At 44.4% G+C, this 68,137-nt stretch overlaps 15 protein-coding genes across 15 annotated transcripts; 8 read left to right on the plus strand and 7 right to left on the minus strand.

Annotated features, from left to right (window-relative positions):
• The first annotated feature begins 225 nt into the window (after positions 1–225).
• On the plus strand, positions 226–11,058 carry LOC108703841 (NACHT, LRR and PYD domains-containing protein 1b allele 2). Its single transcript, XM_041576642.1, has 5 exons — positions 226–363; positions 4,891–5,156; positions 5,240–5,365; positions 10,625–10,766; positions 10,967–11,058. Exons 2-4 carry the CDS (start codon positions 4,911–4,913, stop codon positions 10,745–10,747), a joined length of 495 nt encoding a protein of 164 aa, XP_041432576.1. The 5' UTR covers positions 226–363; positions 4,891–4,910; the 3' UTR covers positions 10,748–10,766; positions 10,967–11,058.
• Positions 11,059–17,110: 6,052 nt separating this feature from the next.
• LOC108703840 (histone H1B) lies at positions 17,111–18,150 on the plus strand. The gene has a single exon (XM_018240148.2). It carries the CDS (start codon positions 17,442–17,444, stop codon positions 18,099–18,101), a length of 660 nt encoding a protein of 219 aa, XP_018095637.2. The 5' UTR covers positions 17,111–17,441; the 3' UTR covers positions 18,102–18,150.
• A 236-nt stretch (positions 18,151–18,386) lies between these two features.
• LOC121398067 (histone H3-like) lies at positions 18,387–20,394 on the plus strand. The gene has a single exon (XM_041576617.1). It carries the CDS (start codon positions 19,029–19,031, stop codon positions 19,437–19,439), a length of 411 nt encoding a protein of 136 aa, XP_041432551.1. The 5' UTR covers positions 18,387–19,028; the 3' UTR covers positions 19,440–20,394.
• Positions 20,395–20,703: 309 nt separating this feature from the next.
• On the plus strand, positions 20,704–21,149 carry LOC108703804 (histone H4). The gene has a single exon (XM_018240120.2). It carries the CDS (start codon positions 20,787–20,789, stop codon positions 21,096–21,098), a length of 312 nt encoding a protein of 103 aa, XP_018095609.2. The 5' UTR covers positions 20,704–20,786; the 3' UTR covers positions 21,099–21,149.
• Positions 21,150–26,933: 5,784 nt separating this feature from the next.
• Positions 26,934–27,407, minus strand: LOC108703785 (histone H3). Its single transcript, XM_018240103.1, has one exon. It carries the CDS (start codon positions 27,390–27,392, stop codon positions 26,982–26,984), a length of 411 nt encoding a protein of 136 aa, XP_018095592.1. The 5' UTR covers positions 27,393–27,407; the 3' UTR covers positions 26,934–26,981.
• A 680-nt stretch (positions 27,408–28,087) lies between these two features.
• On the minus strand, positions 28,088–29,484 carry XB5900552.L (histone H1B L homeolog). The gene is given in 1 exon segment (NM_001096795.1): positions 28,088–29,484. A coding segment is annotated over 1 exon segment (651 nt). The 5' UTR covers positions 29,260–29,484; the 3' UTR covers positions 28,088–28,608.
• Positions 29,485–32,240: 2,756 nt separating this feature from the next.
• h4c1.L (H4 clustered histone 1 L homeolog) lies at positions 32,241–33,216 on the minus strand. The gene is given in 1 exon segment (NM_001094457.1): positions 32,241–33,216. A coding segment is annotated over 1 exon segment (312 nt). The 5' UTR covers positions 33,206–33,216; the 3' UTR covers positions 32,241–32,893.
• A 1,844-nt stretch (positions 33,217–35,060) lies between these two features.
• LOC108703788 (histone H2A type 1-like) lies at positions 35,061–35,566 on the minus strand. The gene has a single exon (XM_018240106.2). The coding sequence runs from the start codon at positions 35,509–35,511 to the stop codon at positions 35,119–35,121; it is 393 nt and encodes a 130-aa protein (XP_018095595.1). The 5' UTR covers positions 35,512–35,566; the 3' UTR covers positions 35,061–35,118.
• A 310-nt stretch (positions 35,567–35,876) lies between these two features.
• LOC108703795 (histone H2B 1.1-like) lies at positions 35,877–36,356 on the plus strand. Its single transcript, XM_018240113.2, has one exon. It carries the CDS (start codon positions 35,929–35,931, stop codon positions 36,307–36,309), a length of 381 nt encoding a protein of 126 aa, XP_018095602.1. The 5' UTR covers positions 35,877–35,928; the 3' UTR covers positions 36,310–36,356.
• Positions 36,357–38,030: 1,674 nt separating this feature from the next.
• On the minus strand, positions 38,031–38,513 carry LOC108703797 (histone H2B 1.1-like). The gene has a single exon (XM_018240115.2). It carries the CDS (start codon positions 38,455–38,457, stop codon positions 38,077–38,079), a length of 381 nt encoding a protein of 126 aa, XP_018095604.1. The 5' UTR covers positions 38,458–38,513; the 3' UTR covers positions 38,031–38,076.
• A 316-nt stretch (positions 38,514–38,829) lies between these two features.
• Positions 38,830–39,323, plus strand: LOC108703792 (histone H2A type 1-like). The gene has a single exon (XM_018240110.2). The coding sequence runs from the start codon at positions 38,875–38,877 to the stop codon at positions 39,265–39,267; it is 393 nt and encodes a 130-aa protein (XP_018095599.1). The 5' UTR covers positions 38,830–38,874; the 3' UTR covers positions 39,268–39,323.
• Positions 39,324–44,678: 5,355 nt separating this feature from the next.
• LOC121393132 (oocyte zinc finger protein XlCOF7.1-like) lies at positions 44,679–48,153 on the minus strand. Its single transcript, XM_041576589.1, has 3 exons — positions 48,104–48,153; positions 47,889–47,964; positions 44,679–46,530 (listed from the first exon to the last, which is right to left on the minus strand). Exons 1-3 carry the CDS (start codon positions 48,134–48,136, stop codon positions 45,044–45,046), a joined length of 1,596 nt encoding a protein of 531 aa, XP_041432523.1. The 5' UTR covers positions 48,137–48,153; the 3' UTR covers positions 44,679–45,043.
• A 5,031-nt stretch (positions 48,154–53,184) lies between these two features.
• LOC121398084 (histone H4-like) lies at positions 53,185–53,601 on the plus strand. The gene has a single exon (XM_041576635.1). It carries the CDS (start codon positions 53,200–53,202, stop codon positions 53,548–53,550), a length of 351 nt encoding a protein of 116 aa, XP_041432569.1. The 5' UTR covers positions 53,185–53,199; the 3' UTR covers positions 53,551–53,601.
• Positions 53,602–54,430: 829 nt separating this feature from the next.
• LOC121398069 (histone H2A type 1-like) lies at positions 54,431–55,023 on the minus strand. The gene has a single exon (XM_041576618.1). It carries the CDS (start codon positions 54,868–54,870, stop codon positions 54,478–54,480), a length of 393 nt encoding a protein of 130 aa, XP_041432552.1. The 5' UTR covers positions 54,871–55,023; the 3' UTR covers positions 54,431–54,477.
• A 42-nt stretch (positions 55,024–55,065) lies between these two features.
• On the plus strand, positions 55,066–55,647 carry LOC121398080 (histone H2B 1.2). Its single transcript, XM_041576632.1, has one exon. The coding sequence runs from the start codon at positions 55,212–55,214 to the stop codon at positions 55,590–55,592; it is 381 nt and encodes a 126-aa protein (XP_041432566.1). The 5' UTR covers positions 55,066–55,211; the 3' UTR covers positions 55,593–55,647.
• The last annotated feature ends 12,490 nt before the right edge of the window (positions 55,648–68,137 follow it).

Raw genomic sequence — 68,137 nt, forward strand, 5'->3', positions numbered from 1 at the left:
ATATCGTCAGGGGTGCGCCGCCAATGAGGCGAGCTGAGACGCTCGCCTCAGGCGGCAACGCCGGAGCGGTTTCCAGGGGCGGCAAAAAGCCGCTCCTGCACCTTTAAGAGCCGAATTTCCGGTTTTTAAACCGGAAATTCGGCTTTACGAATGCGAGAGAGCGCAATTGCGCTCTCCGCATTAGTGTTCCTGCCTCCCCTCCCGACAGGTAAGTCGGCGAGGGGGGGGCGGCATTGCAGGAGCCGCCTCAGGCGGCACTAAGGTACGAATCGGCGCTGGATATCGTGGGGCCCCTTTTCAACATCACAATCAAATCTGGGCGAGTATCAGCAGTGTATCTGCCTCACTACGTGTGTCTGAAAGGTAAGTGTCACCCTGAGAAACAAACCAATAGGATTTATCATCAGTAACACTGTCTCACTGACACAAACCAATAGGATTTATCAGTAACACTGTCTCACTGTCACAAACCAATAGGATTTATCAGTAACACTGTCTCACTGACACAAACCAATAGGATTTATCAGTAACACTGTCTCACTGACACAAACCAATAGGATTTATCAGTAACACTGTCTCACTGACACAAACCAATAGGATTTATCAGTAACACTGTCTCACTGACACAAACCAATAGGATTTATCAGTAACACTGTCTCACTGACACAACCAATAGGATTTATCAGTAACACTGTCTCACTGACACAAACCAATAGGATTTATCAGTAACACTGTCTCACTGACACAAACCAATAGGATTTATCATCAGTAACACTGTCTCACTGACACAAACCAATAGGATTTATCAGTAACACTGTCTCACTGACACAAACCAATAGGATTTATCAGTAACACTGTCTCACTGACACAAACCAATAGGATTTATCAGTAACACTGTCTCACTGACACAAACCAATAGGATTTATCAGTAACACTGTCTCACTGACACAGACCAATAGGATTTATCAGTAACACTGTCTCACTGACACAAACCAATAGGATTTATCAGTAACACTGTCTCACTGACACAAACCAATAGGATTTATCAGTAACACTGTCTCACTGACACAAACCAATAGGATTTATCAGTAACACTGTCTCACTGACACAACCAATAGGATTTATCAGTAACACTGTCTCACTGACACAAACCAATAGGATTTATCAGTAACACTGTCTCACTGACACAAACCAATAGGATTTATCAGTAACACTGTCTCACTGACACAAACCAATAGGATTTATCAGTAACACTGTCTCACTGACACAAACCAATAGGATTTATCAGTAACACTGTCTCACTGACACAAACCAATAGGATTTATCAGTAACACTGTCTCACTGACACAAACCAATAGGATTTATCAGTAACACTGTCTCACTGACACAAACCAATAGGATTTATCAGTAACACTGTCTCACTGACACAAACCAATAGGATTTATCAGTAACACTGTCTCACTGACACAAACCAATAGGATTTATCAGTAACACTGTCTCACTGACACAAACCAATAGGATTTATCAGTAACACTGTCTCACTGACACAAACCAATAGGATTTATCAGTAACACTGTCTCACTGACACAAACCAATAGGATTTATCAGTAACACTGTCTCACTGACACAAACCAATAGGATTTATCAGTAACACTGTCTCACTGACACAAACCAATAGGATTTATCAGTAACACTGTCTCACTGACACAAACCAATAGGATTTATCAGTAACACTGTCTCCACTGACACAAAACCAATAGGATTTATCAGTAACACTGGTCTCACTGACACAGACCAATAGGATTTATCAGTAACACTGTCTCACTGACACAAACCAATAGATTTATCAGTAACACTGTCTCACTGACACAAACCAATAGGATTTATCAGTAACACTGTCTCACTGACACAAACCAATAGGATTTATCAGTAACACTGTCTCACTGACACAAACCAATAGGATTTATCAGTAACACTGTCTCACTGACACAAACCAATAGGATTTATCAGTAACACTGTCTCACTGACACAAACCAATAGGATTTATTCAGTAACACTGTCTCACTGACACAAACCAATAGGATTTATCAGTAACACTGTCTCACTGACACAAACCAATAGGATTTATCAGTAACACTGTCTCACTGACACAAACAATAGGATTTACAGTAACACTGTCTCACTGACACAACCAATAGGATTTATCAGTAACACTGTCTCACTGACACAAACCAATAGGATTTATACCCAAGGATTCAGAACTCCACTGGACAGACCCAATAGGATTTTATCAGTAACACGGGTCTCACTGACACAAACCAATAGGGATTTATCAGTAACACTGTCTCACATGACACAGAACCAATGGGATTTATCCAGAACACTGCTCACCTGACACAAACCAATAGGATTTATCGAAGTAACACTGCTCACTGACACAAACCAATAGGATTTATCAGTAACACTGTCCACTGACACAAACCAATAGGATTTATCAGTAACACTGTCCTCAACTGGACACGAAACCAATAGGGATTTAATCAGTAACAACTGTCTCACTGACCACAGGTAACCAATAGGATTTATCAGTAACACTCTCTCACTGACAACAGAACCTGTCATGACACTCTCACCACACAAACGCAATAGGATTTATCAAGTAACACTGTCTCACTGACACAAACCAATAGGATTAATCAGTAAACCACTGTCTCCACTGACACAAACCAATAGGATTTATCAGTGAACACTGTCTCACTGGACACAAACCAACTAGGGAGTTTATAAGTAACACTGTCTCACTGACACAAACCAATAGGATTTATCAGTAACACTGTCTCACTGACACAAACCAATAGGATTTATCAGTAACACTGTCTCACTGACACAGACCAATAGGATTTATCAGTAACACTGTCTCACTGACACAAACCAATAGGATTTATCAGTAACACTGTCTCACTGACACAAACCAATAGGATTTATCAGTAACACTGTCTCACTGACACAAACCAATAGGATTTATCAGTAACACTGTCTCACTGACACAAACCAATAGGATTTATCAGTAACATGTCTCACTGACAAAGATTTCAGTAACACTGTCTCACTGACACAAACCAATAGGATTTATCAGTAACACTGTCTCACTGACACAAACCAATAGGATTTATCAGTAACACTGTCTCACTGACACAAACCAATAGGATTTATCAGTAACACTGTCTCACTGACACAAACCAATAGGATTTATCAGTAACACTGTCTCACTGACACAGACCAATAGGATTTATCAGTAACACTGTCTCACTGACACAAACCAATAGGATTTATCAGTAACACTGTCTCACTGACACACAGACCAATAGGATTTATCAGTAACATGTCTCACTGACACAAACCAATAGGATTTATCAGTAACACTGTCTCACTGACACAAACCAATAGGATTTATCAGTAACACTGTCTCACTGACACAGACCAATAGGATTTATCAGTAACACTGTCTCACTGACACAAACCAATAGGATTTATCAGTAACACTGTCTCACTGACACAAACCAATAGGATTTATCAGTAACACTGTCTCACTGACACAAACCAATAGGATTTATCAGTAACACTGTCTCACTGACACAAACCAATAGGATTTATCAGTAACACTGTCTCACTGACACAAACCAATAGGATTTATCAGTAACACTGTCTCACTGACACAAACCAATAGGATTTATCAGTAACACTGTCTCACTGACACAAACCAATAGGATTTATCAGTAACACTGTCTCACTGACACAAACCAATAGGATTTATCAGTAACACTGTCTCACTGACACAAACCAGTAGAAATCAGGAGAAGGAAGGGATATTATGTGCCATTTTCACTTTATGTTTCACTATTTTCTATTGGTCATGGGAACAATCTTTTTTTGAAGAAGACATATAAGATAAGTGGAAATCCTCTCTCCCCTCCCCCCCCCAATCTAGTAGTCAATAATGAATAATATATGGTGCTGATTTCTCTCTGTGTTAAAAATAATTTTTATCTTTACAAACAGCCCCTTTCAGCTACTGTCCCTGTTTGAAATGAGGGGTGGGTGTGTCCTATTCAGGAGTGGTCAGAGAGGTCAAACTTCTGAATAAATACCCTTTTAGGTACTAGATGCTGTGCTGGAAGACTGACAACCTCCACAAGGGTAATACATATAGGCATAAAAAAAGTTTCTGCAGAACACTGAGAAATTAAAGTGATGCAAGAATTTATTTAACTTTCAAAACATACAAAAAGGGCAACATTTCAGTCCACCTGGGCCCATATTGAAGCCTGAATGAGGGGTGGGCGTGTCCTCACGGTCCCTGCCAGAAGCACAATAGGAGGGGGGACAGCCAATCACAGCCCTGCAGTCACACAAGCACAGACAGGCTTCAGTTCCCTATCAGGTCCTGCTAGCTGCTGATTGGTTCCTGTCCTACAGTGCAGTGAGCTGAGTGCACAGCCTGGGAATTCAGGGAGCAGCAAGTGGAAGAGAAGGGAGGGATTATTAGGGTTTTTGCAAAAATATTCAATAAAACAGCCTGAAACACTACTTTTTTTAAGCACAATTCTTCTATATCTAAATGAGTATAATGCACTGGTACATTCTTATTTTTTACACTAAATCTCTCCTTTAATTTAGAAATCTGAACTGGGGCTATTTTACTTGTTCAGGAATTAAATTTTATATTGTAGAGTGAATTATTTTTGCAGTGTAATTTATAAATATAAACTACATCACAAAGATCATGATAGAATCTTTCTCGAATGTTGGAACTGTAACTATTTCACACCCCTAATACAGTTATTTAAATGCAGTTGATATTGGAAGCTAAATCCTGTAATTTCCCCACAGGAGGAGACGTGGATAAAGCAATGTTCAGAGTGGCCCATTATAAAGATGACATTATCATCCTGGAATCCCCAGTTAGCGTTGAACCTTTTTATGTTGTTCTGGAAAATCCCACCTTCTCCCCAGTGGGGGTTATTAAGCTAAAACCATTACGTAACATACTCAGGAGGAAAATCCCGACTCATGGCATTGTCATGTTATACAGCAGATACAAAACAGGTTACACCATTCATCTCTACTTGATGCCACATGATCTCTCATTAAAGCAGGTAAATAAATTCCCATGTTTCTCTCAGAGAGTCAGAACATTGAGATATCTGATATGTGGCTAATTTATATATAATGTGTTTAGGCTGTGCACAATAAGGAGACTGGGAATTGTTTTTACTGGGTGGACAAACCTTACTGGAACACCATTATACACACTAGGAGAATATACACTGTGGAGGGACCTGAGGAAGCAGAAATAAATCCAAAGGTGAGTACAAACATCTTTCTTGGGGAAATAACATCTCCATCTGCGTGGTTATGCTTTACCATGCCGCTAAAATGCCTATATCCTTCTGTAACCTCAGATATTTTCAATTTCTACATGAAGCATTGTGGTACTGGGGTCCTAAGTTCATTTTGACAGCACTGTATAAAAATAATAACATCCCCACCCATTTTACAGTCTTAAATTATGGACCAACCCCTGAACATAAACAAACTGAATTAGCCAAATATCCTAGTTTTTTGTTGTTGTTGTTAAAGGGGATGTAAAGGCAAAACAATCAAATACCATTTTTACTTTCTTTAATGAAAAAGAAATCTATGTCCAATATACTTTTATTAAAAATTTTTTTACAGTTTTTATAAGAAAGCTGACTGTATGCAGTGAAATCCCCCCTTTGTTTTACTTGCGGTGACTACTTTGGTTAGGAAACTTAACTGCTCTGCAGGGAAACAATTACACTTATGAACAGCAGGGGGAGCCCCCGCCTTACTTCCCAGCCATGCAGAACTCAAGCAGCTTTGTTTGTTTCCCTGTAGAGCAGCTGGCAACTGTGTAGAGATTTGTATTGGATTTTATTTTTGTATGTATGTATAACTATTTGTAAAGCGCTGTTAAGGAGCAGTTGCACTGTACAGTGCATAAAAGTACTATATATATATATATATATATATATATATATATATATATATATATATATATATATATATATATATGTGTGTGTGTGTGTATATGTGTATATATGTATGTATATGTATACACGGGGAAGACAAATCACATAATAAATATACACCAAAATCATATCAGAACAAAGAGCTTAAGTGCAATGTGATAAGAGACATAGTAGGAAGGATGTCCCTGCCCCATAGAGCTTACAGTCTAAATGGATGGGAGGCTAACATACAGGCACAAATTGGAGATGAAAAAGTGCACAAGGTAAGACATAGTCAGAAGGCACAGGACTAGGCTAATGTTCTAGTGATCCAAAAGGTAGACTCTTAGTTTTTTTTTGAAGAGATTGAGAGAGGGTTCTTTACGGAGTAATTCGGGGATAAAATTCCGGAGCTAAGGAGCAGCAAGATAAAAGGGTTTGAGACCGGAGGTGGCAGTGGATGGTGTGAAGAGAAGGTGGCTCTGAGAGGAGCAGAGAAGACAACCTTTTTGCCTTTACATCCCCTTTCATTTTTCCAACTCCAGCTGCAGGGACAAAAATCATGGAGCCAGATTTAAACAGATAAACTGGGATTCTATTTGGAGGATTATTTTGCTGCAGCCATTGGTTCTGCAGAGTTGGAGAAAGTTTGTATTAAACAATACAAAAACTATAAAATCCACATTAGATTAAATGACAACACAGGACCCAGTGCAGTCTGTATATTCGGATTATTAATCAGTTTTGCTGTATCGGCTTCTGGCAGATATTATTTGACTTGTGCTGTTTTGATAATTTATGACGATCCCTAAGCAGCCCAGACCACACTGAGCATGTGCACAGTCTTGGTCTAGCAAAGATGTATAACAAAGTTACAAGATGGTGACCCCCTGTGGCCAACTTTGAAAACCTAAATCATTTGTTTGATTAGGCTTGTGGTGCAGTAAGTTCATGCTTATGTTTAGTATACAAAATACAGCATTTCTAGCATTATTCTATTTTAGACTTTAGTTCCCCTTTAAACAGGGAAACTTTAACTTTTCCATGTTTGATCCTTTCCAGTGCAGAGATAATCCGCCTGCATAATGGATTCCTGTTTATCTGTTAAACAAAACAGTCACAACAAAGTGGGAAGGCATTCATTTGTATACTCATAATCGAATTACTACCGCACAAGGACCAAACATGGAGTAACTGTAATTTCCATGTTTGCCCTCTTTAGCTCACGAAATAATAAAAACCATAGTTTTTTTAGTAGTATATATACGACTACCCAACACTTCAGCTGTGCCAGTTAGTGATGAGTGAGTTGGCAAATAGTCGATCGTCACCTGACCCTAATCTGCTCACTCCTAAACTCTACCCAACCTGGTGTTCCATCATTATTTATATACCCCGCTTGTAACCTTAAAGGGATACTGTCATGGGAAAAAACATTTTTTTCAAAATGAATCAGTTAATAGTGCTGCTCCAGCAGAATTTTGCGCTGAAATCCATTTCTCAAAAGAGCAAACAGATTTTTTTATATTCAGTTTTGAAATCTGACATGGGGCTAGACATATTGTCAATTTCCCAGCTGCCCCAAGTCATGTGACTTGTGCTCTGATAAACTTCAATCACTCTTTACTGCTGTACTGCAAGTTGGAGTGATATCACCCCCTCCCCCCCAGCAGCCAAACAAAAGAACAATTGGAAGGTAACCAGATAACAGCTCCCTAACACAAGATAACAGCTGCCTGGTAGATCTAAGAACAAAACTCAATAGTAAAAACCCATGTCCCACTGAGACACATTCAGTTACATTGAGAAGGAAAAACAGCAGCCTGCCAGAAAGCATTTCTCTCGTAAAGTGTAGGCACATGTCACATGACCAGGGGCAGCTGGGAAATTGACAAAATGTCTAGCCCCATGTCAGATTTCAAAATTGAATATAAAAAAATCTGTTTGCTCTTTTGCAAAATGGATTTCAGTGCAGAATTCTGCTGGAGTAGCACTATTAACTGATGCGTTTTGAAAAAAACATGTTTTCTGATGACAGGATCCCTTAAACTTTATAAATAGCCCCTTTATTGGAGCTCCCTATAGAAGTTCACTGGTCCTTGTCTGTGTTTCAAATGAGGGGTGGGCGTGTCCTAACGGTCCCTGCCAGAAGCACAGTAGTCAGTCACACAAGCACAGACAGGCTTCAGTTCCCTATCAGCCTAGCTGCTGACCTGATAGGTAACAAAATGCAACACCCCCAGTGGTGTAACTACCGGGGGAGCAGGGGGTCGATTGGGCCAGGGCCTGCCCCCCTCTAGTTACATTGCTGGACACCCCAGATGGGGGAAGCATTTTTCTCTATGTAATGAAGTTAATGCTGACCTACTGAGTGCTAGAGAGGAATGTTTCCCCTGTTAGAAACTAAGTAAGGGTTAAATGGGGATATAGGTAACATTTTATGTTGCTATGTAACAGCACAAGATTGTGTGGGATGTTCCAAACTCTGATCCCCCTGCTGTAATGTAAGTCAGATGAGTTAAAGATTTTGTTCCTGCATCTACATCCGACAGTCACTGTATTTCAATGAGAACAAAATCTTTTCGACATCTTCAAATTGTATCTGGTCAGATGCAAACACTGCTGTCCCTCCCCACAGTTGTTGAGTTGGACAGCAAAACTTCCATGCAATTTACATATCAGATTTTTTTTTTATCAGTCCCATTATATTTTGTACCATGTGGCTACATCTGACTTGTAAGGGTGCGTTCTGTCGATCCAACACCATCCTACTAAGCCTCCCATCTAGTTTAGTTCTGAGAGGTTAAATAAGAGATGGGAGATCACTTGGTGATTTTAAAGTATTTTATTTAGAAATGTTATTGGCTGATGTCACCATGCAACATATAGTCCACATTACTTATTGATCTGTATCATGTGATTATACGTGAGCCTATGATCAAGGACTGGAAGAGACTGAAATGCATCAGACTTTGAGCCCTTGCCATGTTATTAACTTGCCCAATAAAAGTGACGTTTTACTTTTTACAGAGGTGCAACTTATTGTGATTAAAAACAGACTAAAATAATCCCTATTCATTGCACTCGTGTTGAACCAAGGGGGTGTACTGTCCCTTTAAGGAAAGGAGGAAGAAGGGAAGATGTTTTAATAATTGTATATTCTCATAATATAATCAGATGTGTCTGTTCAGTGAATGGATGGTCCATCAGACAATAACCCTGCCCCCACCCCACAGGCAGCCTAAAGGTGGCCATACACTATAAGATCCGCTCGTTTGGCAAAGTCGCCAAACAAGAGGACCAGTAACATATAAAATATTTTTTTGAAAATTCGTTAATATACAACGAAAAAAAAAAACCACCAACACAAATTCAATTTTAAAATAGCAAAGCCTTTATTAAAAAATAACTTACAGAAAGTCCACTTCCTGTCCTCTTCAGAAACGGCGAAAAGGCGACCATCCATCCTGCAGCAATCGATTTCTCCTCCCTGGCTTTTCAAGTAACAGCATGCGGCTTCTTCTCCTCCTTGATTTGGGGCCCAGCAGATTCTCGATGAAGAAAGAAGACACCCTGGCTTCCGTGGGTTCGCTGTTTCACCTGCTTTGCAAGGAAGGGTCGCTGTTGTGCAGGAGCATGGCTGTCTGCACAGGGGCAGCCATACGCGGGAACAGAGTCTCCCCCGTGAAGGAACATAGTTTCAATTTCTGGGGAGGCTGCGGTACATTCCAGAGCTGCCTATAGAGCATGAGCGCATGTGTCTCTACTGGCAGCATTGTGCGCAGCTTCCCAGCGGCAGCAGGGAGGGTTGGGGCCGGCTGGGGATTTCCCTTGTGCCTTCAGAGACTCTGTTCCCGCGAATGGCTGCCCCTGAGCAGACAGCCATGCTCCTGCACAACAGCGACCCTTCCTTGCAAAGCAGGTGAAACAGCGAACCCACGGAAGCCAGGGTGTCTTCTTTCTTCATCGAGAATCTGCTGGGCCCCAAATCAAGGAGGAGAAGAAGCCGCATGCTGTTACTTGAAAAGCCAGGGAGGAGAAATCGATTGCTGCAGGATGGATGGTCGCCTTTTCGCCGTTTCTGAAGAGGACAGGAAGTGGACTTTCTGTAAGTTATTTTTTAATAAAGGCTTTGCTATTTTAGAATTTAATTTGTGTTGGTTTTTTTTTCGTGGTATATTAACGAATTTTCAAAAAAAAAATTTTTTTTTATGTTACTGGTCCTTTAACCCGATATGCCCACTAACGGCTGGGCGATATTGGATGAATCTAATCCTGGGGCCGATTGATTGGATTACAATACTACGAATGGGCTCCGACGGGTTGCAGGACCGCATCAACTAGCTGATCGTACAAAAAAATCAAACTTGACCGATCAATATCTGGCCAATTTTTGGCCTGATATCAATCGGGAGGACCCGTCGGGAGCCCCCACACATGGGCAGATAAACTGCCGAATTGATCTAAAGGACCAATATCGGCAGATTTAATCTGCCCGTGTATGGCCACCGTTAGTTTGTAGAACCCTCAAGACCTTGTGTGTCCCCCTGTCCTATAGGCTTTACATTAAATACATGTATTATCTATTTCAGGAACTTGAGCTGCGATTGGATGACAAGTCTGAGCTGTATAATTACAGTGAGATATACTTGAAGAAAATTGAGGATAACATTTTGTTAAAACTGACATGCAGAGATGACGACAAACTAACATGACAAGCTCAGCTCAGGAAAGGTAACTCTCTTCTCTTGTGACTGTGTTAGAAATACAGAGAATGTTGGATACATGTTCCATCCCATTTCTTCCCCTTTGGAGAGGAATCACAAAAGATTAAAACATTTAAATGAAATGATCAGTTCATTCTTGGTGTTTTTGCCCCAGGCTCTGTAGGTATAATTAAATGATCATATTTCTTATCCCTTCTATTCCTGTAGCTGAATAAGTTGCAGCGTCTCCAGGTGACAGACAGCGAGGATCTGAATATAAAGCTGGTCACTAACTGTGTTTCCTTTCTTATTTCCAGAAGATCTAACATCAGGAATGGAGACTATACAGGGTCAGAATTATTTCTCAATCCTTTTCTTGTTATCTAGCAGTAAAGATTGTTGTACACGACCTGCTTCTGAGGCTGAGTATACTAAATTCTGACCCACACATCACTATGGCAAATGTCAGATGCCATAGACACTTCACTATTAAGTGAAGGGGCCAGTGGGTGGGGGGGGGGCAGTTTGGGCCTCTGTCCCTGTTCAAATGAGGGGTGGGCGTGTCCTAACTGTCCCTGCCAGAAGCACAGTAGGAGGGGGACAGCCAATCACAGCCCTGCAGTCACACAAGCACAGACAGGTTCTGCTAGCTGCTGATTTTGCAGTTTATTTACAATAAAGTAAACACAATTCTTTCTATATCTAAAGGAGTAAAATGCACTGGTACATTCTTGTTTTTTACATAAAATATTTCCTTAAAATTCTACCTGTACTGTTTTATTGGCAAATTTCCCCAAAATCCCAACTGGACCCACTCATCTAGGGATGGGCGAATTTGACCTGTTTCCTTTCGACCATTAAAGTCTATGGGCGTCAAAAATATTGTTGCGCGGGGAAATTTTTTTGAAGCGCTTTTTTTTTTTTTTTTTTTTTTTCGACGCACAACGCAATATAACTCTGGGCGTCTTTTTTGCAGCGAAACAAGGCGAAAAAATTCACCCATCCCTACTCATCTCTTGGACTGTGGAAGGCTAGTGGCACCTAGGGTTGCCAGCTTTTCTGGAAAAAAATACCGGTCTTCCTATATATTTATCTTTTTTCCCTATGAATAACATTGAGAGCAACCATCATTTTTACCGGCCAGGTGGCAGCCCTAATGGCACCTTGCACCTCACATTTTACAATGCCAGCCAATTAGCCGTTAGATGGACCTGACAGGAAACTGCAGTTTATCTTTTACTATGTGCAGGGAAACTGTGATTGGCTACTCACCACGTACAGTTCTTCTAGGGAAGGACCATTAGAACATGTTTGTTGCACATTTGTAACAGACTGTAGATCTGAGCTGATTGATGGGGAATTCCAATAAAGGGGCCATGGTAACCATATTTTTTTTGTCCCCCTTCCTTACATGGTTTTCATTTGTTCCTTGTTTCTCATAGGAGGGGAGCATTTTATAGACCGGAACCAAGCAGCTCTGATTAAGAGAATGTGTGACCCCAACATTATGCTTTTTCTGGATGAGCTTCGGGAGAAGAGGATCCTGAATGATGAGCAGTACAGCACTGTGCAGAGTAAGGGAACCTCCCAGGAGAAGATGAGGGAACTCTATGACTATGTCAGGTCCTGGGGGAACCTCCAGAAGGACATTTTCTTCTCTTTTCTGTCAAAGTATAATTATCCGCTTGTCATGGATCTGATGCAAAAGTAGAAAAATCCCCTCAATTCCTCTGCCAGAAGTCAATTAACCAAATCTGAAACGTAACTGAAACGTAACTGAACACCTTCAGTTTCTTTATATACTCACTCGCTTGTAAGAGCTGATTGAAGCATTCTTAGAGATCAGTCCGTTTAATAACAAATTGGCTTTATTGAAGCACACATAATAATTATATTACATCAGTGGGTGTACACAACTAACGCGTTTTGTGCCTACACACTCGCCACTTCCTCAGTTTGTTGGACCTTCAGCTTCTTCATTATTATTATTATGATTCAGCAGCTTTCCCTTCTATTATATAATATTTTACTTGGTGTTTATTGACCCATTCCTGAAGTACATAATGTACTATACTGCAGGTTGTAGGAGTGGAAGGAATGTGTTTTTACTTTATATTCTCAACTCCCTGTTCCCAGCAGTCAGGAGCCTCTGTGCCCATGTGGGAGAGCGACATCTATGCTGATATTCCTCACTATGTTCCACACACTCCTCACTCTTACCTGGACTTGAACAAGAAAAGGGATGAACACAACCCAGCTTTGAATCTAAGCACAAGTACTGTAGCTAAGGAGCCAGGCTAATTGTTGTGGCCACCGTGGAAAGGGTTAATGTCCAGTTACAGGCCCAGGCATTGGTCTGTGTGAAGCTACATTGAGCTGATATTGCAAAACAATGCATACTTCCGCACTTCATCCCATGGATGTTAAATTCATCATTTTGAGTGTAATGATCACACCACTCAGAGCTAGTACTCTCTGCCTAGTGCTGGAGATTATTTCACCAAGGCAAAGTTCATAGAGGTGTAATGATCATAGAGGTGTATTACTGGCAGCATAAACTCCACAGGGTACTAGCCCAACTGGTCTCCTTTCTGGAGCCTCCGACTGCTACAAACCTGACTTCTCCAACTGGAATCTTCCTCCATTCCAGACCATTTAGGACCACCTCCTCCAGCAAATGGGGATAAAAAGAGACAGAGCACATATCACCTCCCCTTTTAAAGACTAGGGAATCCTGGCACCCCCTGGCCAAATACTGAATTTCCAAGGAAATACTTAAATGTAAAAACATATTATGTAAAAACAAGAATGTGCCAGTGTATTATACTTATTTAGATATAGAAGGAATGTGCTTAAAAAAGTTGTGTTTCTGTTCACTTTATTGTAAATTTCAGCAAAATCCCTACTAGTCCCGCCCATATTTTCCACTTCCTGCTGCCTCCTTTCCCAGGCTGTGCAGGGCAGCCGGCGGCTCTCCGTTCACTGTACTGTAGGATAAGAACCAATCAGCAGCTAGTAGGGCCTGATGGGGAACTGCCCAGTCTGACCCTGCTGCCAAAACTGATTCAGGTTCTTATCCTTTCCAGAATTTGATTGAGCCAAATTGTATATTTAATCTTGTGTGAATAACTCAGGGTCCCACAATTGTACTTGTTTAGATATTGTGTTATCATTATGTCTGTTTCATTTCCAGTGAATTTACTATGTCAAATCTGGAGCCATTATTATTAATGTTCTACCTCTATTGGGCGTATGTGTTGGTACTGGAATTTCTATTTTTTATAATAACAATCAGGTTTCCGTTTTCTTGGTTTTTCTAAATTTTCACATTTATGTTTTATATTTGTATTTGCCCAATTGGGCAGTTGTCACCATTTGAAGGTGTGGGGTACTTAGGGACTGAAACAAAGGTCTCTACAGAGAGTGTAATGTCAGTATCTGTTACATAGTTACATAATTGGGTTGAAAAAAGACAAAGTCCATCAAGTTCAACCCCTCCAAATGAAAACCCAGCATCCATACACACACCCCTCCCTACTTAACTAAATTCTATATACCCATATCTATACTAACTATAGAGCTTCGTATCACAATAGCCTTTGATATTAAGTCTGTCCAAAAAATCATCCAAGCCATTCTTAAAGGCATTAACTAAATAAATATATTTTCTTTAATTCTGTGAATTCTGTTATTCTTTTAGCATTTTGCACTGCTCTAGCACCCAAACATTTGTATTTCATAAGCATCAGACATGTCAAGCAAGTTCAGCCTTTTATCTGGGACAGCAGTGTCAAAACCATCATTTCCTATTGTGTTAGACACCTCTAAAAATAGAAGGAATGTGCCTTTAAAATAAGGAGGCACCAAAACCGGGATTCCACCAGGATTCTGCCTTTCTCAGCAGGATTCCGTCTAATCCATGTGCCTGGCCGAACTGAATTTAAATCCTAATTTGCAAATGCAAATAAGGCACAGTTTTTGTCACAAAACAAGGATTTAAAAACGTTTTTTCCCCTTTTTCCCTTCCTGACCCTAATTTGCATATGCATATTAGGATTTGGATTCAGTTCGGTATTCTGACAAATCTTTCATGAAGGATTTGGGGATTCGGCAGAATCTCAAATAGTGGATTCGGTGTATCCCTACTTTAAAAGTTGTTTTTTGTGATGTTTCAGATAAAATTTTGAAGACTCAGCATTTCCATCAGATCCGACTTTCCATTCCAGCCAGTAGTGTAACTACAGAGGAAGCAGACCCTGCGACTGCAGGGGGGGGGGCTAGGAAGTATAGGGGGTCCTGAGTAAGAAGCAATTTTCACATATATTGGTAAAAAAAGGTAACCTTTGGATTTGTTGGGGGCCTTAAATCTAATTTGCTGTGCACTAGTTACGCCACTGATTCTAACTATAGGGGGATCAGATTTTTCTGGCTATCCCCTGGCAGCATAACAATTTGGGTTTAATCCCTGCACCAGTAGGACACAGTAGAGTTAACACGCTCTCTTACAAATACCCACCCCTTTCCCACCCTCACCCTCTTTTTTCCTTATGTTCTGGCTGGACCAGAGATTGGTATACGCTACTGGTTCTTTTGGACCAGATTCCAGGCCCAGTTTCTTCATGCACTTTATCCACCTGAAGCCGCTCCATTGTGATCGCCATAGCGCCTTCTCAGTAGTGGGTCCCTATAAAACCTGGGGAGATTGCGTTCTTTGTGGCGCATGGATGTGACATCATAGGTGGGCATCTTTGTCTAGCCAGCAAACGGGTGCAGTTTTGCCCTTGCACCCACATAGATGCCTCTTCCATATGAATCAGGTTGCTGAGAAAGCTGCTACCTTGGTGGGTTCAGAGCTACTGGGTATTTGTGTTTTTATGTTTGTCACTCTAGGCTTACTTCACCTATTAAAGACTGCAAAAAGCCTACATTACACACAAGAGAATATACAGTGACTGTACTGTGGAGATATTAGAAGGGGATTCTGATATAACACCTGCGCAGGAGCGTGTATCCTCTCAGGAGACCCCTTCTACATCTAAGGATGCTTCTCAGGTAGACTTATTAGCCTGGATTATGCAGGTAGTAGCCTTAGGAATTGAAGAGGCAAAGAGTTCTGAAAGTTAGGTGCCTGCAGACCCACATGCTTTCCAAATTGAAGTGATTGACTCAAACTCATCTTCGCATGAGGAGAAAGAAAGTTGATTTATCGATCAGATCTTATTAAGGCAGTTAGACACACTTTAGTCCAAACTGTAACTAATTCTGATAAAAATCTCCTGTGCAGTGATGGGCGAAACGGCAAAAAAAAAGCGAAATGGTGAAAAATTTGCGAAGAGCATTGAAGTCAATGGGTGTCAAAATAATTTTGACACACGACAATATTTTTAGACACAGCAAATTATCCTCTGTAAATCCATGCCTGCCAAATGTATTCACCCATCACTGCTCCTGTGTAGTTTTATCCTTGTATGTCTCCTCCCGTGCTCACTGCTTGGTCATAGTCTGTGCTGGTGACGTGCCCAGTGAATGGACTTCACATTTATTAGTTATCAACATTTTGCTGCGGCTTCCCCTGACCCCCCCCCGACTTGCCAACCAGCAGAATTGGAACTAGGGGTAGGCTGCGGCACAAGAGGCACCTGTCTAGGGGGCAATTATGTGGGGGTGTTGGTCAGGTGTCTGTTCAAGGGTCTTCTGATCACCCCTAGTTCAGATTCGCTCCCCTCTGCCGTCCTTGCCTCCCTCCTCTTTCACTCGCCCCTTCCTACCTCCCTTCTGACACTTGCAGCTGCCTCCTTCACCTTCATTATCCTCCCCCTCTGTTATGGCACAATTGCTCTTGCACGTGGGGTTGCCTAGGGTGAGTGGTTTGCCCGGCCCTGCCAACCAGTCTGAACCTCCAGACACAAAAGCCAAGTCATATTGAAGGAGCTGCTCTTGGCACTTAATATCCAAAAATAATAAAAGAGGTCTGTGTATTTGTAAAGTGTAATGAGATTTTTGCTGGGCTTATTGGGCTAATAGCTTTGTGTCTTTGAGTCTAATTCCCCTGTCCCCTTCTCCCTGTGCCCATGATGATGGGGGGGGGTCAGTAAGTGATCAGTCTTTAGAATGGAACCAATAACTGAACCCAATTCACTCACTGACCCCTCCCTAAGTGCTGCAGCCAAACTCCCCCAACAAAGTCTCCCCTGTACTGTGTTACTTGCCTGGGTCTGCGACCCCCACACTCCCTCCTCTCACTCACCTGCCCATATTATACCCGGGGCTCCCTTATTTCTCTGGGGGAACAGCGGGAGGGGAAGGATTTTGTAATGAACCCCAACAATTGGCACAAATGTCAGGGAGAGAAATGAAGCGGAGCCTTTCCGGAGAGCGGGAGTGACTTCCCAGGAGCTGCTCTGGGCAATATATGCAGCAGCCAATAGAATGAGAATCAGCAGCACAAACACGCCCACATACTGGGGCCAATAGAAATATCCCAATATTCAGCCTCGGGAAACACAGGCACCTCCGAGCTACAGGTTAGAGATTAGAGACAGAGTGAAGGGGCGGGGAAATAAGAATCAGCCAATAGAAAGGAAATTATATACCGACATGTGACCAATCAGGGCACAGGAGATGTGTATATAAGGAGGACGCGGCAGAGCAAAGCGAAATATTTTATTACACTTTTGTTTTAAGTGCGAGTTTAGATCTTAGAATGGCCGAGACCGCTCCTGCTCCTCCCCCGGCTGAACCCGCCGCTAAAGCCAAGAAGATACAGCAGCCCAAGAAGGCAGCGGCTAAAGCCAAGAAACCCTCCGGTCCCAGCGCGTCCGACCTCCTAGTGAAAGCCGTGTCCGCCTCTAAGGAGCGCAGCGGGGTGTCCCTGGCCGCTCTCAAGAAGGCTCTGGCTGCCGGAGGCTACGATGTGGACAAGAACAACAGCCGCCTCAAGCTGGCTCTCAAGGCCTTGGTCACTAAGGGGACTCTCACCCAAGTCAAAGGCACCGGAGCCTCCGGATCCTTCAAGCTCAACAAGAAGCAGCTGGAGGGGAAGGACAAGGCGGTGGCCAAGAAGAAGCCCGCACCGCCCAAAGCCAAGAAAGTGGCAAAGAAGGCGCCCAAGTCCCCAAAAAAGCCCAAGAAGGTCTCTGCAAAGAGTCCCAAGAAGGTGAAGAAAGCGGCGGGCGCCAAAAGCCCCAAGAAGCCCACAGCTGCCAAAGCCAAGAAGGCGACTAAGAGTCCGGCTAAAAAGGCCGCCAAGCCCAAAGCTGCCAAGAGCCCGACTAAGAAGCCCAGCAAGCCTAAAGCTACGAAGCCCAAGGCGGCCAAACCCAAAGCAGCGGCTAAAGCAAAGAAGGCCGCTCCTAAGAAGTGATGTGGCCCCAGGGCCCGCGCATTGCACCAAAGGCTCTTTTCAGAGCCACCACCTCCTCCAGCTAAAGAGCCGATACCTGTACATGACACGGATTATAAGGGCCCGTGTTCTTTGTTTCGCCTCATGATAATCACTACCCGACTCTATTCCCATACAATCTGATTGACACTATAAACTCACAGTAGCCCGACACTTCGGGTTTATTCTTTACTCGGGAGGAATTCTATGTGGGCTTTTATATAAAAGGATTTCAGGTCCTAATGAGGAAACCGCGGTTTTTTTTTTTTTTTGTCTCCTTGTCTTGAATCTGCCCGTTTTGTAAAATTCTAAACCACCACCACTAGGTGTCGCCCAATCACTGAGGCTCATTCCCTCATTCACACACGGGCTAAATATTATATATATTCATATATTTCCCGCATCAGTGAGAAGCGTTACTGGGGTGATTCTGGATCGGATTAGGCACGTGAGCAAAAGTGTCTGTAGGAACCCGACAACTAATAAAGAAATCTCCACCGACTGCAGAATATTCGTTATTCCGGTATTTCCCCGAAGAGCCTTTGTCTCTCTCAGATTCAGGCAAAGACTCAGTTTTCCGGACTCTTGTTCAGAAGCATTTTATATAATGGGGAGAGAACTGACCTCCCTCCTATTGTCTAGAACTGTGTTTAGAAACAAGCGCATTGCCTTCCTGTGTGACCGGCAAGTAGATGGCACAGAAGTTAGTTAATAACGTCTAAAGTGCAGAGGATGGATCTATTTAAATTAGCCAATGACAGAGACGTATTTACGCGGTATTCTATTAATTGACGCTGATTCGTTGGAAAGGTAGAGGCGTTTGTAAAATCAGCCAATCACTTTGAGCTCTCTCCTATATAATTCGGGTTTGCCGGCTTTTTTCATAGTACTTTTATTCTCTTACAGAAGATGGCTCGTACCAAGCAGACAGCCCGTAAATCCACCGGAGGGAAGGCTCCCCGCAAGCAGCTGGCCACCAAGGCAGCCAGGAAGAGCGCTCCTGCTACCGGCGGAGTCAAGAAACCTCACCGTTACCGGCCCGGCACAGTCGCTCTCCGCGAGATCCGCCGCTACCAGAAATCCACCGAGCTGCTCATCCGCAAACTGCCTTTCCAGCGCCTGGTCCGGGAGATCGCTCAGGACTTCAAAACCGACCTGCGCTTCCAGAGCTCGGCCGTTATGGCTCTGCAGGAGGCCAGCGAGGCTTATCTGGTCGCTCTCTTTGAGGACACCAACCTGTGCGCCATCCACGCCAAGAGGGTCACCATCATGCCCAAGGACATCCAGCTGGCCCGCAGGATCCGAGGCGAGAGGGCTTAGATCACTCGTCCCAGCAGCACAACTCAAAGGCTCTTTTCAGAGCCACCACATCCTCAGTCAAATGAGCTGAACGGACCTTGTTTTGGGGGGAATATTTTCATTATGGGATGTTATTGTGTGGGGAGGGGTCGGGTAAGTAATAATCTCATGGGGAGTTCAGTAGAAATGTCTCGCTGTGTCTCCGGTCACGTTGGGAGCAGCTAAATCAGAGGCCGGGAGAAACCCCGCAGCGGAGCTTCGGATCTTCGGATCCACTTCTAACCGAGGAACCTACTGAGCGTTGAGGCTTCATCTCACGGGGAATTAAGTCAATATTTGTCTTTTCTACTGAACATCCCGAGGCTTCATATTCTCCCTGGATTTTCCTGCCGGCCAAGTTGCTTTTACGACATTGTAACAGTCTTTTCCTCCGTGATAAGCTTGATTCTACTCCCACCAGCCCCGGTGTATAAATAAACAAGGAGAGAGAATTAAATGTGTCTGCGCTGCTTCTGTGTTACATTATGTTACCGGCTGAACCAGGCGAGTCTCTGCTCAGAAAATACAGAAATGTATGGAAAGAGCGCCGCCACGTGGCAGGATGAGCGCGGTGCATCCAGTAAAGGTTCCCGTGTAGAACAATAGGGAGAGATCTGTGCCCCAACTCCTGCTGAACTGGATCACTGGGAGGGGCTACTGTTTCCTTTATCTTTTAATGTAACCCGTTCTATGCCAGCGCCTCTCACTCTGTAGATCCTGCAATATGGTCTTATCGTTTCACCACAGAGACTGCGGGCGGTTTGTGCTTCTCTTTTCAGTCTGGGGGGGGGGGGGTCTAATGCTGATTCCAGGGGCTGAACGAACGCGCCGGATAACAGCGAAGCTTCTATTTCTCCTGTTGGATAATAATAAGCCACATTTTAGCCTTTCATATACTTGACCCAATAACGTCCAATAAAGTCATTGAGTGATACGACCCAATCAGAGTTACGGCATTTCTTACACAACCAATGACAATGGGGACTGGATTGGGCTGGGCCCAATGAATCTCTATTTTACTAATCGATTTAAAATAATCTTTATACAGAAATAAACTGGAACGTCCGTAAAGCGACTGACTCAGCGAGTGAATAATTCCCTCTTCACTCTCCACCGTTTCTGTAACAAAGAATTTGGATTCAGTTCAGTTCCTCAGAGCGACTATTTCGGCGGCGCATTTGAATGTGAAATGTGAGACTAACGCTTCTGGGCGGTGCATCTAAACTCCGCCTCTATGGAGTGAGTTCTCTGTCAGGTCCTCTCCCGCTGCATATAAAGAGGAGGAGCGGCCCTGATACGTTACATTGTGTTTCAGGAGCTGAAGAGAGAATGTCCGGCCGCGGCAAAGGAGGAAAAGGACTGGGGAAAGGAGGCGCCAAGCGGCACAGGAAGGTGCTCAGGGACAACATCCAGGGCATCACCAAGCCCGCCATCCGCCGCCTGGCACGGAGAGGGGGAGTCAAGCGCATCTCTGGCCCCATCTATGAGGAGACTCGTGGGGTCCTCAAGGTTTTCCTGGAGAATGTCATCCGGGACGCCGTCACCTACACCGAGCACGCCAAGAGGAAGACCGTTACCGCCATGGATGTGGTGTACGCTCTCAAGCGCCAGGGCCGCACTCTATACGGCTTCGGCGGATAAACCTCTTCCTTCCCACTAATCTTATACCCAAAGGCTCTTTTCAGAGCCGCCCACACTCTCACTCACAGAGCTTTTACTGCTTCGTATGGATTCTCTCTTCTGTTTGATGTACACAGATTTATAGAATAGTGTGGCAGGTGCTTATCCCCCACCTCCTGCGCTCGCTGACCCTTCCTTTGTGCCTCATTTCGGAAACATTGCATTTCCCGTGTCCACTGTATTAGGAGCAGCTCATTCCCGTCACACATTTATGCTTATGGGATGAGTTTCCTGTTACTTACACATGGCAGTGGGCACTGTAGGGTTAATCCCTCCTGTCGCAGACGGAACAGGAACTTCCTAATGAATAAATTAACCTCCCTTCCCCTGCGCCGCCATCTTTTTTCTTCCTGCACTCCCCCAACAAGTGCCAGCGTGGTAAACATCTCCTGCGCTGAAGCTCCAGGACCGAGCCTTTGTGCTTGTGTGCGTTTCTGGGGGGACTGGCGAGTCCTTGGCCATCCGTTGCCGATCAGTGTAGTAAGTCGCAATGCCGGTTATCGGCGCATGCGCAATAAACCGCTGAATGACCGCAACCTGCAGAAAGGTAATGCGCAGGCGCGAAAAATTCAAAAGCAAACGCGCCAAAAGGATTAGACGCTGCTGTATGTGTAATAGAAATACTGCGTCTCTATCTCCCCTTACCAGGACATTGTGAAGCTGCCAAACAGTCGGATTGTGCCACAAGTGATATTAGGTGTACTAACTGTAAGTAGACACCCTTATACTATACGCATTAGCCTCATGACGGACAGGATAAGGTTAAGCACCAGTACAATTATTGTTTCAACAGGGGACTGGTGTGATGAGTTCTAGACGCTCATATTCAGGCTCAAGGGGGTGAGTGTATTTGGTTTGTTAAAAAAATCACAAATACTAAAGAGATGTGCTAGATTCTTAATAAAACTATCCTTTCTACAGAAGTTCTCCAATCAGGGAAGATCAAAGGAGGAAATCCAGTAGAAATGAATGCTCCTCATGTGGACATGCAGCATTGCCAGACTAAAGATTATGCAAAAAGTGCCTGGAAGAGGCTGCGGGGGTCAACTCCAAACAGTTCTCGGACCTAATGGAGTGGATGAAAGATTCATTTAACAATTCCATGTCCAATATGGTTTCACAAGTCACGGACAAAGTCTTAAGTAACCTTAATGCAGAACAACATAGCACAAATGAAAGCATAAGTATCAGACCTAGAGAAACGATCTCCCCAGTATCTGAAGGTGAAATTTTGGAGTCAGACTCAGAAGAGGAATCAGACATATCACCAGAGATGGTGGAGCCCCTAATCAAAGCAATTAGAAAGACACTAGACCTAAGAGATGAATCTATAACTAATAAAGGTGACAAAATGTTTAAATCATCAGCGAAGAAAAACCATTTATTTCCTCTGCACGAGGTTATTAAGAAAACAATGGAAACTGAGTGGGAAACACCTGATAAGAAAATTACCTTTTCCAAAAAAATTAAAAAAAAGTTTCCTTTCTCGGAGGAAGACGCGAAAACATGGGAAGAACCACATTACCTGTAGATGAGGGAGTATCCCTCAAAGACACAATGGAACGAAGGCAAGACGCCACTTTAAAGAAATTATACCTCTTGACGGGGGCTATTTGCAAGGCTGAGGTAGCTAATACTACAACAACCAGAGCCAATAAAATCTGGATAAATGAGCTGGAAAATGGATCTTTCTGTCCCTGTCTTGATGGCAAACTTCTGGAAATGCTCCATGATATCAAAATAGGCAATGATTATTCTGCGGAAGCCTCACTCAGTAATGTCAAATTGGCAGCCAGATCAATGGGTCTCGCGGTGGCGGCAAGAAGATCCCTCTGGCTGAGGCATTGGAACGCAGATTCCCAATCAAAGCACAACTTGTGCTCTTTACCGTTCAAGGGAGACTTATTGTTTGGAACCAGTTTGGATCAAATCATCTCTAAAGCCTCAGCTGGAAAATCTGCATTCCTACCTCAAGAAAGAAGAGATAAAAGGTTCAACTACAAAAATCAGCATAACTCCTTTCGAGATGCAAGGCAATATAGACCAGGAAAGTACAACCCTAAGCAATGGAAATCCAGAAGCCAAAATTTCCAATCACAGGGTTACAAAAGAGAGCCCAAAACAGACAAAAAAGCATGAAGGTGCGAGAGTCCAGCTGTCTTATCTAGGAGGAAGATTGAACAGTTTCAAGACAGTTTGGGCTCAAAACATAAGAGACAAATGGGCGGTGGAGGTCGTATCAAAAGGATATCAAATGGAATTTGTAAGGAAACCCCACAACTCTTTCATCTCATCAGACAGACCAAGAACAAAAGAAGCCACAAAACATCTCCGACTCATAATAGGAGACTTATGGCGGAACAAAGTGATCTCAAAAGTCCACCCAGATCAAAGATTCAAGGGAATCTACTCCCATCTTTTCCTACGAAGAAAGGTAAATGGGGAATACAGAGTTATTTTAAACTTAAAAAACCTCACCAAAAACCTGAAGATTCCTACATTCAGAATGGAAACCCTAAGATCAATCACTGCAGCCCTATCCAAAGGAGATTAGATGGTCAAGCTGGATCTAAGGGACACCTATTTACACATACCCATTTGGAAAGCTCACAGAAGATTCCTAAGGTTCAAAATTCTTGGAGAACATTATCAATATGCAGCAATGCCTTTCGGGCTGGCAACCGCTCCAAGGATTTTCACAAAAATCCTAGCCCCAGTACTAGAAAACCTGAGGCTCAAGGGAATCCAAATTTATGCCTATTTAGACGACATCCTTCTCAAAGCACAGACGGTGGCAACTTTGAAGACTCATCTAACAATAGTACAAAGCTACCTGGAACAGTTAGGTTGGAAAATAAACGAGGAAAAGTCCATGCTCATCCCCAGTCAGAGACTGGAATATTTGGGCACGATTTTGGATACCAAAAAGATGCTCTTGAGCCTTCCGAAGTTACTAGGGAAAATGATCTCCACAATAGACTGTGTCAAATGGTCACAGCTACACTCCAGGATTCTCCAGTTCGATTTCCTGTCCCAATGGAACAGAAAGCAAGAGCAGGATCAACTCATCTATTTGGGGAAAGAAACATTGAAGAGTCTAACTTGGTGGACGCAAGCAGAGAACCTGTCAGTCCCCATGCCCCTCTTGGTAGATTATGGGATCACAATTACCACAGATGCCAGCAGTACAGGATGGGGAGCCCACCTGGGGGAACACAAAGTACAAGGTTGGTGGAACAAAGAAGAGAGTCAGAAATCATCCAACTGGCGGGAGTTAAAAGCAATCCACCTGAGTCTCTTAGCCTTCACTCCTCTAATATCATTGAAGGCAGTTCTGATCAAATCAGACAATACAACAGCGGTCAGATACCTCATGAAACAAGGAGGAACAAAATGCTGGAGCCTCTTATCCCTGACCATGACCATACTTACATGGGTAGAAAAGAATTTACTGTCTCTGAAAGCAATCCATATCCCGGGGAAAAACAACGAGATTGCAGACAAATTAAGCAGATCTCCCCCAATGGAAGGAGAATGGGAACTAAACAACCAAGTTTTCAGAACAATTTGGAAGAAATGGGGTCCTTTCAAGATGGACTTGATGGCGTCCAGGTTCAACAAGAAAATGCAAACATTTTGCTCTTGGAAACAAGATCCAGAGGCCACCTTGACGGATGCTTTCTCAATAACCTGGAACTGGGGACCGTTGTACATATTCCCTCCAATAGTACTGATCCCGAAAGTTATCAGGAAAATACTGGAAGATCAAGCCAATGTAATCCTGATTGCTCCCTGGTGGCCAAGACGAGTGTGGTTCCCTCAACTTCTCAGACTGGCCAAAGGGAATTTCTGGAAACTGCCAGGAAGAAAGGATCTCCTCACTCAGCAGACACGGGTTCATCCCTATCCAGAAAAACTCGCTCTAACGGCTTGGCGTTTGAAAGTGAGAAACTGAGATCCCTGGGCCTTTCAGAAGGCTCAATCACCACCTTGCTAGCGGCCAAAAAACTCTGAAAAATATTACAAGACCTGGGAAAAATTCTCAGAATGGTGTTCCACCAGGAATACACTCCCCACACAGAACTCTGAATTACAAATAGTGGAATTCTTACAAAGTGGAGTGGAATTAAAATTGAGCAATTCGACCCTCAAAGGCCAGATTACGGCCATTTCGCATTTCTCAGGCATAAACTGGAGTTCCAGATCACTAATCAAAAGGTTTGTTCAAGCCCTAAAAAGAACGAGACCCTTATCTAAAACCAAAGTTCCCCCATGGGATTTAAGTCTGGTCCTGAAAGCTCTAACAGAGACTCCTTTCGAACCTCTGGACAAGGTACCTCTTAAAATGGTTAACATTAAGCTGGCGTTTCTTCTTGCCATAACATCTGCCAGAAGAGTGAGCGAAATTCACGCTATATCAGCAGAACCAGACAAAATCACTTTTTATAATGATAAAGTGATATTAAGAACTTTGGATGAATTTACACCAAAAGTGGTGTCAAAGTTTCACATGTCTCAAGACATTATACTACCTACCTTTTTTGAGAACCCTAGTTCCTTGGAAGAGGAGAAGTGGCATTCTCTAGATATTGTCAGATGCCTCAAAATCTGCCTTGGAAGAACCAAGGAAATCAGGAAAACGAACTCGTTGCTAATCATTACTCAAGGGTACAAGACTAGGTAATCAACCTACCAAAAAAACGGTGTCTAACTGGATAAAGGAATGCATCAGAATGGCATATTCACACCAGTCCCACACAGTACCCTCTCAGCTTAAGGCACACTCAACCAGAGGTACAGCTGCATCCTGGGCACTCCGGGCCCAGGTAACTTCAGAAGACATCTGCAAAGCAGCAGTATGGAGTTCGTGGGACACCTTTATCAAACACTACAAATTTGATATTTACTCGAAGAGTCTTTCTAATTTGGCTCTGCAGTTCTTAACTGTGCTCTAAATAATTAAATTTTCTTTGGCATAACCCACCCATGTATTGTCTGCTTCTGTATGTCCCTACAGTGCCCACTGCCATGTGTAAGTAACAGGAAAACAGAAAATCAATACATACTTACCGAGATTTTCGTTTCCTGTACTGGAACATGGCAGTGGGCAAAGCTTCCCAACCCTCGTTTTGGGGGAGTCAAGAAATCAAAAGATGGCGGCGCGGGGGAAGGGAGGTTAATTTATTCATTAGGAAGTTCCTGTTCCGTCTGCGACAGGAGGGATTAACCCTACAGTGCCCACTGCCATGTTCCAGTACAGGAAACGAAAATCTCGGTAAGTATGTATTGATTTTCTGTTTTCTGAGCTCACGTTACTCCTCTCGGATAATTCTGCACTGACACAACTGGAGCCTCCGCAGTATCATCGCGTGACCCGAGTCCAATTTCAAGTGGGAGACACTTTATAAGGATCTGCTATAGAGTCGCTTCCCACGACACGCTCAGGGAATAATTGCGTTTTGCTTAACGAGCCACGTTGGTAATTTTAACACAGAGAACATTAGGTGTCGCTCAGAAATGCTTTGAAAAAGTGGTCTATTAAAAAAAAATGTATAAATACTTTTATAACTTTACAATTAATCCTGGTATCATGGTTTTTACATATGACTTACTTATGTAGTGAAAAATCTTTATCAGCTGCAAAACAGGAGCACTGGTGATGTGCTTTGGCCTTATTCGCTGCATCACCGGCTAATGGTAGAAACACCGAATCGAGAAGAGGAGATTTCAGAGAATAGCCATGAACATTAGGGCACCACGCAAATAAAGGAAATTCAGCTGATTTGACTGAGGATGTGGTGGCTCTGAAAAGAGCCTTTGAGTTGTGCTGCTGGGACGAGTGATCTAAGCCCTCTCGCCTCGGATCCTGCGGGCCAGCTGGATGTCCTTGGGCATGATGGTGACCCTCTTGGCGTGGATGGCGCACAGGTTGGTGTCCTCAAAGAGAGCGACCAGATAAGCCTCGCTGGCCTCCTGCAGAGCCATGACGGCTGAGCTCTGGAAGCGCAGGTCGGTCTTGAAGTCCTGAGCGATCTCCCGGACCAGGCGCTGGAAAGGCAGTTTGCGGATGAGCAGCTCGGTGGATTTCTGGTAGCGGCGGATCTCGCGGAGAGCGACTGTGCCGGGCCGGTAACGGTGAGGTTTCTTGACTCCGCCGGTAGCAGGAGCGCTCTTCCTGGCTGCCTTGGTGGCCAGCTGCTTGCGGGGAGCCTTCCCTCCGGTAGATTTACGGGCAGTCTGCTTGGTACGAGCCATCTTCCGTAAGTGAATAAAAGCCGGCAAACCCGAATTATATAGGAGAGAGCTCAAAGTGATTGGCTGATTTTACACATGCCTCTACCTTTCTAACGAATCAGCGTCAATTAATAGAATACCGCGTAAATACGTCTCTGTCATTGGCTAATTTAAATAGATCCATCCTCTGCACTTTAGACGTTATTAACTAACTTCTGTGCCATCTACTTGCCGGTCACACAGGAAGGCAATGCGCTTGTTTCTAAACACAGTTCTAGACAATAGGAGGGGGGTCAGTTCTCTCCCCATTATATAAAATGCTTCTGAACAAGAGTCCGGAAAACTGAGTCTTTGCCTGAATCTGAGAGAGACAAAGGCTCTTCGGGGAAATACCGGAATAACGAATATTCTGCAGTCGGGGGAGATTTCTTTATTAGTTGTCGGGTTCCTACAGACACTTTTGCTCACGTGCCTAATCCGATCCAGAATCACCCCAGTAACGCTTCTCACTGATGCGGGAAATATATAGTGAATAAAGTACCCCCTCTTGTAAAATATAAGGATATTATAAGTTACCGAGAAGTTTCATGACCATATAAAAACACGAGGCCGAAGGCCGAGTGTTTTTATACAGGTCATGGAACTCCGAGGTAACTTATAATATCCTCATATTTTGCAACTGGGGGTACTTTATTAATTATAATACACAAATTTCAATGAGTCATGTGACAGAAATGACATCAGAACTCACCGTTTATAACTGATGACATCAGAACTCACCGTTTATAAGGATATAATTTACAGGATATTCATGGCTTTTGTGTATTATATGAATATATATAATATTTAGCCCGTGTGTGAATGAGGGAATGAGCCTCAGTGATTGGGCGACACCTAGTGGTGGTGGTTTAGAATTTTACAAAACGGGCAGATTCAAGACAAGGAGACAAAAAAAAAAAAAACCGCGGTTTCCTCATTAGGACCTGAAATCCTTTTATATAAAAACCCACATAGAATTCCTCCCGAGTAAAGAATAAACCCGAAGTGTCGGGCTACTGTGAGTTTATAGTGTCAATCAGATTGTATGGGAATAGAGTCGGGTAGTGATTATCATGCGGCGAAACAAAGAACACGGGCCCTTATAATCCGTGTCATGTACAGGTATCGGCTCTTTAGCTGGAGGAGGTGGTGGCTCTGAAAAGAGCCTTTGGTGCAATGCGCGGGCCCCGGGGCCACATCACTTCTTAGGAGCGGCCTTCTTTGCTTTAGCCGCTGCTTTGGGTTTGGCCGCCTTGGGCTTCGTAGCTTTAGGCTTGCTGGGCTTCTTAGTCGGGCTCTTGGCAGCTTTGGGCTTGGCGGCCTTTTTAGCCGCACTCTTAGTCGCCTTCTTGGCTTTGGGCTTCTTGGGGCTTTTGGCGCCCGTCGCCGCCGCTTTCTTCACCTTCTTGGGACTCTTTGCAGAGACCTTCTTGGGCTTTTTTGGGGACTTGGGCGCCTTCTTTGCCGGTTTCTTGACTTTGGGCGCCGCGGGCTTCTTCTTCTTGGCCACCGCCTTGTCCTTCCCCTCCAGCTGCTTCTTGTTGAGCTTGAAGGATCCGGAGGCTCCGGTGCCTTTGACTTGGGTGAGAGTCCCCTTAGTGACCAAGGCCTTGAGAGCCAGCTTGAGGCGGCTGTTGTTCTTGTCCACATCGTAGCCTCCGGCAGCCAGAGCCTTCTTGAGAGCGGCCAGGGACACCCCGCTGCGCTCCTTACAGGCGGACACGGCTTTCACTAGGAGGTCGGACGCGCTTGGACCGGAGGGTTTCTTGGCTTTAGCCGCTGCCTTCTTGGGCTGCTTCTTCTTGGCTTTAGCGGCGGGTTCAGCCGGCGGAGGAGCGGTCTCGGCCATTCTAAGATCTAAACTCGCACCGATACACAAGTGTAACAACATATTTACCTTTGCTCTGCCGCGTCCTCCTTATATACACATCTCCTGGGCCCCGATTGGTCACTTGTCTGTATATAATTTCCTTTCTATTGGCTGATTCTTATTTCCCCGCCCCTTCACTCTGTTCCTAGTCTCTAACCTGTAGCGCGGAGGTGCCTGTGAGGCTGAATATTGGGATCATATTTCTATTGGCTCTGAGTAGAAATGGGCCCCAGTTTGTATGGGATCGGGGTCCCCAGTAAGTGGGCGTGTTTGTGCCGCTGATTCTCATTCTATTGGCTGCTGCATATATTGCCCAGAGCAGCTCCTGGGAAGTCACTCCCGCTCCCCGGAAAGGCTCCGCTTCATTTCTCTCCCTGACATTTGTGCCAATTGTTGGGGATCAATAGAAATCCTATTATCCGCATTGACAGGTATTGTCTCTCACCCACCAACTAACTGGCCGTGTGACCCCATCATGTACAATCAGTGTGACCCTTTCATTGCTCCGCATTCCTTTAAGTCAAACAAGTCAGTCTCTGGCAGGGGGTCGGTACACACTGTAAGTCCCAGAGTTGAGGGAAGAACTGGATCTGTCTCTATCCAGAGATGTAGGAAGAGGGTGGATGGATGAAGCAACAGAAGCAGGAGTAGAACTTATCAGTTGCAGCATCTCAATTTCTTTGGTTCAATGGGTCCGTGTGAGAATGAGCTGAGGGTTTGGGGCCCAGTTAAGTCACATGTGGATGGAGGGAGGAATTGGGAGGAGACGCAGAGATTAGATGGGTCTATAAAATGCACAGTGTGTCACCCATAGGATTGAATCAAGAGTTGATATTTACTGGGGTTTGGGGTTAAATGGGATTTGACTCATTTTCTGCAGTGTTTGTCCTGGGGGGTCTGTTTCAGGCTCCCGTATGATCCCTGAGTGTCTCTGATTAGGGCGAAGCCTTTGTGCAGCTTCTTCTTTGTGAGTCTTTGCAGAGAAAGTGAAACACAACAGAGAAGATTCACTGAACAAGGGCTCCCTGGATTCTCAAACTCTCGGTGCTTGTTTGGTCCTGTAGCGCTCGTTACATTTGGGGAATTCAATAGATTGTAAGTAAATGTGGAAGTCACTGTCATAAACATGAGGCTCTTTGGTCACACAGTGACTTCAGATAAGAAGAAGACAGACAGGGACAGGTAAGAGGCAGGAGAAGGGACTTGTACAGGTATAAGGTCATCAGTAGAGAAATACTTGCTAGTGGTCTGGATTCCCCGACTTTAGGTGAGGTGTCTCCTGTGTGATTTACATTCAGTCTATAGATCATCAAGGGAGACAAGTGCTGTTCTTTCTAGTCAGTCTGACTTACACCCCTGGGGTTTACTATGAGGGAGACTGTCACTTATTTCTTGTTCATCAGGTCCCTGCTCCCCTACTTGTTCACTGGGGCCTCCCTGCACCCTGGCAGCACCCACCCCTGGTAACAGGAGGAACCACGTGCTCCCACCTACATGAACTGAAAATAGTCATAATGCCCTTGGATAAAGGCCACTGTTTCCCCAACAAGGTGTCTTAGTACTGGTGGGGGCAATTTAAAAATAAACTGTGCCCCCCAACCAGTGTGGGATCTACTAACCCGCAGTTTTGGTGGTGGGGGGGGGGGACTATGTGAGGGTAACAGGTGCCCAATAGATTAACCAGAACTTCCTGAGTCAGTAGGCGAAGTTAACCCCCTGAGGCCCTACACTTGCCTCACATCACTGGGTCTGGGGGGGGTATAAATAATGTGACAGTTTAATAACAGCAGTGACCTTGTAGAAAGCACATGTGGATGTAAGTGAAATGTTGGAGGGAATTTGAATACAAAGTCGACCCTCTATATCTATAATGAGACATGTGGAATGTAAATCATTTGGAACTCTGTATTTATTTCCATTCCTTCCCCTGTTTGAACCTTCTGTTTATGTTCTGGGGTCTGGAGGTGAATTTATTTTCTATATCTGGTCATTTTCTGTCTCGTACATTGGGGCCACTTTATTAATCAGCTCTGGTTTCCATTGTATTTCCCATTTACTATTATAATTGTCACCTTTGCTTATTATGTGTATTATTGAATTGACTTCACTCTCTTCATTTGATGAGGGGGGCGTGGAGTTTGTGCCTTGGATGTCTGCTGGGGGATGTTTAGTTTTGGGACCAACTGATCCGAGTGAAAGAGAATTCAGTCACTTTTATTATCGGGAATGTCCTCGTTGCACCTTCTCTTATTTAATAATGAGGTGTAGTAGTTCAATTAGACCTGCAGCTTTGGGAATCAGAACGATGACACTTAGATATTATGGTTATTGTAATGTTATGGATTGTTGGCATTTTGGGAGGACTAATATGGCGAGTGAATGGCACCTGATTGCCCCCAGGCAAGTTTCTATTCATGGTTTTTATTTTGTCTGGACAACCATTTGTTGTTTGGTATCATTGTGACTCTCCCACCCCCGCCCTTTCCTTTCTTGTTTTCTTTCCAGTTGCAGCTGTTGGTGTCACTCGGGTGGGAGTTGTGAGTCTGACAGTGGAGTTAGAGGGTGGGCTGGGGGGTCACTGCATTTTATCACAGGAGCCCGTTGGTCTTGGGCAGGTGTTGCTGGAGGTGGGACAGGGCTACTAAGTGATGTACATCAGCAGCTGCAGAAACATGAGACCAACTAAGTACAAATGATATACAGTCTATATGAGCAGCAGCCTCCCCATCAGTCTTAGAAATAATCTCTCACCTTCCCATGATCCTCTGCCAGTGTCTCAGGCCAGACATGGGGCTATTGAAGCTGCTGGTGCAAGTAGAGAGCAGCCACTCACAGCCAATAGGAAACAGCGACCACTTTCCATGGCAACACAATATCTCTACTAATATGACTTCTCATATTCTGCCTCATCAGCAATAATTCATTTGATCTTAATGCAATTGTCCCTCCCTGGGAACTGATTTATAACACCCCCTCTCTCTGCTAAATTAAAGCAACATTTATATTGATGAGGGGAAAGCTTTGTAGCTGAGCTGTGGGGGGATCTCATTGTGTGCACACAAAGGTGAGACATTTGTATGGGATTCTGGATTTCCCTCTAATGCCTAAAATCATCAAGCAAAGAAGGGATTACTGATACTGATAATTGTAAGATCTGGGGGCCAATGGGAAAGCGACTGGGGGAGTTCTGTGAGACGCTGAGCAGCAACAGTAATTTCCATCCGGCAAGAGCAAAAGAGCCCGAGAGCCTGTAACTGATCTTATGGGGAGAAGGGGCGTGGCTCTTGTGCAAGTCAAGAGACTCGTCACTTTAACCTTTTATTTGCCGGGGGATCGTTGGCCTGTGAGTCACCACGCGTTACGATTACATTAGAATTGCCGCAGTGCAGAACAAGCAAAGGTAATCGGGATTCTAATGCATCGCCTTGGATTTACATTGCAAGATCCAGGAACGCGTCAGAATTAGCCAAGAAATATAACACAAATTACTTGCCCTTGTGCTTTTCTCACTGCAACACAATATGTAAAACAAGCAGTAACAGCTGAGAGATTTGAGTGTGTGGGCGGCTCTGAAAAGAGCCTTTGGGTATAAGATTAGTGGGAAGGAAGAGATTTATCCGCCGAAGCCGTAGAGAGTGCGGCCCTGGCGCTTGAGAGCGTACACCACATCCATGGCGGTAACGGTCTTCCTCTTGGCGTGCTCGGTGTAGGTGACGGCGTCCCGGATGACATTCTCCAGGAAAACCTTGAGGACCCCACGAGTCTCCTCATAGATGAGGCCAGAGATGCGCTTGACTCCCCCTCTCCGTGCCAGGCGGCGGATGGCGGGCTTGGTGATGCCCTGGATGTTGTCCCTGAGCACCTTCCTGTGCCGCTTGGCGCCTCCTTTCCCCAGTCCTTTTCCTCCTTTGCCGCGGCCGGACATTCTCTCTTCAGCTCCTGAAACACAATGTAACGTATCAGGGCCGCTCCTCCTCTTTATATGCAGCTGGAGAGGACCTGACAGAGAACTCACTCCATAGAGGCGGAGTTTAGATGCACCGCCCAGAAGCTTTAGTCTCACATTTCACATTCAAATAAACCGCCGAAATAGCCGCTCTGAGGAACTGAATCCAAATCCTTTGTTACAGAAACGGGGGAGAGTGAAGATGGAATTATTCACTCGCGAAGTCAGTCGCTTTACGGACGTTCCAGTTTATTTCCGTATAAAGATTATTTTAAATCGATTAGTAAAATAGATTGACTGAAAAGAGAAGCACAAACCGCCCGCAGTCTCTGGGGTGAAACGATGAGACAATAACGAACAAAATCCTCCCGGAGACGTTGTATTCACATGAGATGCCACTCGAGGCGCTGTTGTACTAAGAAACCGTATTGCAGGATCTGCAGAGTGAGAGGCGCTGGCATAGAAAGGGTTATATTAAAGGATAAAGGAAACACAAGCCCCTCCCAGTGATCCAGTTCAGCAGGAGTTGGGGCACAGATCTCTCCCTATTGTTCTACACGGGAACCATTACTGGATACACCGCGCTCATTCTGCCACGTGGCGGCGCTCTTTCCATACATTTCTGTATTTTCTGAGCAGAGACTCGCCTGGTTCAGCCGGTAACATAATGTAACACAGAAGCAGCGCAGATACATTTAGTTTTATCTCCTTATTTATTTATTACACCGGGGCTGGTGGGAGTAGAATCGAGTTTATCACAGATAGGAAGAGACGGTTACAATGTCGTAAAGGAGGATAAAGAGCAGGAATTCTAATACAGCAGCGCCCTCTTGTGGCAGAATGAAGACCCTGGCGGCTGCACGTGACTTCCGGTCTGTGCAGGTCCTAAAGCCGATACCGGACATTGTGCCGCGCCACCAGCAGAAATAGAACATGTGGATTTTATATTTATATATACCATAAACTGATGGGTTTGAGCAGGACACTGAAGCCTCAAATAAGAATGAAATATATGATAAAAACAACTGATGTAATTCCCTCTCAGGTACTCTCCTGTTGTATGTAAGGAAGAAGTCCCTGTTGCCCAGCCAATCAGAACTGTGAAAGTAATTACGTGTCTAACACGCCATTGGTAGACTCCGCCCATTCTGTACTAATCTGTTATGAAGATGATCCACTTCGCTCTACACTATCCGCAAAGCAAGTCTCTTCCTGAGCTAAGTTCAGGGAGTTTTTTGATTCCGCTCTCATACACCATATTGGTATAAACACATCAATGAGCGGCATTACCTGTGTGAAACTCGCTTTCTATTGTCACTGAGGCCTAACGGCAATTTTACATGCGCAAAATCCCAGCACTTAGTCTCCCTGTGATTTATTACAGACCGCCTTAACGTTATAACCCAGGCGAACCTCTTCCGGTTTCGAAATTGTCAGAATACTTGTTTTAAACGCGTCAAAACGATTTTCCACTAGACCGCCACAACAATGAAAACACCGATCTATTGCCGCGTGTCTAACGGTAATTGAATTAGGCTTTGTCTGTTCCGATTTAATGGGGGTTATTGGAATTTTAGTCTTTCGGGAAGTCTCGAACCACCCAAAGAAACAAAAATAACTCCTATTGGCACCACTATCAGAAGTCTGACTCTTTATTACTGGGTAGAATGTGCTTGATTTTGTCTATAACACGTGCCGGGGTTTACACCTATTACAATAGTTTCCAGAACGAAAATCCAAACTGTATAAACAGCCTCGAGTTATTCACTCTTTTATTACAAATCTCTCCTCATAATCCCATGTGTGTCACGTGAGCTCTGTTTAGCGGGTGTGGGCGGCTCTGAAAAGAGCCTTTGTGTTGTTCCCTGATGGGGGCGCTGGGAGCGGGCACTTCACTTGCTCTTGGCCGACTTGGAGCTCTCGGTTTTCTTGGGCAGCAGCACGGACTGGATGTTGGGCAGGACCCCGCCCTGAGCGATAGTGACTCCTCCGAGCAGTTTGTTGAGCTCCTCATCGTTGCGCACAGCGAGCTGCAGGTGCCTGGGGATGATGCGGGTCTTCTTGTTATCCCGGGCAGCGTTGCCGGCCAACTCCAGGATCTCAGCGGTCAGGTACTCGAGCACTGCGGCTAGATAGACTGGAGCTCCGGCTCCCACCCGCTCGGCATAATTACCCTTCCTCAAGAGCCGGTGAACACGGCCAACTGGGAACTGCAGCCCGGCCCGAGATGAGCGAGTCTTTGCCTTAGCGCGGGTCTTGCCGCCTTGTTTGCCTCTTCCTGACATGATTGTAGCTATGTCTCAAACACGAACAGAAATAAAAATTTGGAATGAAGTCTACTGGCCTCCCACGTACTGATATTTATAGGCAGCGCAAGACACACCTCTCTTCTTTAACTGGATGAGTTCTGATCCAGCCAATCACAGTGTAGATTTAGAAAGCACCAATGAATTCCCCTAAATTAATACCTCCATTTTTAATTGGGTGAGTATAGATGCAGCCAATCACACAGACGGTTTCAGGAACACCAATCCTTAGCTGTCAGAATCTGGAGATGGGAGGATTTTATACCATGTGATAAAACCGACCAGTAAGATTATAAAATATCGGACTGCCTTATTTGCATGGGAAGGCTATAAAAGCAGGAGCCCAGGAGAGGAAGGAAACAGTTTTGTAGAGTGTGAGATAGAAGCAGTACAATTATGCCTGAACCAGCCAAGTCCGCTCCAGCCGCAAAGAAAGGCTCCAAGAAAGCGGTGACCAAGACTCAGAAGAAAGACGGGAAGAAGCGCAGGAAGACGAGGAAGGAGAGTTACGCCATTTACGTGTACAAGGTGCTGAAGCAGGTGCACCCCGATACCGGCATCTCGTCCAAGGCCATGAGCATCATGAACTCCTTTGTCAACGATGTGTTTGAGCGCATCGCAGGGGAAGCCTCCCGCCTGGCTCATTACAACAAGCGCTCCACCATCACCTCCCGGGAGATCCAGACCGCGGTCCGCCTGCTGCTGCCTGGGGAGTTGGCCAAACACGCCGTGTCCGAGGGCACCAAGGCTGTCACCAAGTACACCAGTGCCAAGTAATCCCCATTCTCTGCCCCCCAAACACAAAGGCTCTTCTAAGAGCCACCCACTTTCTCCCAAAAAGATCTGTAACCCGCTGTTTGCTTTAATAGTTGAGCGTTATTAGGACTGGTCTGTTTTGGGAATTTTTATAGGTAATAAGGGGATTTTCGCTTTGGTAATCCGTGCAGTTTGTTACCCACCCGCATGGCACAACGTACCTTTACGTACCGCTACCTTTACATGCGCTGGTGTCTGTGTATTTAGTGTTTGTGCTGCTCGAAGTATCTGACAAGGACCAATAAAATCGTTCCTCTCTGCAGCCAAACACAATGTCTGCTTCTATTGAAATGGTTTATAAATATCGGTAGCGGGAGTAAAGCTCAGTGTCTCCCGAACAACAGGGAAATGTCCGCTTTATAGTAAGGGGTGTAACCTCGCTGGGATAGGAGGAACCCACATCCACTCTGGTTTGAACCCGCCTCTAAATTGACACAGTTCAATGTCTGAGGAATATTTGGGTATTATAATGAGGCTCATTCTTCCTGGCTGCCTTGGTGGCCAGCTGCTTGCGGGGAGCCTTCCCTCCGGTGGATTTACGGGCAGTCTGTTTGGTACGGGCCATTTCAAAACAGCTTTCCCAGCAAATCCACTTTAGGGGACGGAATACACGTGACGACCATTGAATCACTGATAACCGTTGGCTTTTCCAGCGCCCGCCAAAATTGCCCAGAGATGTGGATAATGAATTGTAATGTGGGCGGCGCTTCTGTGAGTCCTATTTGCAGTTGTGTTTTGTAAGTTGCCACCAATGAGGGCAAAACACTTTCTAAACAGTTCTAGGCTACGGGGTCCCTTTTGTTTTCTTTATTGGGAGATAATTTCACGGAAATGAGATGGAAAAACGGGGTCCCTGCAATGAAATACCGGCGGTTACTGTATATTCTCCAGCAGGGGGAGCTGTTTCCTACAGGCAATGTACAACCTGCAGCCGGAGCCGAACCAGAAACACAGCAATTCCGCTTCTCACGGAAACCGGTAATAGAGATCCTTGGCCCGCGTGTGAGTGATACCACGTGCCCCGGAGTTGTCAGTGGGCGACACCTAGTGGAGGGGTTTGGGATGATTCATGTCAGGTCGCGTGGGTTACAGCGCTCGCACAGAGTCGGCATTTTGCATTCGGCTGGGGAGACAATGAACGCTGCTCCCTCATTGGGCCCTGAAAGTCATAGTCTGAAGAAATCGGTATTGTGATTGGCTGCAGTGGGAATGAGCCTCATTATAATACCCAAATATTCCTCAGACATTGACCTGTGTCAATTTAGAGGCGGGTACAAACCCGAGTGGATGTGGGTTCCTCCTATCCCAGCGAGGTTACACCCCTTACTATAAAGCGGACATTTCCCTGTTGTTCGGGAGACACTGAGCTTTACTCCCGCTACCGATATTTATAAACCATTTCAATAGAAGCAGACATTGTGTTTGGCTGCAGAGAGGAACGATTTTATTGGTCCTTGTCAGATACTTCGAGCAGCACAAACACTAAATACACAGACACCAGCGCATGTAAAGGTAGCGGTACGTAAAGGTACGTTGTGCCATGCGGGTGGGTAACAAACTGCACGGATTACCAAAGCGAAAATCCCCTTATTACCTATAAAAATTCCCAAAACAGACCAGTCCTAATAACGCTCAACTATTAAAGCAAACAGCGGGTTACAGATCTTTTTGGGAGAAAGTGGGTGGCTCTTAGAAGAGCCTTTGTGTTTGGGGGGCAGAGAATGGGGATTACTTGGCGCTGGTGTACTTGGTGACAGCCTTGGTGCCCTCGGACACGGCGTGCTTGGCCAGTTCCCCAGGCAGCAGCAGTCGGACCGCGGTCTGGATCTCCCGGGAGGTGATGGTGGAGCGCTTGTTATAATGAGCCAGGCGGGAGGCTTCCCCTGCGATGCGCTCAAACACATCGTTGACAAAGGAGTTCATGATGCTCATGGCCTTGGACGAGATGCCGGTATCGGGGTGCACCTGCTTCAGCACCTTGTACACGTAAATGGCGTAACTCTCCTTCCTTGTCTTCCTGCGCTTCTTCCCGTCTTTCTTCTGAGTCTTGGTCACCGCTTTCTTGGAACCTTTCTTTGCAGCTGGAGCGGACTTGGCTGGTTCAGGCATAATTGTACTGCTTATCTCTCACACACTACAAAACTGTTTCCTTCTCCTCCCGGGCTCCTGCTTTTATAGCCTTCCCATGCAAATAAGGCAGTCCGATATTTTATAATCTTACTGGTCGGTTGTATCACATGGTATAAAATCCTCCCATCTCCAGATTCTGACAGCTAAGGATTGGTGTTCCTGAAACCGTCTGTGTGATTGGCTGCATCTATACTCACCCAATTAAAAATGGAGGTATTAATTTAGGGGAATTCATTGGTGCTTTCTAAATCTATACTGTGATTGGCTGGATCAGAACTCATCCAGTTAAAGAAGAGAGGTGTGTCTTGCGCTGCCTAAAAATATCAGTACGTGGGAGGCCAGTAGACTTCTTTCCAAATTTTTATTTCTGTTCGTGTTTGAGACATAGCTACAATCATGTCAGGAAGAGGCAAACAAGGCGGCAAGACCCGCGCTAAGGCAAAGACTCGCTCATCTCGGGCCGGGCTGCAGTTCCCAGTTGGCCGTGTTCACAGGCTCTTGAGGAAGGGTAATTATGCCGAGCGGGTGGGAGCCGGAGCTCCAGTCTATCTAGCCGCAGTGCTCGAGTACCTGACCGCTGAGATCCTGGAGTTGGCCGGCAACGCTGCCCGAGATAACAAGAAGACCCGCATCATCCCCAGGCACCTGCAGCTCGCTGTGCGCAACGATGAGGAGCTCAACAAACTGCTCGGAGGAGTTACTATCGCTCAGGGCGGGGTCCTGCCCAACATCCAGTCCGTGCTGCTGCCCAAGAAAACCGAGAGCTCCAAGTCGGCCAAGAGCAAGTGAAGTGCCCGCTCCCAGCGCCCCCATCAGGTAACAACACAGGCTCTTTTCAGAGCCGCCCACATCGGCTAAACAGAGCTCACGTGACACGCAGGGAGAGGGAGGAAAGATTTGTAATAAGAGAATGAATAACGTGAGGCTGTTTATACAATTTGGTTTTTCGTTCTGGAAACTATTGTAATAGGTGTAAATCCCGACACGTGTTATACACATCAAGCACATTCTACACAGTAATAAAGAGTCAGACTTCTGGTTGAGGTGCCGATAGGAGTTATTTTTGTTTCTTTAGGTGGTTCGAGACTTCCTGAAAGACAAATTCCCATTAAATCGGAACAGACAAAGCCTAATTCATTACTGTCAATACACGCGGCAATAGATCGGTGTTTTCATTATCGTGGCGGTCTAGCGGAAAATCGTTTTGACACGTTTTAAACAGAAGTATTCTGGCAATTTCTAAACCGGAAGAGATTCGCCTGGGTTATAACGTTAAGGCGGGTCTGTAATGAACAAGTCACAGGGAGAATAAGTGCTGGGATTTTGCGCATGTAAAATTGCTTTTAGTCCTCAATGACAATAGAAAGCGAGTTTCACACAGGTAACGCCGCTCATTGATGTATTTATACCAATATGGTGTATGAGAGCGGAATCAAAGAACTCCCTGAATTTAGCTCAGGAAAAGACTTGCGTTGCGGATAGTTTAGTGCGAAGTGGATCATCTTCATAACAGAGATTAGTACAGAAAGATAACGGAAGAGAACTCCAGTTTATCCAGGACAAAAAAACCTAAACGGGTTTACCAGTGTATTTTAACTATTACAAACAGAACAAGCAGTAACAGCCGAGAGAGTGAGTGTGTGGGCGGCTCTGAAAAGAGCCTTTGGGTATAAGATTAGTGGGAAGGAAGAGGTTTATCCGCCGAAGCCGTATAGAGTGCGGCCCTGGCGCTTGAGAGCGTACACCACATCCATGGCGGTAACGGTCTTCCTCTTGGCGTGCTCGGTGTAGGTGACGGCGTCCCGGATGACATTCTCCAGGAAAACCTTGAGGACCCCACGAGTCTCCTCATAGATGAGGCCAGAGATGCGCTTGACTCCCCCTCTCCGTGCCAGGCGGCGGATGGCGGGCTTGGTGATGCCCTGGATGTTGTCCCTGAGCACCTTCCTGTGCCGCTTGGCGCCTCCTTTCCCCAGTCCTTTTCCTCCTTTGCCGCGACCAGACATTTTCTCTTGAGCTCCTGAAACACAATGTAACGTATCAGGGCCGCTCCACCTCTTTATATACAGCTGGAGAGGACCTGACAGCGAACTCAATGTGTATGGGCGGAGTCGACCAATGGTGTGTTAGACACGTAATTACTTTCACAGTTCTGATTGGCTGGGCAACAGGGACTTCTTCCTTACATACAACAGGAGAGTACCTGAGAGGGAATTACATCAGTTGTTTTTATCATATATTTCATTCTTATTTGAGGCTTCAGTGTCCTGCTCAAACCCATCAGTTTATGGTATATATAAATATACAATTCACACGTTCTATTTCTGCTGGTGGCGCGGCGTAATGTCCGGTATCGGCTTTAGGACCTGCACAGACCGGAAGTCACGTGCAGCCGCCAGGGTCTTGATTCTGCCACACGAGGGCGCTGCTGTATTACAATTCCTGCTCTGCCCCAGCGAGACTAAGAGGAGAATATTTACACGGTCTCCTGGGTTAATTATGGTGGGATGGGGGGGGAGTGTCCTGTATATTTGTGTAATGTTGTTCTGAGCTAACAAGTGGGGAATTGTATCTGACCAATAGTTGGAGTTGGTTGTGCTGTGAGGAGCTCAGATTTAGTTGCTTCTCATTCTCCCACATTTACGCTCCTCTCTGTGGTTTATACGTGAAATCGATTAACCCCCCCCCCCCTCGTGCCCACACTTGGACCAGCCCTTTATTTTCCATATAAAACTGCTCACAGATTCAGAACATGAGAGCACAGATATACTCATTTATTGTTACTTTTTATTCCTCATCTTTCTATTCAGGCCTCTCCTATTCATATTCCAGTCTCTTATTCAAATCAATGCATGGTTGCTAGAGGGATTTGGACCCTAGCAACAAGATGGCTGAAATTGCAAACTGGAGAGCTGCTGAATAAAAAGCTAAATAAGTAAAAAAAACAGTGACTAATAATGAGTTTATTTAGAGTTAACATTAGCACAAGTTTTATTTCATTTCAGTAAGTGGCGCAGGGAGAACATACAGTGCAGAAGTGTAAAACCCCAGTGTTATATCACTATACTGCCCTGCACTGTGTACACTGAGATGAAGTCAAAAGCAGTTGCGTGCTTGTTTAACTACAACTCTCAGCTTCCAGTATTACAGATACAAACCAACCACCAATGTTTCAGTGTTTCACATGTTTAATTAACCCTTGGTCTTCCTTCAGCCACACATCCCTTCTACACCATAACCATAACAATTACACTTTACCAGAAATCTGCCTGACATGAGTAATGTGGAGTTCATTATACCTGTGTCTTTTGATTTCTATTTCTGGGTATGAAAAATAACCTGTGTAAATAGTTATTAATGGAAATGGATCTTACTATCGTAAACAACGTTCAGTTTTAAAGGAGACATATAAAATAAATGAAAAAAATAACCCTAATTTTGTAGGCAATTATAAGTAATATATGGTGTTGCTTTTACATGGGGCTAAACATTAATATTATCTTTAAAAATAGCCCCTTTATTGGAGTTCCCTATAGATGTTCTCTGGTCCCTGTCTGTGTTTCACATGAGGGGTGGGCGTGTCCTAACAGTCCCTGCCAGAAGCACAGTAGGAGGGGGACAGCCAATCACAGCCCTGCAGTCACACAAGCACAGACAGGCTTCAGTTCCCTATCAGGTCCTGCTAGCTGCTGATTGATTCCTGTCCTACAGTGCAGTGAGCTGAGTGCACAGCCTGGGAATTCAGGGAGCAGCAAGTGGAAGAGAAGGGAGGGATTATTAGGGTTTTTGCAGAAATATTCAATAAATCAGCCTGAAACACTACTTATTTAAGCACAATTCTTCTATATCTAAATGAGTATAACGCACTGGTACGTTCTTGTTTTTTGACACAAAATGTCTCCTTTGAACTCAAAGGTAAACAACCCCTTTAAAAGAAAGCTTACTTTTATTTAGGTATTGGATCCGTTATCCAGAAAAATCCAAATTACAGAATGGCAACCCCATTGACTCACTTTTATCCAAATAATCCAAATGTGTAAGACAAATTTCCTATTTCTGTGTAATAATAAAACAGTAACTTGTACTTGATCCCAACTAAGATATAATTAATCCTTATTGGAATCAAAACCAGCCTATTGGGTTTATTTAAGGTTTATATGATTTTCTAGTAGAGTTTAAAGATCCAAACTAAGAAAAGATCCGTTATCCGGAATGCCCCAGGTCCCAACCATTCTGGATAATAGGTTATAAGCCTGTATGATGTAGAGAGAGATATTATGAGATAATTTGCAATTGTTTTTTCTTTTTTTTTATTGTTTGTAGTTTGTTAATTAGCTTTTTATTCAGCAGCTCTACAGTTTCAGTCATCTGGTTGCTAAGGTCCAAATTCCCCTAGCAACCATGCACTAATTTGAATAAGAGACTGGAATATGAATTGGAGAGACCTGAATAGAAAGATGAGTAACACAAACAATATATTTGTAACCTAACAGAGCATTTGTTTTTAGATAGGGTCAGTGACCCCCACTTGAAAGAAGACAAATAATTTAAAAACTATAAAAACGAAAAAATATTAGAATTAGCCACTATAAAACATACTAAAAGTTAACCACCATTGCGGTCGTTTTGTGTGTAGGCAAAGGTTTCTCTTGTTTGATCTAAAGGAATTTTGTATTTTTTATTTCTAAATGACACTGTTTACACTGCAAATAATTCACTCTACAATATAAAATGTCATTCCTGAACCAGCAAGTGTATTTAGTTGTAATATTGGTGTGTAGGTGCATCTCAGCTCATTTTGCCTGGTCATGTGATTTCAGAAAGAGCCAGCACTTTAGGATGGAACTGCTTTCTGGCAGGCTGTTGTTTCTCCTACTCAATGTAACTGAATGTGTCTCAGTGGGACCTGGATTTTACTATTGAGTGTTGTTCTTAGATCAGATAGCAGCTCCCTAACACAAGATAACAGCTTCCTGGTAGGTTACCTTTCCATTGTTCTGTTGTTAGACCACAGGGGGGGGGGAGGGAGGGGGTGATATCACTCCAATTTCCAGTACAGCAGTAAAGAGTGACTGAAGTTTATCAGAGCACAAGTCACATGACTTGAGGCAGCTGGGAAACTGACAATATGTCTAGCCCCATGTCAGATTTCAAAATTAAATATAAAAAAATCTGTTTCAGTGCAGAATTCTGCTGGAGCAGCACTATTAACTGAGGCATTTTGAAAAAAAAACAAAACATTTTTTTCCATGACAGTAAATGACCTTTTAAATTGAAATCCAAGGTACAATAGTGAGCTGCTGTTTCATGATTTATTTACAAAACCCTGGCAGAAGTACCACGTTTTTTTTGATGACGGTTATTTTCCCAAGTAACCTCAAACAGCATTATATGCGGCATGAACACCAGCACCACCATAATACACAAGTTTTATCTCCAACACTTGCCAACGAGCTCCCCGGCCTCTGAGCTGATACAATAAGTACATAAATGACACTACTTGCAGTCTAATAATGTGCAAGGGTTGCAATTACATTGTAAAGCGATATATTATTTTCTCTAAAACATTAAATGATGTGACAGTAATTCCAGGATTTAATAGACTATAAATGTAATCTAGAAAATGTAAAATATTTTTTGTCCCAGGAGATCCGTGTAAAATAAAGTTATGGTTAAAGGGGTGGTTCACCTTAAAGTCAACTTTTAGTATGTTATAGAATGGCTAATTCCAAGCAACTTTTCAATTGGTCTTCAATTTTTCTTTTTTTATAGTTATTGAATTATTTGGCTTTTTATTTTGGCCTTTTCCAGCTTTCAAATAGGGGTCACTGACCCCATGTAAAAACCAATACAACTGTATTGTTATTGCTACTTTTTATTACTGATATTGCCTCTCTTATTCATATTGTAGTCTCTTATTCAAGTCAATGCATGGTTGCTAGGGTAATGTGGACCCTAGAAATCAGACTGCTGAAATTGCAAAATGGAAAGCCGCTGAATAAAAAGATAAATAACTTAAAAACCCCAGATAATAAAAAAATTAAAACCAATTGCAAATTGTCTCAGAATATCACTCTACATCATACTAAAAGTTCATTTAAAGGAGAACTAAACCCCCCGTGATGTTAAGTCCCAACTGTCCCCCCCCCCCTCCGTTGGCCCTCTCCCTGCACAGTGTTACCCCTGAATTCTTTTCCCTCTAGAAAAAGGCGACCACAAATGCAGAGTGAGCACAGAGGAGCTCACAGGCGCCATCTTCTTCTCTTCAGTAACCTTCTCCCCTTTGGCAATTTCCGTCTCTTTCAGCGCATGCACAGTTGTCAAAAACCGGAAAATCAATACAACTCCCCCACTCCTTTCACGAAGATTACCGAAGAGAAGAAGATGGCGCCCGTGAGCTCCACTATGCTAATTCTGCATTTGCAGTCACTTTCTCTAGAGGGAAAAGAATTCAGGGGTAACAATGTGCAGGGGGAAGGCAGGGAGGGGGCCAGTTGGGACTTAACATCCCGGGGGGTTTAGTTCTCATTTAAAGGTGAACATCCCCTGTAAGTACAAATATTCTTTAGTGAACTCTCAAGTGAATATTAAGATGAGAGCGACGTGAAAAGCATTTCCCACACTCTGAACAGGCAAATGGTTTGTCTCCGCTGTGAGTCTGGTAATGTTCGATGAGATCGGAGCACTCCATGAAACACTTCCCACAGTCAGGGCAAGAGAAGGGTTTCTCCCCCGTGTGACTTCTCTGATGTTCGTAGAGATCGGAGCGGTTTGGGAAGAACTTGCCGCATTCCGAGCAAGAAAACGATTTCCCTCCCATGTGAACTTTCTGATGGACTTTGAGGTTTGAAGTACAAGTGAAATATTTGCCACACTCCGTGCAGGAAAACTGCTTCTCCCCCGAGTGACTTTTCTGATGCACCGTGAGGTACCAGCGACGTGAGAAGCTTTTGCCGCACTCAGAGCAAGGGAAGGATTTCTCCCCCGTGTGACTCTGCAAATGGACTTTAAGGTACCAGCGACGAGCAAAACATTTGCCACACTCGGGGCAGGAAAAGGATTTTTCTCCCGTGTGAATTTTCTGATGATCCTTAAGGTACCAGCGACGGGTAAAACATTTGCCACATTCGGAGCATGTAAATGGCTTCTCTCCCGTCTTAGTTTTCTGATGGACGGTCGTCTCTCTGCCGCTACTGAATCCTGCTCGGCCCTCAGTACAATTATATATCACAGACCGTGTCCTTTGCTCTGATGTAGAGACACATTTCATCGGGCCGTTATCTTTGCTGCCGCGTGTCATTTTTGAAAAGCAAGTGAAGCCGCTTCCCATGATAGGACTAGAAGCATCAGTTCCCGCCATCTCATCCGTTACAGTTATGATGTTATAATCAGAAAAATTTGCAGCATCGCATATAACTGGCTCCTCTTTAACAGATTTTGATGCATAATTAACGAATAATCGGTTATTCAGTCCATATGCCATGAAAGTCGTAGATGGATCTGTTTCCTGTACTGGTTCCGATACAGTAAGAATCCGAAAATCAGGGCAATTTTCTTCTTTACACAATGTCTGTTCTGCTTTAATAGCGTTTGACTTTGAGGACAAGTTGTTATTCAGGCTGCAGCGCATTATACGAGTATGTGACTTTGTTCCCTGTCTTTGTTCTGTAAGTGGGTTAATGCTGCAATCTGATTGGTTTCTTCCTACCCATGAAGCGGACTGCTCATTAATACCATTTAATATAAAACTATCTGACAAGCTGTTATTCAGGCTGCATCCCATGATAGGAGTAGGTGTATCTGTTCCCTGTATCTGTTCTTTAAGTGGATTAATGCTGCAGTCGGATTGGTTACTCTTTTCACATAAAGCCACTTCCTCTTTAATCCCATTGGCTGGTGGGGGCTGTTCCACCGGAGGCATTTCAGTGTTTATGAGATTTCCATCTGCCCTGTAATCCGTTCCTTCAGCCCCAATCTTGTTTGGCTCATTATTAGAACATAATTTTCCTCCCTGATCAGCTGTAATTTCTCTCTTATCTTCATATTCACAGTCTGGCAAAGATACAAAGCACAAGAAATCATTCCTGTGTATTGGCACTTGTAATTGTTAAGGATTCTCTCCTAATACATTCATGTTTTAAAACTTCCAACCTGTGCTGGTAGATAACCCCTAGTATGTCTCACCTGTAGTACATTACCAGATGAATCAAGGTAGACTCTCAGAATGAGGGAGTAGACTGGTAGTTGAACTGCAGACAAAAGGCTGCACGTTGGACACCATTGATATTGGAGCTCAGTTTAGAATTCTATAATCTTGCATGTAAAAACCTAAACTTTGTACAAAACTGGCTATCACATTTTAGCAGCCATGGGACATAAAAGTATAGAAAAAAACATAATTCTGTTTCCATAATAAGGTCCTGTAAACTTCACTCATGCAGGAGGTAAAGCTCATGGGGCTGTCCCCCTTCTTCTATGCTTCTGGCAGGGACACGCCCACCCCTCATTTGAAACAGGGACTGTAGCAGATATATAGGGAGCTCCAGTAAAGAGGCCCTTTTAAAGCTAATACTAATATTAAGCTCAAAATAAAACCAGCACCATATCTTGAATTCATTATTGCCTAAAAGATTATGGGGGCTTTTCACTAATCATATATATGTCCTTTTAAGGAGACACATAGGATACATTTAAAAAAATAATAATAATAATTTTATAGGCAATAATCTATAGTATATGGTGCTGGTTTTACTTTTACAGGCCTATATTTACATATCTATAGATATGAAACTCATCAGGATATGTTGTTTTAGCTATATGGAATCAAATCAAGTTTTATCCAGACAGGTTGGCTTCAGGAGTGCGTGCTTATTTTGCTGCTGTAAATTAAAGGAGACATATAGGACTAATGGGAAAAAAAAACATATTTTGTAGGTAATTATGAGTAATATATGATGTTGCTTTTACATGGTGTTAAAAATTTATATTATCTTTAAAAATAACCCCTTTATTGGAGCTCCCTATAGATGTTCTCTGGTCCCTGTCTGTGTTTCAAATGAGGGGTGGGCGTGTCCTAATGGTCCCTGCCAGAAGCACAGTAGGAGGGGGACAGCCAATCACAGCCCTGCAGTCACACAAGCACAGACAGGCTTCAGTTCCCTATCAGGTCCTGCTAGCTGCTGATTGGTTCCTGTCCTACAGTGCAGTGAGCTGAGTGCACAGCCTGGGAATTCAGGGAGCAGCAAGTGGAAGAGAAGGGAGGGATTATCAGGGTTTTAGCTGAATTTTACAATAAGGTAACCTTCTATATCTAAAAGAGTAAAATGCACGTGTACATTCTTGTTTTTTACATAATATGTCTACTTTAAATATGAGGTTCTGATATTTTGTGCCCTGCACCTACTACTCACCCAGAGGACGGAGCTTGGGCTCCTCCTTCATCCATTCCTTGTGAAAGATCTTGTGTCTTTTTATATAGTCCCACTCCTGTAAGAAATAAAAAAATAGATGGAAACATGATGAGTCCTTATGGCAACCTGTCACACACAATGTTCCAGTCATCCCCCAGCCAGAGAAAGGGATTATCATCCACTGTTACTAAACAATAAGGGGCCGCTGTACCCACCTCTCCAGTCAGCAGCTGGATGATGTTGGACATGAGTTCCAGGATCTTCTTGTCATTCTTGTTATTTTCCTTCTGTATGACGGAGCCAGGGGCATGCAGGGCCCCCCCATCATCTGACTTCTTCCTAGGGATGTAGTGCTAAATATTGAAAGGAAGAGAGAATGGTGTTTGAGCTGCAGAGAGACCCCCTTTGTACAGACAGACAGTCTCTTGTCAGTGTGCCAGTCACAGTGCCCCTCACCTCTCCAGTCAGCAGATAGATCATCTCCAGTGTCAGATTCACCATTCTCTCCTTCTTCCCCCGCTCCTCCTCCTCCTCATTTTTATCCTTCTTCTTCCCCTTCATCCCTGTGTCACTCGCTTCCTCCCACATTCCCATTGGCTCCTTGTGGGAGGGACTGACCTGGAAGTGACCGTGGAATTAAGCACTTACACATTTCGATACAGGATTATTCCCAACAATATCCCCCAATAGAATTACAGGGACCCAGATCCATAGAATCTATAGGGTATTTCCCTTATTCTCATGCAGAGGTGAGAGGACAGAGGAGTAGAAGGGAAGAGGGTTACACAGTAGGAGGGAGGCAGTGGCTACAGTATAATACAGAGGAAGTAGTTGTGTGGGTAGAAGAGACAACAGGCCCCTCAGACAGGATAGAAAGGAGCGGGTTAATTGGGGACACATCAGACACAGTACAGGTATAAGGAAGGCTCCGCCTATCAGAGAACATAACAGGTAACAGGAGCGCCTCTATATCGGGCATAGGGGGCGGGGTTAGATAAAGAGTAAGAAGGCAACTTCCTGTCATAGGACGGGTCACACACATTCCCTCACACACCCTTCTCATTATGTACCTTCCTCGGGTCGGGCTAATAGTAAAGACTCAGCGTTCAGCCAGCAGACCGAGGTGCCCTGGTTTGTTTACGTCTCCTTTTTAATCCACCACTTCCGGAATGGTCGCCGCTGGTTCCAAGTTGCTAATAGGCCTCCGGTGACGTCACGAGCACGACGTTACGCCGCGGGGAACGCCTAACACGTGACATTCGGCGCCTTATTCAAATGATTATATAAAGAGAAAAGGCGCGAGTGTCGTTGTCAGTGGTGACTGGCGCAGCCTGGAGAGGAGTCCGTGGCACCAGCTTCTCTCACTATTGGCTTGTGCTGGGGAACGTTAGTATTTTCACTTGGGGCAGAATTAAATGCTGAATAAACTTCTGCGTTACAAGTGTAGATTTGCTGAACACACGAGCTGTTACCTGAGGAGAGTGACAATGCACCACATTCTCCATAAAACATGTGAAATAAATTGAATTCTAAGTAACTTCTGTCTTTTGTAAGTAATTTCTTTCGTCTTGACATGAAAGACACAGGAAAGCTCCCACCTTGGGTGTCAGTAAAGGAGAAGAAATTCAATTTTTTACTTGGGGTGCCAAATATTAGACCCCCGAGTTACTACTTTTACTTACCTCAAACCCTGGGCCTGGGCCCCTATCAGCAGAAACTGCACCGGCCTGCGGTTATACCAGTGAGCACCACAGAGCGACCCTCTTCCTATTTCAGTTTTCAGTAGAAATGGAGACGTTTTCAACTTTTCACATGCGCAGGCGGGAGAAGAAGAAGGAAGAGGATCACTCTGTGGTTAGGGTTGCCACCTTTTTAAAATAAAATTACCGTCCAGTGGTGGGGCGGGTACTAAAGGGGCAGACCGTGGCGCAAAAAGTGGCGGAGCCGGCAGTGACAACCCTAAACACAGCCACAGTCCAGAATTCCATAGCTGGGGGATTTCAAGCTGCTTAAAATTAAGTGGCAGTTCCTCCCCTCGGAATTTTACCGGCAATGTAATTGACTGTATTTTTTTAATACCGGCACCGGCCTTGAGACTCTTTTTTCCGGCTGGGCCGATTAAATACTGGCTGGGTGGCAACCCTATCTGTGGTGCTCACTGGAATACCAATGTTCTTCCCCCCTGGAAGGTATCTCTTAATGATTTCGTGCATACATTTGTATTGATGTCACAAAGCGTATCCTTGTTCCTCGTGTCCTTCACCTTATTCTCTGATAAGGTCTGTGCTGCCATCTGATTGGTCTCATTCTTAGCTTTATAGTTAAAGGAGACATTTTGGGTAAACAATGAGAACATACCAGTACTTTATAGTCATTTAAATATAGAAGAATTGTGCTAAAAAAAAGTAGTGTTTCAGGCTGATTTATTGAATATTTCTACAAAAACCCTAATAATCCCTCCCTTCTCTTCCACTTGCTGCTCCCTGAATTCCCAGGCTGTGCACTCAGCTCACTGCACTGTAGGACAGGAACCAATCAGCAGCTAGCAGGACCTGATAGGGAACTGAAGCCTGTCTGTGCTTGTGTGACTGCAGGGCTGTGATTGGCTGTCCCCCTCCTACTGTGCTTCTGGCAGGGACCGTTAGGACACGCCCACCCCTCATTTGAAACACAGACAGGGACCAGAGAACATCTATAGGGAACTCCAATATAGGGGCTATTTTTAAAGATAATATTAATTTTTAGCATCATGTAAAATCAACACTATATATTACTCATAATTACCTACAAAATTAGGGTTTATTAATTTATCCTACATGTCTCCTTTAACATTTTCTCAGGGTATCCCTTGTCTCTACACATGTTCATTATAATTTTACTCTCTGAGTTCTAACTGGCTTCATCCCATAAAATGTCTTTACTCCTTACAAACTGACTCTTAGGGAGACCACTCTTTGTATTGGGGAGATGGAAGTCTCATATTTCAACATGCTGTTTTTGTCCGACACCTTTCAGTAAAGAGATGTGGACAATATGTCACCCTGCCTTCACAGTGCTATATCCAGGATTTTCCACTACATCCTATCATAGTTCAGTACAAATGTTATGGTGCACCCATTTTATATATTTGTCTCCAGACAAACACTTACCTATTGTACCAGAAAACATTTCATTTTACAGTACAGGTATTGCATCAGTTATCTGGAAAGCCGTTATCCAGAAAGTTCCAAATTACGGAATGGCAATCTCCCATAGACTCCATTTTATCTAAATATTCCAAACATAAAAGTAATTTCCTTCTTCTCTGTAATAATAAAAAAAAGTAGCTTGTACTTGATCCTAACTAAAATACAATGAATCCTTATTGGAAGCAAAACCAGCCTATTGGCTTTATTTAAAGGAGCCATTCTGTGTAAAAAATAAGAATGTACCAGTGTGTTATACTCATTTAGATATAGAAGAATTGTGCTTAAAAAAGTAGTGTTTCAGGCTGATTTATTGAATATTTCTGCAAAAAACCTAATAATCCCTCCCTTCTCTTCCACTTGCTGCTCCCTGAATTCCCAGGCTGTGCACTCAGCTCACTGCACTGTAGGTGACCTCAAACAGTCCCTGTTTCCAAACATTGATTGAAAAAGGTCATTCTGCTGAAGACCTTAGATTCAGGGTGATTCAACATATCCCACAACCCCAAAGAGGGGGGGGCAGGGTCTTGCTACTAAGAAAGGTGGAGGTACAGAAACAATTAAGTGAAACTGGACTAAATAAAGACTTTGATCTTAATGTATTTATGAACTGAACTTTAGGTTATTTACCCTTATCTTTTCCTGTTATATACAGTGGTGGAACAGTGTTGAGAGCACCATGGAATAAAGCTTGGGATCACCCCGTTTGATGCATAAGGAGGTATCAGCTTTCTTTATTGCTGGAACTACCGGGGGAGCAGGGGGTGCGAGCGGCCAGGGCCCCCCGGCAGCCTGTGCACCACTGAAAATGCGGCCGTACGGAGGGGGGCGGGGCCCAGCTGCTCGTCACGCACCAGGGCCCGCCCCCCTCTAGTTACGCTACTGGTTATATTTATACTTATATTTGGATAATGTGAATGGGCCATTAAGATTTAAACTCAACTGAATGTATGAGTTCAAATGATGTTTCAATAATTCTATTATTTGTGCTAATGTTTAGCACCCAGTTGTATTCTGTACTAAGGGCATTTTGCCCTCTTACAATATGGCCTATATTGCTGTAACCGACGTAGACGCCGAGATCGCTCGTCATATGACGCGGCAATACGTATCACACTGCGCTGTCTTGATGACAGGTCACGTGTAGTGATGGGCGAATTTATTCACCAGGCTCGAATTCGCGGCGAATTTGCGCGATTCCCGGCAGGCGAATAAATTCGCGAAACGCACGCAAAAATTCGCCGATAAAATTCGTCAAAAACGAGACGCCGGTGCCGTTTCGCGAATTTTTTGCCGTTTCGCGAATTTCGCGCGAAATTCGCGAATTTTTCGGCGAAGCGAAACAGCGCAAATTCGCCCATCACTACTGATATCACCAAGAGCTTCAAATGGGCCAATAGGAGGTCAACAATATTTTTAAACTAGCCGAGAGGACAGAAATTCCTAATCGTGTACCATTGGGCAAATTTAAAACTTAAAATCATTTCTTCATTTCATCATCTTGTAAATTGTAAATATTGTTTCTCTAAATTTCTTCCGGCATTCTATAAATGAAATTAAATCGTGTATTGCCCCAAAGTAACACTGGAAATTCGCAGTTGGTTCAGGTTCATAAGAATCTGTTAATGAGCGCAGTGGCGTAACTAGATATTACTGGGCCCCACAGCAAATTATTTTTCAGGCCCCCAAAATGTTTAGAGGTTGACTTGTTTCTCCAATATTTATTGAAATTGTATATGAATTAGGGCCTCATGGAGCCCCTATACCTCCTGGACCCCTGCAGCCGCAGGGTCTGCTTCCTCTATAGTTACGCCCCTGAATAAGCGAAATATAGGTGGAGAATAAAAACTAGATTCCATATAATTAGCACATTGATTCCCCAAACCTTTCAATGATACAACATGACAATGTGTTTATCATTGGATGAGAATCATTTTTTCGATTAAAGACTCAATAGCAAATAACACACACTTTGCGGAAGATTTCTAAATATTCTAAATGTTTATTTGCTGACGGGAGTGGAAAACAGAATAAAATCTAACTACACGGAAGCGTTATTAGCCCCGCCCAAATGTATAGTTTCCTATCAGGTCGACTTTAGTGCTATATAAGGTGTAGCGATGTGAATGACGAGGCAGTTTGTACAGAACGCATCTTTACTCATCATGTCTGGACGCGGCAAAGGAGGAAAGGGCTTAGGGAAAGGAGGCGCCAAGCGTCACAGGAAGGTGTTGCGGGATAACATTCAGGGCATCACTAAACCCGCCATCCGCCGCCTGGCCCGGAGAGGGGGAGTCAAGCGCATCTCAGGTCTTATCTACGAGGAGACTCGTGGCGTTCTCAAGGTTTTTCTAGAAAATGTTATTCGAGACGCTGTCACCTACACAGAACACGCCAAGAGGAAGACCGTTACCGCCATGGATGTGGTGTACGCTCTCAAGCGCCAGGGCCGCACTCTCTACGGCTTCGGAGGCTAAATCTTCTACTGCCCATTGATCTTGTACTCAAAGGCTCTTTTCAGAGCCACCCACCCATTTCAAGAGTTGTGATATTTTGAACGAGATATATTTTCTTCTATATTTTCATTTAATGCTTTATGGTGCTTAAAGTGTTATTGTAGTTGCTGCATTTCTATTTATGGATTGGAGCGCACTCTTTTCTAGCACCATTATAACTTTATACTGTGGGATATGCCCCCTGTACAGTAAATGGCCCTGCCTTCCTTGAGTAGATTTTATCGCTGGGCATCTCTCACGATACAGCCAATTTGTTTAGAGACTTTCACTGCAGCAAAGTAGAGCTGGACACAAACCGCAGGAATCCATTAGCCTCTTTGAAATAAATTGATACTGGCTATGGGCGGGAGTAATCCATGTACCATTACAGGGTAAAATGCCCGATTGGTTGCTCTACCCCGCCCACTGTGCAATATTTACGCGCTATTGGCTAATTTAAATTAATGGTTTCTATGCAAGTGACCGTTTATTGCCGCCAAAATAACGAGTGTTCCCCAAAGATGAAAAACGACGAGAACTCCCAAGGTAGATTACTATTGCAAGTTCTGTTCAGTAAAAACAGATTAAAACCATTGCATGTGTCAAATATCATGCGTAAACGTATTTCTACGTGGATCACATATGTAACTTAGAATTCTAAGAAATAAAAGTTTTGGCAAAGTGAGTAAAGATCCAGTACTAATGGATTATACGGATTCCACGGGAGACACCGTTACGGGGAGCGTTATGGTTGTTTTTTTTTTTTTTTATACCCAGGAGCCTCATATAAACACCAGTCGTTCACAATGAGCAAATTTAGTTTCTCTAAATATGAAGAATCTCAGCCTTTTTAGCAGGTGTGGGTGGCTCTGAAAAGAGCCTTTGTGTTCAGATTGGGGACGGGGCAGCTCACTTGCTCTTAGCGGACTTTGAACTCTCGGTTTTCTTGGGCAGCAGCACGGACTGGATGTTGGGCAGGACTCCACCCTGAGCGATAGTGACTCCTCCGAGCAGTTTGTTCAATTCCTCATCGTTGCGCACAGCGAGTTGCAGGTGCCTGGGGATAATACGGGTCTTTTTGTTATCTCGGGCAGCGTTCCCAGCCAATTCCAGGATCTCAGCAGTCAGATACTCGAGCACTGCAGCCAAATAGACCGGAGCTCCGGCTCCCACCCGCTCAGCATAGTTGCCTTTCCTCAACAGACGATGAACACGACCAACTGGGAATTGCAGCCCAGCACGAGATGAGCGAGTCTTTGCCTTGGCACGGGTTTTCCCTCCTTGTTTGCCTCTGCCAGACATGTTGCCAAAACTCTAGTACAATCTAGCAATAAACACCAAGCCGCCGGATCGCTCATTTATAGAGTGTACCTGTTCGCTGATTGGGTGAGTTTCAAGCAGCCAAAGCCAGACGTGTATTAACAGGAACCAACCAAAAGATCACAAGGCTAATCTTTGCGTTGATTGGATAATGTCGCGTATGCTTCTGCTTTGACGTAGTCTTTGCAGTGGGCGTTTAGCTCATGTGACAGAAATGGCCAATAGAAAACTCAAAGACAGAGCTGCCTCGTTTGCATGAGAGGACTATAAAAACGATCAGCAATACAGTGTACAGAGACAAAAAATATTGAGTTTTGTTGAAAATGCCTGAACCAGCAAAGTCCGCGCCAGCCCCGAAGAAGGGATCCAAGAAAGCGGTGACTAAGACCCCGAAGAAAGATGGGAAGAAGCGCAGAAAGAGCAGGAAGGAGAGTTACGCCATTTACGTGTACAAGGTGATGAAGCAAGTGCACCCCGACACCGGTATTTCCTCCAAGGCCATGGGGATTATGAATTCCTTTGTCAACGATATATTTGAGCGCATCGCAGGGGAAGCCTCCCGCCTGGCTCATTATAACAAGCGCTCCACCATCACCTCCCGGGAGATCCAGACCGCGGTCCGACTGCTGCTGCCTGGGGAACTGGCCAAACACGCCGTGTCCGAGGGCACCAAGGCTGTCACCAAGTACACCAGCGCCAAGTAACTGCTCCTTCCCTTGTCCTACTCCCAGCAACACAAAGGCTCTTTTAAGAGCCCGCCACCTTCTCTCCGGAAGATCTGTAACCGGCTCTTGTGGTGAATAGGGGCTGTGTTTAATGGGGTGGGTATTTAATTAACTGCCTGTGAATAGGGATGTAGCGAACTGTTCGCCGGCGAACTTCGACTGTTCGCGTCCGCCGCAAGTTCGCGAACGTCGCGCGACGTTCGCCAATAGGCGTTCGCGTCAAAATCGTTCGACCATTCGATCGCTAAAATCGAACGATTTTCGTTCGAATCGAACGATCGAAGCCATTGGATTGAATGAAATCATTCGATCGAATGGCTTCGATCGTTCGATTCGAACGAAAATCGTTCGATCGAACGATTAAAATCCTTCGATCGTTCGAATCGAACGATTTTCGGATGTTCGAAGTTCGCGAACTGTTCGCGAACTGTTCGCATTTTTTGCCGGTGTTCGCGAACGGCGTTCGCGAACACATACTCGGCAGTTCGCTACATCCCTACCTGTGAACCGAATCGCTGTTCTCAGGAATGTTTGAGTTGGGGGGATCTTTAGATACCTGAGCTGAACATTTTTCTCAATCACAATCTGACGCGCTAATAGCGCCAGCGCAGTTCTTTCTATACATGGCGAAGCCTTATATTTCCATCTGTGAAGTCCGAGCCAATTAAAGAGCAGAATGACCGGCTCGTTGCTTTCTATACCGAAGCGGTTTAGCAGAAAGTGAGGCATGAAATGGAATTTAGGACTTGGGTAAAAAGGCGCGGGACTGGGAGCTGTTAGTAGCTCAGTGCTGCCCCTTATGGTTATATTGTTACACCGTCTCTCCCTTGCGCTGCACTTTCCTGGTTTCTATGGGAAACCGCTGGGAGGATGAAGTAGTGAGACCATGGGGGGGGGGAACAGTCAAGAGAAACCGTTTTGGAGAGAAATCGGTATTGGCTGACGGTTTCCTAAAGAACAATGAAAGAGAATGAATTAGGAATGGGAGGGGCAGTTCTCTACTTACAGTTCAGTCATTGTTTCATGGCCGGAGCCTCACATAAAACCTGTAGCAATGTAACAACAGAGGACGGCAACAATGTAAGGCTGTTAGTTAGATTGTTGCCGCCAGCTGGTACTAGTTTGGCAAATGAAGTATTGGAATCCAAGTAGACCAGTATGATGAATAGTGCAACTAAAGGGGAAATTAACCTTCCAATTACTTTTTTTTATCCGTTCACCAGAAATAAATATATTTTTTAAATGACATTTAGTGATTGGTAACTGGCTGCCCCCACCTCCCAGTAGGGGCTGCAATGCTGAACTTGCAACCTTCTCCATAACAAAGAGGGACATGCAAATATAATGCACTGATAAAACTTTCCGAGATTTTCTTTTCCTGGCCATCCTCCCTGGCACAATAACAATTTGGGTTTTATCCCTGCACCGGTCGGACACAGAAGGGTTAACAAGCAATCTTGCAGGGCATTTTGGCAGCTGAATTCATAAAACCTTCATTTATTGGGCATAGTACTATACCCAATAAATGCAGGTTTTATGATTTCAGCTGCCGAAATGCTCCTCAAGTTCTGTTATGTGTTCATATGATATTAGCCTGGACCTGGGCGTGTTGCGTACAAGCACAAAGGTTGGCTGAATCAAACGTGCAGGTGAGAGGGGGAGTGCTCCCATTTGATGTTTTAACAAGCAATCTTACAAATTACCACCCCTCCCTCACCAGTCTTTACCTGATGTTGACTGATTGATGCTTGATAACAGAATCTTCATTGGGTTACAGCGGAGGTCTGCAGTACTGAACTCCCAAACTGAGCCAAAGGAGCAGATCTATCATCTAATTTATGATTAATAAATGTGTTCAGAGTTGTACATGTTGCAGTCTGCAGATTCACTCAGGTTGTGCTCCTGCTGCCCATGACAATGCAAGGACCCTCATGGAATGTGCTCTGATGCCCTCAGCCACCAGCTTACCCTGTTCTTTATAGGCTTTCTGTATTACTGTCACTAGTGATGGGTGAATCTGTGGCGTAAAAAAAAGCTATATTTACTGAAAAATTTGCAAATTTACTGAAAGATTTGCAAAAAAAAGAAAAAATTTGCATACTTACAGAAAAATTTGAAAATTTTCAGAAAAATTCGCAAATTACAGAAAAATTCACAAAACAGCGAAAAATTAGCAAAACGCATTGAAGTCAAAGGGTGTCAACATAATTTTGATGCGTGCAACAATTTTTATACACACGATTATTTTGTCCCAATGCATTAAAATCAACAGGCATCCAAATAATTTTGACACGTGACAATTTGTATGTGCGCAACGAGTCTGACATGCAACATATTCTTTTGTAGCGGCGGATTTGTTGTGGGCAATTTTTTGCCACAGTTTCTCAAATTTATTAGCTGGCGGCGAAATGCAGTTATTCACCGCAAATCCATGCCTGGCAAATCTATTTGCCCATCAATAGCCATCATTAGCCATCTCCTCAATGTTGCAGTTTTGACTGCCTCTCCCTTCCTAGTCCCAGCTTGGACTATAAACAGTCTCAATCAGTTTTCCTGATGACCAGGGCACAAATAGGCACTCCAGATCTCACTCAGTAAATATAGATGTGACCAATGGACCATGGACATGTACAATGTCTGTTAGAGGCTAATTTGGCTTCTGGAGCACAGAAGATGAGTTAATTTGGGCAGTTGAGTACAGTGACTGGGGCACCTGGGGCCCACCAGAGAACCTGGGACCTTAGGGAAGGGTTTGATGAGAATGTACCAATAAAGTAGGTGAACAATATTATAGCTATATTTTTTATATATATAAGACATTCACTGGCAGCTTGTTTCCTCCACACCCAGGGCCCAGACAGGCAAATTCCATTTCCCCTCCCCCATCAGATTGTTTGCTCACCAACAGAGGAGTAGTCAAGAAGGTAGCAATATGCGGCTGCAGCTGAGAGGAAACAGTGAGAGGGAATAGTGCTAGCAGCACACAGGCAGTCCGACATCCCCAGTGGATCAATCCCCAGAGGCCAGGAACCGCATCAGTATGCTTCATTCACAGCCGATCCCTCCCTGACGCACCACTCTCGGATTCCCCCACCCACGTGAAGGGCGCCAGCGAGTGACGTCATCAGGGCGCACATGGGTAAAAATGAACCCAACCGGGGTGCAGCAGGTACAGTGGAGCTACTATAGCAGTATACGGGTACTACTAGTACTAGTACCGTACTAGATGGAGTGGCAGCGGGGCCCACTAGGTCCCGGAGGGACCTTATAGCTGTGGGAAACATAATTTTTCTGCGCAAAACTGGAGCGCATGATGGAGCGAGTGGTCTAATGGACTCAGGGGCCCACAAGGACTGGGGCCCACCGGGATTTTTCCCGGTGTCCCGGTGGGCCAGTTCGACCCTGGTTGAGTAGGGAATTTGCATGAATATGAAATCTAATTGGTGATTGTTACTTTGGGGAGAGCAAGACATTGAATGGGAAACATCTACAGCAGGGATCCCCAAGCCTTTGAACCCTTGAGCAACATTCAGAAGTAAAATGAGATGGGGAGCAACACAAGCATGAAAAATGTTCTTGGGGTGCCAAATAAGTGCTGTGATTGGCCATTTGGTAGCCCCTATGTGGATTGTCAACCTACATTGAGACTCTATTTGGCAGTGCACCTGGTTTTTATACAACCAAAACTTGCCTGGAATTCAAAAATAAGCTCCTGCTTTTAGGCCACTGGGAGCAACATCCAAGGAGCTGGAGAGCAACATGTTGCTCACAAACTACTTGTCACGGTCGGCACCCAACACCAGAACAAACACCAGGCACCCTGGTCTCGGCTCGTGCTTCACCAGTAGTGTGACCGCCTTTGGGCCTCGGGAGGAGCCCTTGGCTTACTTGGATGCCACCTGGACTTAAACGAGAGGTGCAAGATGAGGGTTCTGGATAGGCAGAGGGGCACGACTGTAAAGCAAAGTCTTTGGACAGAAGATTGTAGTACAAGGCGTTAGGCAAAAGAGTAGTCAGATCAGGCCGGGTCGAGGCAGGCAGAGAATAAACGTTGTCAGGCAGGCACGGGTCAAACCAGGAAGTCAATCAGAGGTTTAATCAGAAGTGGTAGTCGGTAATCAGGCAAGGGTCAGAATCCAGAAGTCAGAATTGTCAAAATAGCCAGGCAGGGGTCTAAACAGGAATCAAATAGGTTCAGGATATAGCAACGAATAGCACAATGCTCAGAAGCACCAGGAAACGCAATCCTATCACGGGCAAGGTCCCACAGCCCTAATGGGCTTTAAATAGTGTTTAAATTTCACGCCATTGCTCGCTGACGTCATTACGTCAGCACGCCTGCGCCTTTAAATCACACAAGAGCGCGCCGCTTGCGCCCTAAGACGCCAGTGCCTGCGGCCTAATGGAAGCCGCTCGTCGCGGCGGGCGTCCCTGCTGAGGGGGCGGCAGGCGTCCCTGCCGTCCCCCCTACTAGACCACCAGGTACGTTCCTTACACTACTGGTTGGGGATCACTGATCTAGAGGTCTAAGTATGGGCCAGGGTGCTACCAGAACTATCAAGTCCAAAAATATATTCCAAAAAATTCTCTCAAAGTTAAAAAAATATTCTTCATTAAGCATAAATATTAAAAAGTAGGCATACAGACCAATTGATGTTTTGCCTTACACGTTTCGTAGCCAACGGTACTTATTCATAGACATTACTGTTGTTCCATTTGGTCACATGATTTATACCCCAGGAGATATTCCAATGACTTTGGCCCCTTTTGACAGGCCTTCATAGACTGCAGCAGTTGGTCAGTAATTTTGGATTTATATGCTACCAGAACTAACCTTTGGGAGAGGTCTTGAAGTATGCAACAGATAAGGAGCTGTCACCCCCAAACTCCTGTATATAAAAGATTTTACTGAGTAATCAAACAGTGCAAAGTGTAGTAATCAAACAGTGCAAAGTGTAGTAATCAATCAAACCAAGTCCATTAAAGGATAACTAAACCCTCCCACAGCTAAAAGTCTGCACTGCTTCCCCCCCCCTGCACAGTGCTACACCAGAATAAGTGTTTCCTCTAGGAATCCTGATTCGCACATGCAGAACAACCCAGCAGTAGGGATGTAGCGAACCGCCGATAATGTGTTCGCGAACGCCGTTCGCGAACACCGGCAAAAAATGCGAACAGTTCGCGAACAGTTCGCGAACAGTTCGCGAACTTCGAACATCCGAAAATCGTTCGATTCGAACGATCGAAGGATTTGAATCGAACGAAAATCGTTCGATTTTAGCGACCGAATGGTCGAATGGTCGAACGATTTTGACGCGAACGCCTATTGGCGAACGTCGCGTGACGTTCGCGAACTTGCGGCGGACGCGAACAGCCGATGTTCGCGCGAACAAGTTCGCCGCAGAACAGTCCGCGACATCCCTACCCAGCAGAGCACAGGGTTCATCAGCCTCAGCATTTTCCGGATCCTCTTCTTTCCCTTCTCTAATGTATGTAGCTTTCCAAGTTCAACTGCGCATGTGCCAGTTTTTTGCATACCCCCCTCCCTGTGCATTCGTGCCTGGACCAGATCGCTGGTGAGCCAGTGCTCAGGGGAAAGCGGCTGGGTGGCATGCTGCCCCTACTATTTTGTCGCTCTATGCCCTAGGCCCGGGCTGGCTGACATTGTGCCCCAGTGCTCTGCACTGTTCTGCATGTGCAGGTCGGTATTCCTAGAAAGGAAAGGACACATATTCTGGTGTAGCACTGTGCAGGGGGGAGGTGGGGAGGGGGCCAGAGGAAGAGGCCCAGTCAGGGGCGCTCCACCAATGAGGCAAGTTGAGCTACTCGCCTCAGATGGCAGCACCCCCCTGGTTGCCAGGGGCGGCAAAAATGCTGCTCCTGGTAACTAAGAGACAAATTTCTGGTTTTCAATAGGGATGTCGCGGACTGTTCGCCGGCGAACTTGTTCGCGCGAACATCGGCTGTTCGCGTCCGCCGCAAGTTGACGAACGTCGCGCGACGTTCGCCAATAGGCGTTCGCATCAAAATCGTTCGACCATTCGACCATTCGACCATTCGATCGCTAAAATCGAAGGATTTTCGTTCGAATCGAACGATCGAAGCCATTGGATTGAATGAAATCATTCGATCGAATGGCTTCAATCGTTCGATTCGAGCGAAAATCGTTCGATCGAACGATTAAAATCCTTCGATCGTTCGAATCGAACGATTTTCGGATGTTCGAAGTTCGCGAACTGTTCGCGAACTGTTCGCATTTTTTGCCGGTGTTCGCGAACGGCGTTCGCGAACACATTATCGGCGGTTCGCTACATCCCTAGTTTTCAACCAGGAAATTTGGCTCTTATAGTGCTCTTATAGGCTCTTATAGTGCAGAGAGCACAATTGCGCTCTCTGCACTAGGCGACATGGATCGCCCTTGCCCTCTCCGGCGCTGTAAAGGTGAGTGCCGTGGGGAGGGGCTGAGGCGGCAAAAGAAGCCGCCTCAGGCGGCATAATGGCTAAAATCGCCCCTTGGTCCAGTGGGCACTTATGGCTGTGGGGGGAGGATTTTATATCACTTTAAATAAATTCTTCTACAATGCCCAAGAACATACTGAAGTCTCCTTGATGAGCCTTCTGCTGCTCATCCCATGAGTCTGCTCCTTGTATGCTTGGTTGGCATGTCTGTGCATGGTTGGCATAACTCATTGTAGCAAGTATCAGTAGTACTATGAGTATGCTCTTAGGGCTAGGCACCAGCATTTGGATGAAGTTGTTCACCATATAGGATCTTTAGGTCTTATATGATTTGATGCTTGGCTATTTAATGGACAGAGTTTCCTAATTCAGCCTTGCAAATGTCAGAAATGGGTAAGAAAGATTGGCTTTTTTATAGTCCTTCTCTTTGAGTCATGTGGGGTAGATTCTCTTTGGGTTTGTGTTCCTTTCCTTTGTACTGGATAACATGGGAGAACCATCATCAATGTTAATGGAACATTTGAAAGCTTTAACTGGTACAGGGTTAGTGAACAGGGAACAGCTTGTTCAGTCCTGAAAATGATCCACCGACCTGAAACCTGGGAGTCTTCTAATATCTATATGCACTGTTACCAGTTAGATGTGGGATGTTATTCTAAAGCTCAAATTAGGTTTTGGTTTTGTTCAATTACAATAGTTTTCTCTGCATCAGAGGCCCAACTACAAGGTCTTGGATTCCACAGCAAAATCATTTTATGCCCCTTTCAACTTAGAAATGGGACAATTTTCAAGAAACTGCTTATTGGTAGTGATGGGCGAATTTGTGCTATTTTTGCTTTGCCGAAAAATTAGCGAATTTCGCGTGAAATTCGCGAAATGGCGAAAAATTAGCGAAACGGCACCGGCGTCTCGTTATTGGCGCCGGCGCCCGTTTTTGATGCCGGTGCACGTTTTTTTGGAAATTTTTTTTTTGACGCGAATTAATTCGCTGGCGGCGAATCGCGCAAATTCACCGCGAATTTGCGCCTGCCGAATAAATTCGCCCATCACTACTTATTGGTCACTTTCTCACTAGGCCACCTATACCTACTAGGTACCCCAAGCAACTGTAGTGTCTATTCCCTCTGTGGTTTCACCCCTACTCAGCTTTATTTATTTCTGTATTTCAAAAGATCAAGGGCACGGGGATGAATCCATGGTTAGGCATTAAAAAAAGTGGAACAATTTGTATTAGTAATAGTCCTCTCAGTGGCATAACTAGATATTACTGGTCCTCACAGCAAATTATTTTTCATGCCCCTAAAATGTCTAGATGTTGACCTTTTTCACCAATATTTATTGAAATTCAATATGAATTAGAGCTCCTATACCTCCTGGGACCACTGCAGCTGCAGGGTCTGCTTCCTCTGTACACCCATGAGTCCTCTAATGACCATCCCCAGGCAGCAGTCCCACACCTTCTCCTTTCAGCCCTTGCAAATTAGTGTTAGCTGCTGATGACACACTGTGGCATGGACCAGAAATAGGGGTAGGTAGGGCCAGATTTACATAGTGGCCGCCCTAGGCCCCATGATCTCCATCGCCCCTGTCCCCTCCCATTAATTTACGTAAATTTTCATCATCAGGATGGTGCAATTGGGATTGGCGCATAGGTAATTTCAAAAACTATTATCTCCTTCGCATCCCCAAAATGTTATGGTTAATCCAAATCTAATGGTAGTACTGGTTCTGTTTTCATCCTTTCTACTGGCACCAACCATTTTTAGTGGAGAATTTTTATGGTTATTCCTTAGTGGTGTTCAGTGTCGGACTGGCCCGGCGGGATACCGAGAAAAAACCCGGTGGGCCCGACCCTCGTGGGCCCCCGCCGGGCCAGAAACCTTCTCCAGATATTTCGGATCGCAAAAAAAAAAAACAATTTCCGGCGCTGCGCAGCGCCACCTGCGCATGAGCACCGAACGGCGCTGTTGCTGAGCCGACGCGTCTTAGTAGGGGGTGGGGGGCCCTGTACATCAGTCCCGGTGGGCCGCGGGCCCCCCAGTCCGACCCTGGTGGTGTTTCTTGTATGTATGTATATAGCGCTACTAATGCATGCAGTGCTGTACAGCAGAACATTAAATAAACAGTACAAATAGAGGTCATTACAAAAGTGGATACAAATAAATACAAATCATTAAAGATTCCCCAGAGCAGGTCCACAATGAGATCCAAAATAGGTGCAACAGTGACTGTCTATGGCATCTTTCAGCAGCTCCTCTGGCATTTGCCAGAATCTACAGATTTCCAGCCCAGGCCTTGATACCAGAGTGCATCTAGCATGGCCCTTTTAAAGGACCAGTAACAAATTTAAAAAAATTTAAAAAAAAAAATTGTTCCTTTTTAACAACAAAAAAAATCAAGAAAGTTTTAGCATTTAAATCGCAAAGCTTTTAGTAAGAAATTACTTATCGATTTTCTGCATGTGCTCTTCTTCAGAAACTGCAATGATCCATTGTGCGGCGCTCGATTTCTCCTCCCTGGCTATCTCCTATAGAAGGCAGGAGAAATCGAGCATCGCACAATGAATCGTCGCCCTGTCACCATTTCTGAAGAGTAGCGCATGCAAAGAATTGGTAAGTAATTTCTTAATAAAAGCTTTGCAATTTAAAAGTTAAAACTTTTTATATTCAATTTTGAAATCTGACATGGGGCTAGACATTTTGTCAATTTCCCAGCTGCCCCTGGTCATGTGACTTGTGACTGCAATTTAGGAGAGAAATGATTTCTGGCAGGCTGCTGTTTTTCCTTCTCAATGTAACTGAATGTGTCTCAGTGGGACATGGGTTTTTACTATTGAGTGGTGTTCTTAGATCTACCAGGCAGCTGTTATCTTGTGTTAGGGAGCTGCTATCTGGTTACCTTCCCATTGTTCTTTGGTTTGGCTGCTGGGGGGGGGGGGAGGGAGGGGGTGATAATCACTCCAACTTGCAGTACAGCAGTAAAGCGTGATTGAAGTTTATCAGAGCACAAGTCACATGACATGGGGCAGCTGGGAAATTGACAAAATGTCTAGACCCATGTCAGATTTCAAAATTAAATATAAAAAAATCTTTTTGCGCTTTTGAGAAATGGATTTCAGTACACAATTCTGCTGGAGCAGCACTATTAACTGATTCATTTTGAAAATTTTTTTTTTTACCATGACAGTATCCCTTTAACTGCACAAAGGCCATACAGAGATGTCTTGGCTTTGCCAATTGTTACAGACAATTTATTAAAGGGGACCTGTCACCCAGTGCCGTAACTAGAGGGGGGCGGGCCCTGGTGCGTGACCCGCAGCCGGGCCCCGCCCCCCTCCGCACACGCCGGATTTCAGTGGTGAGCAGTGGTGAGCGAGCTGCCGGGGGGGCCCTGAAGGGGTGCGGGCCCTGCTCCCCTGCTCCCCCGGTAGTTCCGCCACTGCCGTCACCCCAAAAAATTATTCAAAATCCTATTTTATCACATTAGTCAAGCAAAATGAACTTTAATTACACTGTATACATTATTTGAATCTTGTTTCCTTCAGTCTGGGAATTCAAAATGATAACAAGCAGGCAGCAGCCACTTTGTGGACACTGTTTTTAAGGAAAGCCTTGCATCATCTCAGAATCTTGGTTGTGCACCAGAATGGGGGACCCAATGTCCATTCCCATGCACTGGTTACACAATTAAATGGCAAAGAAAACAGGGGAATGTGGGGAGAGCAGTGACATGTAGGAAGTGCTGAATGGAAAGTGAAAATAATTGTCTGCCCCGCCTCTATGCCTGAGGCATAGAGGAGGGCCAGAAAATATATGATTGACAGACAAGATTTTTAAATGAGCTTACAACAGCTATGAGTGCTTTAATAAAAAATAGAAATTGGATTTAATGTTTAATTTGGAAAGGACTTTTATTATACAGATTTTTGTGTCTGGGTGACAGGTCCACTTTAAGTGTTTCTCCTCTCACATTGTACCCATCCTGGCTCTCATCTGCAAGGGTGGGAAACCTAATGTTTGCCCATTGCAAGCCTTGGAAGCTTCTAAATCCTTGAAAAAGTCTTTTGCTTCTGCTTCTGTCTGATCCACGTTAGACCTTTTTCATTGAAGTTGACGCTTCCAGTTTTGGAGCAGGAGCTATTTTTTATCAGAAGCATGCATCAGATGTGAAATTTCACCATTGTGCTTATTTTTCTAAGAAATTCTCCTCTTCTGAATAGAATTATGACATTGGGAACTGGAAGTTACTTGCTATGAAGTTACTGCCAACATCTTCTAGAAGGAACCTCGCATCCCATTACTATCTATACTAATCACAAAAATCTGAAATACATACAGGCTCTCAAGAGAATGAACCCCCGGAAGCTTGGTAGCTGCTCTTTTTCACATGTTTCAATTTTATTATTACTTATCGTCCAGGTTCCAAAACCATGAAAGCAGATGCGCTTTCTAGAAGTTTCATCCCAGAGGATAATCTGTGATCCAATCATTTACCCTTAACGGATTATTGCCTCCCTGATTCCACAGATTGCTTCCCAATTTTGTATGGTTTATATTCTGACTCCCTTCTAAGGATATCCTTTTCAAGATTCCTTCTCCCAACATGAGTCCTAAATTTATTGGTTTCTTCTCTATTCTAGAAATTATCAGTTCAGTGACCTTCTGACTCCAACTTCCTCCTGAAATGTGCATCCCTATGGTATTCCATGTATCTCTCATAAAGTCTACAATCTCTAACAATTTCATCCCTAGACAACCTCCATAAACTCCAATCAACATTGATGGTCAGGAAGATTATGAAGTGGAGAAAATCCTGGACCCAAGAATTTCCTGAGCCTCTTTATAGTATTTAATTCAGTGGAAATGGTTTGGGCCTGAGGAATTTTCTTGGGTTAAACACTCTGATGTCCATGCTCCACGTTTTGTGCAGGAGTTCTACGGACATTTACAAACAAACCTTGTCTTGGTGGTCAGATGGGCCCCCTGGGGTGGGGGAGGGGGTACTATCAGGAACGATTTGGCTTCAACATGGTGGCACCCATAGGCACAATGTGACACTTGTGCGGCATGTAGTGATGTCATCATGTCAAAATAAATGAATGAATAAAAGACACTGAAGACCTAAGTTATAGGTCCAAATATAGGTCTGTTAGAGGCCAGAGAGACTTCAGTGGCTGTTACAGGACTGGTCCCTATTTAACTACACAAAGGCCATACAAAGATTTATTGGCTTTGCCAATTGTTACAGACAATTTATTAAGGGTTTCTCCTCTCACCTAAGTTCAATGTCCACATATAGGCCTGTTAGGGGTTGTTTTCCAGGCAACAAATGGTTACTTTGCCTTCTGGTTTGGCAGCCAATCCTATTCCAGAAGAGGTTTCTTATAGCTCAGGATCACCTGATCTCTCTGCCTAAACTACAGGTTTTTGTTAGGTTGTTGAAGTCTGTGTTCTGTGAATTTGGGAAAATCTGTTATTAATTGATGATAGTCAGTAGAAATCCTTGAGATTTCTGACTTTGCTTACAGCGAGTTGCTGGTTGTTTTTATTGTTACTTTAGTTACCTTGTTACAAGAGTCAAGTGGGAAACCTTGTTGCAATATACAAGTGTGGGACTAGATATATTGCTGCTTAACGGCGTGCAACTGTAAAGAGACTGGTTACTTTCTTACCACCATTGATGAATCAGTCACTGTCTAGATGGAAGCACTAAGAGACTCTTTACCACTGCGCTGCAGATTCCCTCGTTTTCCCCGAACATGTTGGGGGGATGTTTGAGTCCTCTGTGTACTTGAAATGCAAGGGCCTCACAGTCCAGACATGTGCTGATGATTTGCATTTTAGGCACTGGGAAGGAAATAAGGGGGGAAGGGACATTTTGTCTCCCCAGTAGCAAATATTTATTGCAGGTGATACATACTGTACCATGTGCCCTTACCATTATTAAAGCATGTGGGGACGTTTCCTATAGGGCAAGTCAACTCCAAAAAAAAAGTTGGCTTATAAAAAAAAAACACCATTCTAAGCAACTTTCCAATATATATATTTTTTTTTTTTAAAGGATAA

This window comes from Xenopus laevis, chromosome 9_10L (genome assembly GCF_017654675.1).
Source record: "Xenopus laevis strain J_2021 chromosome 9_10L, Xenopus_laevis_v10.1, whole genome shotgun sequence".
Classification (NCBI taxonomy): Eukaryota; Metazoa; Chordata; class Amphibia; order Anura; family Pipidae; genus Xenopus; species Xenopus laevis.

What these genes read in the sequence shown, in the direction of transcription:
- LOC121398067 (XM_041576617.1), top strand. Translation starts at nt 19,029, where the DNA reads ATGGCTCGTACCAAGCAGACAGCCCGTAAATCCACCGGAGGGAAGGCT.
- LOC121398084 (XM_041576635.1), top strand. Translation starts at nt 53,200, where the DNA reads ATGACGAGGCAGTTTGTACAGAACGCATCTTTACTCATCATGTCTGGA.
- LOC108703797 (XM_018240115.2), bottom strand. Translation starts at nt 38,457, where the DNA reads ATGCCTGAACCAGCCAAGTCCGCTCCAGCTGCAAAGAAAGGTTCCAAG.
- LOC108703788 (XM_018240106.2), bottom strand. Translation starts at nt 35,511, where the DNA reads ATGTCAGGAAGAGGCAAACAAGGCGGCAAGACCCGCGCTAAGGCAAAG.
- LOC121398069 (XM_041576618.1), bottom strand. Translation starts at nt 54,870, where the DNA reads ATGTCTGGCAGAGGCAAACAAGGAGGGAAAACCCGTGCCAAGGCAAAG.
- LOC108703841 (XM_041576642.1), top strand. Translation starts at nt 4,911, where the DNA reads ATGTTCAGAGTGGCCCATTATAAAGATGACATTATCATCCTGGAATCC. An exon ending in ATGATCTCTCATTAAAGCAG is followed by an intron (nt 5,157 to 5,239) that starts GTAAATAAATTC and finishes TAATGTGTTTAG; the next exon opens with GCTGTGCACAATAAGGAGAC. An exon ending in AAGCAGAAATAAATCCAAAG is followed by an intron (nt 5,366 to 10,624) that starts GTGAGTACAAAC and finishes TATCTATTTCAG; the next exon opens with GAACTTGAGCTGCGATTGGA.
- LOC108703792 (XM_018240110.2), top strand. Translation starts at nt 38,875, where the DNA reads ATGTCAGGAAGAGGCAAACAAGGCGGCAAGACCCGCGCTAAGGCAAAG.
- LOC108703785 (XM_018240103.1), bottom strand. Translation starts at nt 27,392, where the DNA reads ATGGCTCGTACCAAGCAGACTGCCCGTAAATCTACCGGAGGGAAGGCT.
- LOC108703795 (XM_018240113.2), top strand. Translation starts at nt 35,929, where the DNA reads ATGCCTGAACCAGCCAAGTCCGCTCCAGCCGCAAAGAAAGGCTCCAAG.
- LOC121398080 (XM_041576632.1), top strand. Translation starts at nt 55,212, where the DNA reads ATGCCTGAACCAGCAAAGTCCGCGCCAGCCCCGAAGAAGGGATCCAAG.
- LOC108703804 (XM_018240120.2), top strand. Translation starts at nt 20,787, where the DNA reads ATGTCCGGCCGCGGCAAAGGAGGAAAAGGACTGGGGAAAGGAGGCGCC.
- LOC121393132 (XM_041576589.1), bottom strand. Translation starts at nt 48,136, where the DNA reads ATGTCCAACATCATCCAGCTGCTGACTGGAGAG. An exon ending in TCCAGCTGCTGACTGGAGAG is followed by an intron (nt 47,965 to 48,103) that starts GTGGGTACAGCG and finishes TATTTCTTACAG; the next exon opens with GAGTGGGACTATATAAAAAG. An exon ending in GCCCAAGCTCCGTCCTCTGG is followed by an intron (nt 46,531 to 47,888) that starts GTGAGTAGTAGG and finishes TATCTTTGCCAG; the next exon opens with ACTGTGAATATGAAGATAAG.
- LOC108703840 (XM_018240148.2), top strand. Translation starts at nt 17,442, where the DNA reads ATGGCCGAGACCGCTCCTGCTCCTCCCCCGGCTGAACCCGCCGCTAAA.